At 39.1% G+C, this 71,240-nt stretch overlaps 4 protein-coding genes and 1 long non-coding RNA gene across 9 annotated transcripts; 2 read left to right on the forward strand and 3 right to left on the reverse strand.

Annotated features, from left to right (window-relative positions):
* The first annotated feature begins 8,153 nt into the window (after window positions 1–8,153).
* Window positions 8,154–16,563, forward strand: fbxw12 (F-box and WD repeat domain containing 12). 2 transcript variants are annotated; one of them, XR_015939667.1, is made up of 11 exons: window positions 8,154–8,484; window positions 9,751–9,788; window positions 10,620–10,783; window positions 11,404–11,525; window positions 12,005–12,211; window positions 12,509–12,673; window positions 12,767–12,977; window positions 13,701–13,882; window positions 13,974–14,104; window positions 14,470–15,382; window positions 15,429–16,563. XR_015939667.1 is itself a non-coding variant. In XM_088636902.1 (10 exons), the coding sequence occupies exons 1-10, from the start codon at window positions 8,386–8,388 to the stop codon at window positions 14,567–14,569; spliced, it is 1,419 nt and encodes a 472-aa protein (XP_088493028.1). In that variant the 5' UTR covers window positions 8,154–8,385; the 3' UTR covers window positions 14,570–16,563. The 2 variants fall into 2 exon arrangements, 1 of the variants encoding a protein (XP_088493028.1); XM_088636902.1 differs by having other exon boundaries at window positions 14,470–16,563.
* LOC148662122 (uncharacterized) lies at window positions 10,012–28,969 on the reverse strand. Its single transcript, XR_015939668.1, has 4 exons — window positions 28,809–28,969; window positions 19,303–19,350; window positions 11,427–11,582; window positions 10,012–10,713 (listed from the first exon to the last, which is right to left on the reverse strand). It is a non-coding gene; the product is annotated as an uncharacterized LOC148662122 (long non-coding RNA).
* Window positions 28,970–31,756: 2,787 nt separating this feature from the next.
* Window positions 31,757–35,335, reverse strand: LOC148662123 (tripartite motif-containing protein 54-like). The gene is made up of 4 exons (XM_088633786.1): window positions 35,162–35,335; window positions 33,471–33,629; window positions 32,866–33,036; window positions 31,757–32,386 (listed from the first exon to the last, which is right to left on the reverse strand). The coding sequence occupies exons 1-4, from the start codon at window positions 35,333–35,335 to the stop codon at window positions 31,757–31,759; spliced, it is 1,134 nt and encodes a 377-aa protein (XP_088489912.1).
* Window positions 35,336–36,873: 1,538 nt separating this feature from the next.
* On the reverse strand, window positions 36,874–56,208 carry ptpdc1a (protein tyrosine phosphatase domain containing 1a). Of its 4 annotated transcripts, none has more exons than XM_088636904.1 (10): window positions 55,984–56,208; window positions 45,448–45,543; window positions 43,468–43,639; window positions 43,098–43,178; window positions 42,392–42,510; window positions 41,568–41,705; window positions 40,052–41,322; window positions 38,480–38,665; window positions 38,089–38,199; window positions 36,875–37,594 (listed from the first exon to the last, which is right to left on the reverse strand). In XM_088636904.1, exons 2-10 carry the CDS (start codon window positions 45,533–45,535, stop codon window positions 37,460–37,462), a joined length of 2,301 nt encoding a protein of 766 aa, XP_088493030.1. In that variant the 5' UTR covers window positions 45,536–45,543; window positions 55,984–56,208; the 3' UTR covers window positions 36,875–37,459. The 4 variants fall into 4 exon arrangements, with proteins under 4 accessions (XP_088493032.1, XP_088493030.1, XP_088493031.1 ...); XM_088636905.1 differs by lacking the exon at window positions 55,984–56,208 and adding an exon at window positions 48,591–49,711; XM_088636903.1 differs by lacking the exon at window positions 55,984–56,208 and adding an exon at window positions 47,923–48,467.
* A 7,815-nt stretch (window positions 56,209–64,023) lies between these two features.
* On the forward strand, window positions 64,024–68,369 carry barx1 (BARX homeobox 1). The gene is made up of 4 exons (XM_088636907.1): window positions 64,024–64,652; window positions 66,475–66,766; window positions 67,317–67,401; window positions 67,755–68,369. The coding sequence occupies exons 1-4, from the start codon at window positions 64,451–64,453 to the stop codon at window positions 67,920–67,922; spliced, it is 747 nt and encodes a 248-aa protein (XP_088493033.1). The 5' UTR covers window positions 64,024–64,450; the 3' UTR covers window positions 67,923–68,369.
* Window positions 68,370–71,240: the final 2,871 nt, after the last annotated feature.

Genomic DNA, 71,240 nt, shown 5'->3' on the forward strand with positions numbered 1-71,240 from the left:
CGAAGAGCACTTGACCAAACTCTGCCTTTTTTTTTCTTCTGCATTCTTTGACAATCAGATCTTATCTGATTTATTAAGGAGGCTAGACCATTTGAAGACCACACAAAAGGCTATTGTCCTCTGAACATCTTCACTGCACAAATATTATTTCCTTTTAAAAAAGCTTAATAAGTATGAAACGAAAGGACCGCATGCTCCAACATCTCACTGTTGGAAACACACACATGCTGTACAGTATATATCAATTCAGATGATAAAGTTTTAGTTGCAAATTCACTTGCATCGACCCAGTCCCACTGATAAAATATTAAATCAATAAAATGAAACGTGAACCTTTTTGTTGCACATTTTTTCAGACTTTCGTGCATATTTTGAATTTCTGTCCTAAATTTGTCACATCTAAACAATTATATATAGTATATATTAAAAACTTTAAACACATGGGATTCAAAATGTCATCACGCTAGAGGTCAGGATCCTATAAACAAACTTCTAATTAGCATCTACTGTAACTCTAATTGGTTTCCATAGCCTGGCATAGTTTTTTTACTTTACAATTCCAAATTCCAAAGGTGGAATTACTTCTTTTAAAACCGTTATACTTTCTAGTGTTGTGAAACTGATAAAATTAATAATAAGATTATTAATAATAAGATCATTCGATGTTTTAATAAGTGTAGAGTTTTAAGTAGTCATAGATGGATCCGGTCTTACGGGCTGTAACGAGAATCATGACCTGGAACTCACCTGGAATTAAGAGAAGCGTCAAAACGTCGATTAGGCTATTTGTACATTAGAGGCGCCTTTATACCCTACATATAGGCTACATTGTCTTTGAAAAGAAAAAATAGTTTTTAAAAATAACAAAATGAGAAGGATGATACTTCACGTTGCAGTACATTCTGTTTGACGTTACCAGTTGTTAAAGCGTTTAAGTTGTTCAGAAATTAGAAAACCGAGTTTATGCCAAGTACGGGCTCCATACTGTGGTTAAATAATTAAAAACAATTACAACGTGCTTAAAAATTAAAAAAAATAATCATGTGTACTACTCCGGTGTTTACCATTTTCTGTTATTACTGGGGATTTTTTTTTTTTTTTGCTTTTCTCATAAATTAAATTGAATGGGATTTTTGCCCACTGTTGGAAAAGGGATTGACCGCTGGCAGTCATATCGTGTCAAAATTTTTGTATTTGGTCAAGTCATGAAGTGTATGTACATCCATAATTAATATTTACGGTTCTTAATGTCCAAACAATAACGTGAGGATTGTTCTTGAAACACTTTGTGTTCCAAAAAGTTTCCAGAACTGTTCTGGAAGTTTGTGAAAGTTATTTGAGGTGCTGTGGCCAGTTTTAACATTTCCAACAGAAACGGGTTTGCCTTTTATGTTCACATCTTTTATAATCCCGCCACCTGCTGGACGATATCGAACAGTTAACTTAAGAACTTGTTTCAGCTCCTGTCCTCCTTACCGCGAAGTTCTCTTCTCGTGTTAAACGCACTGGTTACACTGTCAGTTTTGAAATTCTACAACAATCCTGAAAAAAAGTGGTTAGTGCAAGAATTACACTAAGGTGTAACCTTTAGGAAACTTGGGAGCTTGCAGCAGAGTTTTTTTTTTTGGAAAATGTGATGTCATTGTATTTACAGTTATTTCGAGCTTCAGGGAACGTTTTTAAAGCAATACTGGTGACACTGTATGTTTCTAAACAAAACGCTGGGCGTTTTTTTTTTCATCTCATGTGAATTTGTCTCGGTTAATCCATTACTTTTAAAACCCAAGAGTTGTTCTTTTTCCCCCAGTGGCGATGAAATGGACACGCCGAACAGTGGTTGAGTGCTGGTAGAGGTTTGCAGGATTACCTTGAAAAGGCAGTTATCACTGGCTAATCCGACCTGCCAAGGTCCTTCCTACGGATAATTAGTGTTGCAATGACTCATCTTCCAATCCAATCCCAGCCCTTCCTCACTCCAGCAGAGCCGTTCCCTGCTATAGCTCCAGGTCAGACTCGTGCCGCACATGTCTTTTCCTCCTGGGAATCTTGACAAGAAATGGGAAGCCAAGGGTCACATTTCCCCTATTAGACCTCTGTCAAATGAAAGGTCAGCAATTATACTTCTTATAGGCTGTTCTTACATCTGTGGGGCTCCTGGACTGTGGAATAACTACTCTGAAGGTGGAGACAGTTCTCCTATCAGTGTTGTGGAAGAACAGGCTCGCAGTACTGCTGTCACAAGAAGTAGAGAGTTATCGTCAGCACATCCTGGCTTTTGTATATCACCCCATTAGTTATCTGGCAGTGTAAATACATGTACGAGGCATTTCAAAGCACATTAAGAGATATGTTTGTTTATGTTCGGCTAAAATCAACTTTACTGGCTATAATGCTTGCGTTCGTTGAGTAGAAGTGCTACTGCTCCTTCATTTTCTTTTTAATGCGTTTATGTTTTCCATTCATCATAAAAACCGTTTTAAAAGGGCCTGCGGCCTCTCACAACAGGGAGTAAATGTAATCGCATTACAACAGGTGAAAGCGGCCCTATCTGTATGACATGTAGTCGCAGAAAAGCACATCTACAAACAGAGTTGCAATAAGTAGCAAATGCCTAAAAAGATATAAGCAAGGTTATTATCTCCAATGGAAAAATAACATAATTAGTTAGTATACTAGAGCGGAATAAAGGTTTCAAACAAGAGATGGTCACTGGGCCAATGTAGCCCATTTGATAGTTAGCAGTTACTTAATCCCAGGATATCATCCGGCTATTTCATGAAAGAAGCCCGAGTTTTAGCTTTAAGAATACGGCTGGCCGTCTTGTTCTGTACTCCTACAACCCTTTGGGTAATAAAGTGCCTCCTGTACTCAGGTTTAAATGCAGTTCCACATAGTTTCCACTTGTGTCGTCTGTTGCTTCTTTCCCTGTTTATTCTGAATAAGAGTACTGGGCTGTCTTTGTCAGTGCCTTTGAAAATTTTGAACACGTGGCCCTCTGTAGAGGAAACATGTCTCTTTGTTGCAACCTATCAGTGTAGGACATTCTCTTCAGCCCCAGAAAACATCTGGTTGCTCTTCTCTGGACAGATTCTGGATCTGAAATATCTTTTTCATTAAACAGTAAACGATAATGTATACAATATTCTAAGTGAGATAGCACAAGTGCACTGTACGATTTTTACATAACACCCCTGAATTTAAACTCTCTGCCTTTAACTACAAATCTTAATTTTTTGTTAACTTTTTCTTTCTCCCCTCCCCTTGTTTAGAATATGTAATTGATGTATCTATATAAACACCTGTTTTTTTCATAATAGTCGCTTTAAGCTCAACATTTCCCATATTGTATTCATAGGTTATGCTTTTGCTACCTATATGTAGTACTTTGTACACAGTCTACATTAAAAGTAATCAGCCAGGTGTTTACACAGTTTTGAATTTTAGTTAACTCTTATTGCATTACAGCTGATGTGTGGTGAGCGTTCTGGCGCACTATGGCTGCCGTCGCATCATCCAGGTGGGGCTGCACATTGGTGGTGGTGGTGGAGGGGAGTCCCCATTACCTGTAAAGCGCTTTGAGTGGAGTGTCCAGAAAAGCGCTATATAAGTGTAAGCAATGAATTAATTAATAATTAATTTGCAGTTTCTAATGAACATCCAATCCTCCGTTTGTGGGATGGTCCGCAATCTTGACTAGTTTACTGACTATATTAAAATCTAGTTCATTCATTTAAATTAGGAAGAATGGTGGTCTTAATGCAGATCCCTGTGGTACTCCACTAATTACACCACACTCTGAGCATTTACCTCTTTTCTCATAACTTTTATTTTAATTGACCTTGCAATCCATTATACTTGTTTTCTTTAATTGAATTGCCTTTTTTTAATTGTTCTATGAAGGACTTTCTTCTCCATACATTGGTCCTGATTGACGTGTTGAACCGTGAGGGATCCTGTTGTTCGGTTCAGGATTTGCTCAGTCTTCTGATAAATCAGTTCTCTGCTCCACACAGTATCTGCTTATTCTGTCACCATCCAATCTCCTTGGATTCCATATCTATAACATTTTATTTTCTCTTAAACTGTCTTTCATTCCTTCAAATTCTGATTTCCTGAAAATTGGTTTGATTTGAACTCATTCTGTACAGTTTCAAAGAGTACTTCAAAGCAGACCATTTTATGATCATAGTTCCCTAATTGTTCTCTCACCTCTCATTTCAAACACATTTATTCTCCATTAATGAATATTGCTGGCTGACCTTAGGACAGCAGAAACAATGACAGAGTAGGTTACATGACAGTGATAACTATAACATTGGCAGTATTACTTTTAATTTAAAAAGCATGCACATTGCAAATTTATATTATGGTGACCTATTGCTTCATCATTACTGTTAAAGTATACTTTAAAAATCCCCTTACAACTTGGCACACTTCACCAGCAGAATGTGGGTTGCTTTGTAATCATTTTTCCAAAAGTGGCACGGAAAAGGGGTTTTCCTTGTTTGAACTGCTCATGATCTCTTGGCACGTTAGACATGCAGGTACTGGAAGGGAATTCATGACAGTAAACAAATCACTTAACTGGGAAAACTAAGAGGTCTTTGTTTTATTCCTCTTAATGATTTTGATCATTAAGAGCAATTAAAAGTCATCCGAAAAAAGTATTTCAAACAGGCATTTTGCTCTTTTTTTCAATGAGTCATGGTGGCTAACTGGAAAATACATTTGAAAAGCATAAATTGTAACCACAATACAGGGTGTAATGTGATTAGTCACATTCTTCAACACTAAATAGTTTTCTAATAAAAGATAACCATTTAGCGACCCTAACCTGCATCTGTCATGAAGACCAGTGTGTATTAGATGTCATTTCCTCACACTTCATTTTTGGCACACACAAAACAGAATGTCAGGACACAGAGTTAAATGACTAGTATTTAAATCGAGGGATGTTCTGTTAAAATTGTACATCAGTAAAAACCCATTAGAACACATTAGGATTTATGTATTCTATTCAGCAGAACATTAGAATTAATAATTTGCTTTGGAAACAGTTCCAAGATAAGCAACCAGACACATTCCTGGGCTTAAAGAAGGCCTACAATGACAGGTTAAAAGGACCAAATCTTTTCAATCTTTTACAGAGGAAACTTTCAGGGGACCAGAAGCAGAGTTGTGCACTTCTTCAGAGCCAAGGGTGAAACACAAACCAGTGGACACAAGTGCATACTACAGAGTTCTCTAAAGCTGAGAACAAGAGGCCTGCTTAACAGAAAGGATTGTAGGAGTCTGAGAGTTTTAGTGTCAAACTTTGCATCCACAGTGACTCTCTTACTGTCTGTCCACTGCCATACAGAGTATAGAAGTGGAAACCCTCTATTGTATATGTGAAGCACTTTGGGATACTTTAAGGTGAGTGTCACGAAGCATCTTTCAGGACCCTGTGCAGACAGCACAATCCGGAAGGGAGTGAACAGACACGGGGAGGAGACGAGGAACTGGACTGGTAGACGAACAAGGGGGGGGGCGTGACGAAGGTGCTCAGGGGGCGTGGTCCAGGCAAACATGTCCGAAGGGTGTTCGTGGGGACATCCGTGGGGAGGCAAATGTCCAGAGGCGGGTGGTCCATCCTTGACAAAGACAGACGAAGTTAAAAGCCGGAGCGGGATCTGGCGAAGGGTCGGGGGAATAAAAGGGGGGTAACGGGCCAGGTGCTCCCAGCTCAGGACCCAGACGGTCAGGACGCCGTTGCGAAGCCAGTGCTGTCAAGCCACTCCTGGACTCGCTGGTAGGCGGGCTTCCAGGCGTCCGTCTTCCAAAGCTGAGCCCAGATTGGCAGGAATGTCTGGCTTTTATAAGACGGGGGCAGGAACCGGAGACAGGTGCAGGAGATCAGGTAAACGAGGAAGGGCTGGAGCGTCCTTAAGAGGAGGGGTTTAAGATGTTATTATCTGATCAAGTGTAATTCTAAATAAACAGGTAGGTTTTGATTTCACAATGGATAGCATAATGAGTTTAGGATTCAGTCATTTGGGCCATGAGGTTGTGACACCATAATCTTAGCCTCCTGTACAATTCCATCTGTCTGCACCTGGTTTGTTTTGTACCATTATAGTACCAACTGCTCCAGGGGCCCTGTACAATGGCTGACCCTGCGCTCTGACCCCAAACTTCTCCCCCTGTCTGTGTGTCTGCGTCTCATGGAGAGCAAGCTGGGGTATGCGAAAAGACTAATTCCTTATACAAGAAATTGTATATGGCTAATAAAGCGATCTTTTAACATTTCCACTGAGGTATAGTTATCATAGCTCTCTTCAGCACATTAGAGAAGTCAGGGCTTATTCGTTTCTAATAAATCTAAGCCATTGTACTATCTAGTGTCTCAGATCATAATCGTACCATTCAAAATCCAACACAGTGCTCAAAGAAACATTAGTATTACCTTTACATGTATCCATTTGGAGTGGGTGAATTTATTTTCATAAGTCGTAGACTGGAATGTATTCCATCAAAGTAGCAGGATCAAGCAGTCTCCATATCTGTCTTCATTAAATCTTCACAGGCAAGCTAGATTTCTTTCTTTGTTTTGATTTCTTTCTTTCACCTTAATCATGTTAAATGCACTCTTGGCAATGACTTGCAAATCATCATCTAAAATTTTAACTGCAAAAGAACATAACTTAGTATTGCATATGCAGCATGTTTAAACACAGATAACAATAAGTCAGAGTACAGTGAAAAGTGTTTATCTAAACTGCCTTAAAAAAATTAAAATACAATATAAACAGTTGCTCGTGTTTCTACACATCTTAACTCAAGCTTATCATTTTATTTTTTAATAAGAGACAGTATAGAGCTTAACTGCAAATCCCTGTTTATTAACAACATCAACAAGTTTGAACATTTAATGGATAGTAGCTGTTTATCTTCATTCAACAACACCTGGTATAAAAAGATCCTTAAGACTAGGAAAAGAAAGTTAGGCGAGCAAAATATATATGTGTATGTCTGTATTAACTAATCAAATGTATTAATCCATTTGAAATTGGCATTCTGAAAAACAAACAATATGTTCAGTTAAATTTTAAGATAGAATAAGTGTTAGGTTAGGTGTGCAGTTAGAGTAGGGCAAAACTCTCCTTAGATCAGGGCTAAAGTTAAGGTTTATCTTGAGGTTTCAAAACTGGAGGTAATGTTAGGAGGTGTTTAGGTTTGTGTAAGACTTTTGTTTTCCGCTGCAGTTGGAATAGAGTAAAGCATGGGACAGGAGCATAAGAAAGGTTAAAAACTTGAAAGGAATGCTATCATTTTTTATTACATAACTGGGTATTTTGTTCGAGGTTCTGACAATCCTTGATGTACAGTAAACTAGGGGCACAAGTGGAAACTACTGTATGTGTAACTGCATTTAAAACTGAGAACAGGAGTCACTTCTTAACACAGATGTTTGAGGGATTACGGAACAAGCTACTCAGCCATATTCTTGAAGCACACAACCTCAGCTCTTTCCAGAAACAGATGAACAACGTCCTTCGGCCAATTCATGAACTAGATGGGCTGAGTGGCCTCTCATTTGTAACCTTTCTTATGGTCTAAAAACGGTTACCTGTTCTCAGATTTAAGCATTTCCATTATTTACCGAAAAACGTTATCGCCTCTTAAAAAAGAAATTATTTAAATTCACTAGAAAAAAAAGGTAAAAATGCAAACAGAAAGAAAATCTGTACGGTGAACTAGGCAAGTGCAATCACTGTGTTTGCATGTTAGAACAGAAATTAGGGTTCGTGCAAAGTTAAACTTGAGATGCGGTTTGTGATATGTTTTATCTATTCTCTTCTTAGCTATGGATCATTATTGTCCAGACTGAAAAATGATTGACAATAGTCGATAGGTATGATTTATTGTATATTGCTATACCATTTTCTGCGTTTGTCTGAATCTGATACTATGTTTTTCAAGGAATTTGAAAGTTGTATACAATCGTAATAAAACAATGAAGCTTATATTTCGGTCATTTATCACTCCACTCCTGACATATATCTTTCCAATTATGTAAAACCCTGTGAAACTCCACATTTTGCATCATTTAAACCTGCGTCTTGCGTTATGGGTGGGGACTGGGACGACAGCATATTACATCACTTAAAATACAGCTTAAAAATATGTGGTGTGATCAGTTTCATGAAAATGCAATAGTTAACGTTAACGTAATCCGGATAGAAAAGCTCGTTTAATAAGTTTGTCCTTTCTGAGACACTGTAGCAGAAAATACATTATCGGTTGAGGGAGAAAGACAAACACGCACAAACGGAAGTTGAATGCAACATATACTGTAGCTGTATTTAGTGTTTAGCAAGGGTTTACAGTAGTGCTGTTGTTGTAATGGATTCCAGTTTATCCCAGCTAACTGTGGACTGTCTGATTTGCATTTTTTCCTATCTGGATGAAGATGACCTGCTCAGAGCTTCAGTAGTCAGTAAGGTAAAGAAAACCATATAAATGAAATCCAGTGGTAATAGCCATTCTGTGTCACCACGAAATGTTTTGAGTGTTTTAAAGATTTTTACCACCTACTAAAACCAAAATTTCAGTATGCCTCTGCTTTCTTACAGAAAATGTCGCAGTCTCTCCCTGCTCTGTCAAACTTTTTAAAGCCCGGAGTTTTCACTTCATTGCAATATAAATGCACATGCTGTGTAAAACGTAAAGTAATTCATGTTTAAGGAGTCGGAGCGTTTCTTGCAAATAATGAAAAGTCGTCGTGTCGTCTGGTGTAATCCCAAAATATACGGTCTCTGCCTGTTTGAGAGCAGATATCAGTATAACCGGGTTAAAAAAGCACATTATTTAATTGTATTAAGGATTCAATTAAGCACTTAGGTAAATGAGAGTTGAAATGAAAACAGGAAGAGATCCTTCAGGACAAGAACCCGGAACCGCAGATCCAAACGTTATAGTTATGTGTCCAAATGAGCAATAGTTTCCTGTCCTTCCCCTTATATCTTCATAGTTTGTCTTCTTACATGTGCCAATATCGGTCATTAATCCTTGCTTTTCTAAAACTTTGGGTTAATATTTAATATCCATTCGAAACCTTTCTGAGGCTGGCGCAACTGGTTATTGAATTGTAGTGTTAATTTTACGTGGATTCCAACGCCTTGAGCAAACAAAATTTAAGGCAGATTTCCGATTTCTTACTACAGTTTAACCGTTTCTCACTCCTTCCCACAATACAGTCCACATTGGTTACATTACAGGTAAAGTATCACACCATAATGAGAAATCTCATGAATAATATTCAGAAACTGCAGGAGAGCGAGTACCCATTACGAATTCCATTCAACGTGTAGTATATTCAAAATAAATTTAAAAAAAAACATAAATCAATTGGCCTGTGATAAAGAACTTAACTGGAACAAAAACGAGAGGAGACGTTCCTCCAGGACCAGGAAACTGATTTATTTTTTTATTTTTATATGGTTTTAAATACTATGTTGTATTTAGCTTCTTTGAAGCTAATGAATTAAATGAGTATTTTCAGTATGAACATTTTAGTATGTATGAATTAAAAATGTACCAGGAATGTATATGTGTATAATGCTGCACTCCATTTCAGGAGTTAAAAGGTGAAAAAAAAATTAAATGTCCATGTATGTTTTTTTGCCTGTAAGACAAGAAAGTAAAAAAATTGAGATCCAAGGTTTGAAAAGAGGTTTACAATAACATTTATCTTTTTTTTTTCTTCAGTTTTGGAATGAAGCTGCAGATACACCCTGGCTATGGAGGTGAGGTTGTGTGGAACTCGTACATAATTAACTTTTTGTATATGTTTTTGTGTTCATTTTAGCTGCACCGAACTGTGTGTAGTATAGCGATGCAAAAATATGCAGAACAAGACTAGAAAAACTCCCAAGCATACTGGGGCTGCAGGTACTGAGGTCTTGAGGACGCCGGTGTGGAGATTTTATAGATATTTTACAGATAAACACTCTTGATTTCCCCAATAAATATATGTCTGCAGCATTTTTATTTTTATTAAGAATACTAAAAAACAAAACAATCACATACAAATAGAGTATACAGAATCATAATAAAAATGACATTGTAGTTATGGACTGTGAGCAGTGGGTTCCATTTATGTTCTGTTTGCTAAAAGGGATTTCCTGATGTTTGTCCCATTACCATTGCATCTATGAAGAGAGAGAGTTCTCTATTAAACCTAATACAGATCTTTCTCATCCACAGAGCTGGTGAACTGTTTTGTTTCTTTGAATGATTCCATTCTTGTCCACAGGAGGGCAGACTATGAACACGATTCATAAAATTTGACTATTAACTGCATTCCAGTGATTTCCTGCTTGATACAGGTTTCAAACTTCCCACCTTGATATTTTTTTTGTTTACAGCACGCATCTCAAGGGAGTGTTTATTTTCTGTGAATGTGTTTGTGGTTAAGGTTATCATGAATGTCAGAAAACTGTAAACATTTTAAGCATTTCAAGTATTTTTCATTGTTTCCAAGAATGCATTTCTAAGAAGCGTGCCGTTAGTTTTGTTACACCAACATTGTGAACTTTCAGCAGAGTTTCACAGCATTTCAAATCTTTCCTGTACAGGCAGATGTGCCTTCGTCGCTGGAGTTTCTGCAATCTCTCTCGGCTCCCTGCTGGAATGCAGACGTGGAAGAATTATTACCTGCGCCGCTCAAAGCTAGAGGAAAAGATGGAAATGGGACGAGCATCAGCAGATTATACCTGCAAAACCTTACGAGGACACACTGGTATGTGCTGTACTTTTCAGTCCTGCCATTAGAAGAGCACGTTAATCATAAAATCATCATAAAGGTGCTGTTTTGAGTCATAAATTTTTCTTTTAAATATTGTTAGGTATTTTTATTTAATACTGAGGGCAGCATAATGGTAGGAATCGCTGTTTCACAGCGCTGGGGCCCTGGGTTCAATTCCTGGGGTGCTGTCTGTGTGGAGTTTGTATGTTCCCCTCATGTTTGTAGAGGTTTCCAGTTCCAGAGAGTGCTCCGGTTCTCTCACATAGTCCAAAGACATGCTGGTAGGTTAATTGGCTTCTGGGCCCTGGAGTGAGTGTGTGCGTGTCTGTGTCTGTGTGTACTGTGTGATGGACTGGCGTCCCCCGCAAGGTGTATCCTGCCTTGCGCCCGTTGCTTGCTGGGATAGATTCTGTTTCTGCTGCGAGCCCAAATTGGATTAAGTAGTTAGAAAATGGATGGCTGGATTCTATTCAATACTTATTTGTCCATTTCCTTCTAACGGTTGTGTACCCTGTGTTGCTGTTTAAATATTTGAGGCCGTTGTTCTGTATCTCCCTGTGGCTCACAGTGTAGAAGTGCCTTTCTCTCAACCCCTCGCCCCCTTGTTTTCGAAGGTGCTATAGTTGATATGGCCTACCTCGTAGGAAACAGCAGTCTTTCCGAGTCGTGGAATTCCATGTCCATTGTCTGCAGTGCATCCACCGATGGAACAATCCGCGCTTGGAATGTTCAAGAGGTGTGCTCTGTTCTTGTCCAGATCTCTATCTCACACTGTATGCCAGTACGAAAGTATCTGGGGAAAAAAAGCAATCCCATTAGGTGCTAGAAAAACCACAATGTACAGGAGGGTAATATTACCATTTGTACATCAGACCCGGAGGCACATAATGGTAAATTTAACATGGGGCTGCAGTTTGTGAAACATGGCTGTGAATATCTGTAGTGTGCATCTTGATTTTATTTTTTGACAACTAGTATGGTATTTCCTGTTGGGTAAATATGTATCCCATTATTATTTTTCTACTGCATTCCAGGTCGGCTTTGCTTTTTGACTCTTTGTGCAGTTTTAGACTGAATCTACAGCGAACGCGTATTAACTCTTTGTTGAAGTAAATCTCTAACTGGAATCCAACTGCCTGCATAAGCAGCAGAATAGTAGAGAAGTTCACTTAACATGGACGCAATTCATTAAATGGCTATTTTATTCCTGCTAAGGGCAGTCAGTTGTGGTCGACACCTGTGCAGGAACCCCTGAGAAAGATCATCGTTGACCAGCCGAATGGCGTAGTGATCAGCGCCGACTGCCGTGGAACAATTAAAGCTTGGAAAGGCCTCACCGGAGAGGAACTAGCAGCATTCCCGGCCTCTTCCACTGCGTGCAGATTAATCAACTACAGCATCAAAGATCAGCCCTTCTTGACTGTAAGTATCTGTACGATACTGGAACTCTAATAGAGTAATCAAGCTTTAAACAGTCAGCATAGGTTTCCCAGAAACGGCAAACAAGCCCCACATTTGAAATTTGCCACATCACATTTGTCACCTGAAGAAGGCACCTGAAGAAGGTTTCCACGTTTCCACGGCTGAAACGTTGTGTTTTCTTTCTTCTTTTTTTCAGCGTGGAATAAACCTGGCGTTCCCATGTTGTAATAGTATGTGTATTCACATTTAGGGTAGTGCACTGAGTGGCCTGATTTGTTAATTTCTGTCCTTCACCAGGCTGGTACAGCTGGAGGTTCTCTTTACACCCTAGCAAGTCCTACACTGTCACAGGTATCACATGTAGTTGCATTTGATACTTACAAAATCGATGTGTTGCTCGCATCGCCAGACAAGCAGTGGATTGTTGCTGCAACGCAGGACAACTATGATCTGAGTCCCAAGGTAAATAAAAAAAAAAAATCCCTCTTAGACGTGAATTTCATCAGTCTAAAGAGACTCACTGTCCCTTTAACAACATGTTTCTGCTTCCTGTAGGTTTTTTCCTGTGAAAGTCTGAGTTGTGCATCTGGAGATGAGATTCCTGTATCTGAGGTGTTACCTGTCAGTGGATGCTTAGCAGCTTGCTTTTTTCCCTCAGAAGCAGCCAGAGTGCTCATACTCCACAGTGACGGACTGCGGGCCACAACAGCGGTCTCGATCTTTGATATCACGTCAAAAAAAACAAAATACAAAACAGTGGTCATAGGTAAAGGTCGCCTACTATTTTTTAATTATGCACAATTTTCAGTTTTCCCCTTTTCTTAAGTCAGTGTGGAATGGTTAATTGTTTTTAATCCTAGCTGCTGCAACTCAAGACTGAACAGCAGGAATTTAAGATTGCATCAATCAGTCCTGCAAGAAATAAGTTACCAATGTACAGTATCTATTTCCAGACATCAGGAGACGCATGTGTGCAGCTAGGCAAGGGCGTAACAGAGGTTCCCAACAGGGATTTGAACGCTCTGGTCCAGAGTTCAGAGCCCCATACTGCATGCTGCTGCCACTGAACCCAGAGAGTACTGACCTGCCCTCATAATACCTGGACAGTCTGGATTCGAACCCGTAAACTCCAGACTCCACCAATTCTTCTGCGTTCAAGTTGGATTAGTCCAGACATGCCATTCAGAAGCCCAGAGCACACACCTGCTTATGAGCAAAAGCTCTTTACCCTCAAAAAGATATGTACAGCATGAAAAGACCAGTAATACTGTAGGAACGGATGATTGTGCTGCATTCTCACATACAACCAATTATGTCGGCCCTCAAATAAGTTGGTTCCTTACTAAAAGGCTACTGGAACCTTTGGAAAAAAATGAAAGAGTATATGTAAATGTATCTATCACTTTACACAGAGTCCCACAAAAAATCCATGTTTCAAGCAGTGTTCGTAGTATTGCTGTTTGTCCCTAACTGAGTTTGTTTTTAAAAGCTGAGCTGGTGGGAACATTCCAGTTAGATGTGGGCAGATGGCACTCGGATATACTTCTCGAAGGACGTGGGAGTGGCACAATTCTGACAGCCACGCAGAACCAGCTGAAGGTTTACAACCTCCAAGGAGCCATGCTCGCGAGTTTTGAGGACCACATGAAACCCATCTCCGCGATTTGTGCAGTGAGTACCTGGCACGGGTCCCGACAAGTCTTATCGCTGCATTGCATTAGTATAACAACGACCACGAATCGTGAATTGTTTATTCTTGCAGGATTCTTTTCGTGTTGTTACCGCCTCTCATGACCTGTCCCTGCGAGTGTTAACTTGGAAAAAAGAAAAGGACAAAAACCTCTCCTTGGAAAGTCGGTACCACTTGTTAGGAGGATCACATATGTATTCCAGGTAGGCGTCATGCCTCCCAATTTTAAAGCACAGATTTTTTTTGATAAATCTAACCTCTAGTTACTCCTTAATAAGCCAAGGGCAACTTTTCCTTCTAAAACTGGTGCTCTATAGAAAATGCCTTTCAGCTGTCCAATTCATCAGACAAAGGGATAGGCTGTAAAAGCAGGTTTAGTACTGTTGGCACTTGTAGAAAATAATTTTTTATGACTTTGAATTATGTAGCAATGTGTGAATTACATTTGAAGTGGGTGAGGGTAAAGAATTTAAGACAAACTGTATCCAAAAAGCTTCATTATCCAGTTACAGCTGAACAGCAATGCATATTATCCTTTTTTATGAGGCATGCCTGTTTATTTTTGCAGGGGCTTTACAAATGTGGCTTGTGATTATGCAAGCATCGTGGCTTCAGTGGCAGCTGTGAATGGAAAAGATGTTTTGAAAGCATACTCATTCAACGCTTAAAGTAAGCCACTTGCGTCTATGAGGACTGTGGAGGTTTATTTGCTGCTTGAACTCTGGTATATATTTTAACTACAATGGGAATGCTGTTACCCAAGTAAGTACATAGTCATAATGCATCCTTAAAGCCTCAGTATTTCAGTTTAGGATCAATATAACAGTAATATCAAGTCCACAAGGTCTTGTGTGCATAATCAAATGCCTACGGTAAATGTTTACACCTAATTATTGTAACCAATGATCGTTAATGACTTATCTAGGAAACATCTCAGACTACGGCGCACTAAGGACATGTAGTGGGAGGTGAGGTGGAGGAAGATAAAATGAATAAGAAATCACAAATCAGCACATGCCAAAGATAAAATGAATTAAAAAAATCGCAAAACTGTAAGCATGCTTAAGAATGTCATACAAAATTAAAATGGATGGGTTATTATCAGAAACTGCACTTTGGATTCTCCTTTTTTTGTTTAAATACAATTGTCAAGTGTATCACTGGACTGGATACATTTTCTGAAATGGAGGAACCTTTTTGATATTTTTTTTGACTGCTAGGTTGTGATCTGGTTTCAGAAATGGCTATGGCTCTGATGCCAGTTAAGGGAAAGTGGGGGCTACATGTAGGTGTCATTTGAGGTCTTCCTTTCACATCCCTGTAGTCCAAAAAATATAGTTCACTAGGAATTACACACCCCGAGAATGAAGCATATTGAAAGGTTTATCGAGTGTTTTAGTCACAGTACATTTGGCTAAGCCCGCCTGGCTGAGGGCTGAGCTCCTGGCCAGAGGACGAGGTGGCCAGGACCCCCATTCAGAGTGAGGAGTGACCAAGGGCAGCTGCAGAGGTGGAGATGGGGTGGAGGAAGGATGTAAAAGATGAATGCGAGGGAGAGAAGGGGAACACAGTACAGTATTTATAATAATACTGTACTGTAATTTATGTCTACGTGAGGAAAGGGTGTCGGAATTGATTTCACAGCTGAGGCTGATTGAACTTTGTTGTTGTCCCGCCTCCAGAAATGGCTTTATAAACGACACATAAACATTAGATGGATGCAGCTCTCACTGCCAACAGTGGGGCAAGCCAAAAAACAGCAGGCCAGCTGCAGACACACCCAGCCTGGGCTGTACTGGACAGTTCTGGTATGGACAATGACAGGCACAGTCAGCCAAGAACAGCCTGCAGTCCCACCAGTGCTATCTCAACTGCAGAGCCCAGGCTTTGTTTGAACAGAGACCTATACCCCATGTGTTTTGAAATATTATGGCTTCACCATGTTCCTTAAACATTAAATTAGGACAGTATAAATCCTTGATTCTCCCTTCTAAAACCGGTCCTTTCTCATAGAGTACTTTATTAATATTATGCCCTACCTTGTTAAAAAGACCCAGTTAGCTACTATTCAATAAAGAATACTCAAGTCAAGTTAATTGTATGAAATACATTTATTATTCTTTATTAATATACAAAATAGGGAGCTATTTGTTACCCATTTACACTTGTCCTATTTTTAAAAATCACACTTCTTATTTTAATAATCCAGCCTCAAGGCTGAAACGTGAAACGAGGTCTTTCCATGACCTTCTGTGGTTTAATTGTTTAACAAAATGAAACATACATCTGTGAGGTTGTTAGGATTCTGGCTCCGCAGAAGAGACAGTGACTCTGACATAGCTTAATCTGTCTTTCTGTGACACAGTAACTCCTGCACAGAATATGCCTTTAGAGAAGGGAAGGTATAAAAGACAATACGACAATAGTTAATAGACATTCATCTGACCCCAGGCCTTCACTGCCATTGTGTGGGATTTAAAAATAAAAATGCATTTATGAGGAAAACATTTGGAGGTGATTTCTGATGTGCTATTTCTTTTTTGCATTGATACTGAAATGTCATTTTTTCATCCTTTGTTTTGGAATGACTGTATCCAAATAGCATAAAAAATGTATTTTGTGTTTTGTTTTCTGTGTTATTCATTAAAAAAATTAGCTTACATATGGGTATGTATTTTTAAAAATTAGATAGCTGTAACCGTGTAGCACTAAGAAAGGCAACAGGTTGTATAGTTACCTCCTGTGGGATAAGATTGCTGCCCTACAACTATGGAACCTGCTACTTCTACCTAAGAGCCCAGCTTTCCTCTCACTTTCACTGGTCAAGCTTTTGGTCTGTACACAGCACATTCAGAACTGGAATATATCTGCACTACAAGTCAAGGCCAGTGCACTGTAGTAATTGCTATCCGGCCCTTGGACAAATGTACTTCCACTGCACATCACAATGTAAGCCATTAAGCCACGTAACTGCATTTCTCAGAACAGTGATTTCTGTCCTGCTTTCAAATGGGTCCTGTTTTGCTTTTTTTTCCTCCCTTCCCACAAAATGAGCAAATGTGCTAAGCATTTGGATTTGCCTGATTGAAATGGCAGGTTTCGTTTCTTCCCCCGTATTCTCAGGATTTAAATTCGGAATGATTTTGAGTGCCACTGATGTACCCCACACATGGGAGATCAGTTCTGATGACTGCTGAGTGCCCTCAAAGCTCACAATCTAGACAGCTCCTTCCAGCAGGCACTGATCACACACCCCCACCCCTCCCGAGTACACCTGACCACCAGCTCTGCTTGGACTCACTGCTGTGCTATCTGGGAAATGGACATCAGAGTTTGTTGGCTTGAATGGGATTTATTGATTCAAGTTGCCCAGCCATGCTGAGATGATGCCCAGATCACAAACCAATACATATTTTAAACAAGGTCAAAGAAAACTATAAAATTGCTTGGCTCCAAATACACATTCTTACTCCAGACAACTTATTACAATATTAAAGCACAAAATAAGTATAACAGTATACTGTATAATGGATAATGCTGCTTTTCTGCTCTTCAGGGAAGGCAATAGATTGTATAGTTATCTTCCAAAGAGGGCAAAATCACTACCCTACAACTATACAATCTACTACCTCACACTGCCAGAGCAATTTCTGAATACATGTACTTCATTTCAAGGTAAAATCATTAGAATGGGTCCTCATCTATCCCTCTTGTATTAGTAACTGATTTCAAAATGGGTCAGAAACACTTTCAGCGCTATGGTGAGAGAACTAAGACAGATACAGCAAAATAATTGAACTACTTTATTCCACTGTGCATCAGTTTTAATAACTCTTCAAATTAAACTGTTTTGTGAATATAGTAGAATCCACATTAGTTAATTCTAATAGGCATTATTACTTGATTTAGTGCTTTATGCAGAACTTTGAGCAATATTCCTGCTACTACACTGTTAGAATCTAATAAGATTTCTTGTTAAATCGGTATTTCTATCAACTATCCAGGCAGTCCACCTATGATAATGCGGATAAGGCTGGAAAATGTTCCCCTCTTAAGAAAGGCGATGCTGACGACGACAAATCCTCATTTTTTTAAAACGTCGTAGGTAGAGATGAGTCGGAGAATGTCACAGATGATTTTCTGCCACTTTAGGAAAGACAGTAGGTTGTATAGTTATCTCCCAGTGTGGGTGTGACCCTAAAACTATACAACCTACTACCTCATCCCACAGTGCAAACATCTTCTTTGTGCCTGGCAAGGCAAAAAGCAAACAGCCTAACAGATATATCATATTTACAGAGATGGCAAAAATTCTCCTTTGAAAATGTATCGCAGAACCACTGAAACACGTGCCGAGAAAGTCATTTTAAGCCCGACACAGCCCTCACTGTGCGAATCCTACGAAAGTCTTCGTCTTCTGGTCTTCTCTTGTTGTCCCCTCCTGTCTGGATGTGACATTGAGAGTCCTGCTGCCCTGGCAGTGGTGACTTGGGCTGGCAGGTCAGAGCCCGCCAGCAGCTATAAAAGAGTTAACCTGGGAAGACCTCGCAGGGCAGAGGAGCGGTCTCGGTGGCACCGCATCGACAAAAAGTTTTCGACCGTTCGGATCGAGACGCGAAGTGAAGCTAAACGAGTACTGCAGTCTCTGGCTGGTTAAACAAAATATCGTGCGGGAAGTCGAGGAGGTATTCCCTGAGCTGGGTAGCAGGTCAGGAGGGCTGGCAATGAAATAAATCTGCCTCTGTGCGGCAGATACTGGCAAAGAGCTCGCCATGGGTCCAGCACACTTCCTCGCTGCTCCACGTAAATAAGCAGAGCGAGAGGGAAGCTAACCATGACGCGGGCTTCCTCGATGCGCCAGGAAGCCATGTTTTTATTGTGTGCCTGTTTTGGCGGCTTACTGACTTTTCTGCCAGGCGAATATGCCAGGACGTCGTACTTCAGTTCTGTGTACCAGAAAGTCACCGTTCTCTATTTGACAGTGAAAATGATGTTAAACTGTTAAAAGAGACGGAGCCGAAAAAGAACCCGTCTTTCTGAAACGCGCCACTTTCTTAGTTGTTAAGACTCAGTCGCCATCTTGTCTGCTTTTAAGCCATGTTACCTTACCATGCCAAAGTTTACAATCTGATCGAGTACAGGAATACTCTGCTTTATTTTTCTTTTAACTTAACTACGACGTAGCTCCTGTCATTCCGAGTAATAACTGTTTTCGACCCTCGTATCATTGTGGATTTTTAAACCTAGTAAAGCTAGAAAGCTATATTATTACATCATTTTTACAAGATACACAGAAATATATGAATGTGTATTTATTGGATATATAAAAGAAGGCTTATGTACCCTTTTAAAAAATAATTTGCGTCTCTCTCCCCCCCTCCCACAATAGGGTAATACTTGCCACACAGACGTGCAAGAAATCGGAATCCACTTCTTGGCATCAGCCCGTCTGCAGAAAACAAAAAGAAGCCATGAGCATTTTCACGGAAGACATAACGTAAATGGAAGTAAACAGAATTTTAGAAATCCAAAATAATAAAAAAAAAACGAGGAAAACTTGGATAGCAGTGATGCTAGTTAAAAGCAAAACCTCTTACGGTAAAATTATTTCGGTTTTCCAAAGATAACTTGCTCTAACATTGAGACAATAAGTACGTCTTTGAACAAAGCCTTGATGAAAAGACAAGCCTTACTTCTGATGCATGCTAATTCACTGACAAAACTAGCCTCGTATTCAGCTACATTAATATTCAAAAGCAAAGATGACGTTCCTTCAAACAAACTGAGCTCAAACCCTGAGTAGCAAAAGAATACTTGGGAAAAAAAAAACACTAACACACACAGACACGTACCAGCGACCTGCGTTGTTCTTTTATAGAAACATATGAATAATGATTTTTATTTAGCCACACGTTTTAAGATTCTGCCAGGGCTTGGCATAAATCCCAGATCTGCTTTCTTGAACCCACAGTACCCATCGTTAGAATTTAATCAAAAGCATTTTTTTTTATTTTAGTATTCCAGTGCACAGATGGGCGCAAGCAGTTGGTCCAAAATACCCCCAAACACAGATAAATAAAGAACACATTGGCACTGGGACAAAAATCACAAACCGTTATAAGACACTGGCACAAGGCCTTCATTAGATTAGCTCAATAAAGGATCTCACAGGGGCCTTTGGCTAAGTAAAACCATTCACAGGCAAAAGCGACAGCATTTTTTCCCCTTTATTATTTGATTTTTGGAGATTTCAGCTTGCTTCTGCACATTCTCGTACCAGAAGTACTTACCAAGGAAACCCGGCAAACCCTTGGACAGCAACGTATGCCACAGCCTGTTAATAAAACCTGCTGATGCATTCCCCATTCATTGAGTCTGACTGCGTCACAGGATGAGCCATGGAACCGCATTGTCATAAATCTGTCCCTCCTAACAATAACCCCAATGGGATTTTCTCTTAAAATCGGAATAATTCATTGCAAATAGGAAAATGAGCAACAGCGAGACATCAAAACCGGTTTTAACAGACTCCAGTGTGTCACGGTTATTGAGCAAAATCAGCTGTCATGACAGGAAAAATAAAGGTTCTTTTGGAATTATTCTGCGTGACTTTGGGACTGATGCATTTTAATTTAGGTTTTCTTTGAACTTGGTGCAGCCAGATTGCTTTATTTAACGTAATATTTCTATGATAACAGCCTATTTCATATCGGTGGAATAACATTTTTCGAAGAAGAACAAGGAGCTGCACTGAGTTCCCAGTCTTCTCAAAGTCCCCACTCACAGCCACGTTTCCCCCTGGGCTCAGTAAAACAATCGCTTGATTTCTGAACTGTACATGATATTGCATTATCCACAACTAGCTCTTATAATAAGATATAACAGTGATCTTACCGATTTATTGGATACTGTTAAGATTTGGCTGAACAAAAAAAAACCCGTCACCCAGGGTATCCTTGGGAAACTTTAAAACTTTACTAACCATAACGATCAAAAGAGCTACACTTATAGAACTAGCAGGTGGTTATACATGCTGTTATTGTTATGTACAGTTACTGTCCCGAGGGTGACTTCTTTAAAGTTTTACAGTAACAAATCTAAAAATTCTCTTCTCCAATTTAAAACATTAGGCTCAGTCCCCCCCCACTCTTCCCAAGACAATCTAAAACAAACTATGTGAATAACTCATTTGGAGTCCCCTCAGCTGATACAGCCTGGCTTTTTTTAATTCAACTTTGTCTCGATTCCAGGACAGCACACCAACACAAAAGCTGCCCGGCATAACTCAGTGTTTCAGGCACCTATTACTTATCTGCCACTTTCCCCCGGCTCAATCTGAACCGAAGCCAAAGTTTGGAAACCCGTGGAGGCTTTGCAAAACGCAAGCGAGAGAACGCAGGAGGCGGTGCAGTTCGTAACCAGCAAGCCGAAAGAAGAGAGTCACACTGGTGCCACAGGACCTGACTGCGTAAATCCACACCCGCACCAGAGAGGCTGCAGTTGGCTGCACTGCGCCAGTGTAACATCTCGCCATGTTCTCTAAGCCAATTGCATGTATGTACGCTACTGACTCGTTTTAGCTCATCGTCGTCGTATATCAGCTGCCCGTGGGGTGGGAGTAGTTCAACCTGCAGCACACTTTTGACTTCACTGACTATGCCTGCTTCTTAAGCAGCTCTTAAGCTTCCAGCTTTCTTTTGTGATATGAGCGCTGGAATCTACACCTGCTCTGCACAGCTTTCCTTTTTCGTGCATAAACACCGCCACATTCAGCCACAAAACTCTGCGGCAGTGAAGCAGGGATGCTGTTCACTCCCAGCTTTTAAGTTTTCATTCGTTTTCCTCTTTTAACGGCTCTGGGTTCAACAGTCAAGGCAGTATTTAAACCATCATGATCGTTCACAAACTCTGCATAAGAGACCTACTTTTACGCAACATTTTATCCGCATTGATGAAAGCGTTCAAGTGTTATTTATCATTTTATACACTTCAAAAGTTAAAGTTGTCCAAGGAAGGGAAATGCATTTGGAGAATGAACTTCACTCAACAGATTAACTGAGTCTTGCTTATTAAAATAAATAGCAATAAATAAACTGAAGTTTCAAAACTTTATTTCTGGTATTGAAAGGCCTATAATGAACCCCTTAAATAGCACAATTACGTATCATGGGAACGTGATATGTATCATCCCAAGATTGCCTGAGTTTCACCATCTGTAGATACCATGCAACAAAATAGTTCAAATATTATTAAAAGAGCACACACTGCTTATGAAGCCAAATCGAAACGTTCTGCACTGTATTTCCGAGACTTCAGCATTATCTTCAAATTTTTTTCAAACTTTTTTGGAAAAATTCTTAAATCCTTTTTTATTAAATTATTTGCTTTCCTCCAACACTTTGATCAGGGAGTTCTTATTTGATATATTTATATACCCCCCTCTAGTAAATATCAAGACTACTGAGCTAAAGCTTACCGTGTCCCTGTAAATTCAGTTAAACAGGTGAGTTACAGAATTTCTGTTCCTTAAATCAATCAGTCTAATGGATCAGGCTTGATTTAAAAACAAGGCCTTATCTTATTTCTAAAGACGTTAGCAAGGAAGACTGGAGATTACTTTAATAACTATTCAAGAACAAAACTGTTCAGAAAATGCTTATAAAAAACATTTTTCCAGTTATATTAACATTTTGGAAGAGTACATCATTTTAATTAAATATCTGTTGTTGGGTGTATTATGTATAACGTCACACAATCGTTTTGCAACCGAGACCCCTGCTGGTCAGAAAACCTATCGCATGTGCATCCTTGCGCAAACACGCCTTTCTCGGTAAAAAAAAAAAGTCTCTTTGAATCCATTGGAACATACTGAAAGCCGCATGCTAAGGGTGATTCCGTGGTTAGTACATCTCTGTGCTAAATTAGTATTTAGCTAAAACAGCAACTACACACAACTAGATGTAGTCCCTGGGGTGGGTACCAAGAACAGCTGCTGCCCCCTAGTGGACGATGTAATAGTTTACAGCATTTTACATCTACACAGCGCTTCTGGAACAGACCCCACTCACTGCACAAGTGAAGAAGTGAGAAACTGAGGCTATAGTTTAATGTCTCTTCCTAAGGTCTGGCTCCTCTCACAGCACGGGGTCTCTGGGCACAGCGCTGGGAGCACTGGTTTTAGCCATTCTGGTCCAGGAGGAGCAAAACCAGTTCCTGCTCCTCCGGCACCAGCTGCAGCAACAATGTGGTCATCTTTCAGAGGTCTCGGTCAGCTTCTGGTTTCTGAGAACACCAGGCTACAGAGTAGTGAAGCCGCTGTCAGTACAAAATAACTTATTCTTAACCCAGACAGGGGTTTTAGTGTCCCATGAAGTGAAACACATGTGCAAACTTCCAACGCATATATACTGAATATTCTGATCTAACAGCTATTCATAACCACTAATCTACATAGTATATGTACATTTCACACTTGAGATATTTCATATAGTCAGATGTACAGTTGACACGTTATACCTCTGCCCTGAAACATGTGGCGGTCTGAACTTTAAAGTCGCACCCAAGCCAGGACAATTATTCATTATTATTATTATTATTATTATTATTATTATTATTATTATTATTATTATTATTATTATTATTAAATATGAAACTGCCGACGAGGTTTTCGTTTTTCAAACTGATTTAATCGACTGCGGACGCAGAATGGGAAGAGAAACCTGGGCTGGAACAGCGAGGACAGCGAAATGCAGAAACGCCGGCGAGACAGTTTGTCAACTTCAGGGGGTTCGGGACACTTCTTTTGAAACCAGTTCTGCGTGTTGACGAAAGGAATGAAAGATAATTGGTCTCGCTCGCTTATTTATCACCGCCCGTCTCTTACTGGTATAATTTTAATTTCAAAACACCACATCCGTCTCTGTCCGGACTGGGTTTTGAAAAAAAAAAAGAGCATTTCAGCAGAGGTAAATGAAGTGTAGGCTGATACCGATTCACACGTCGCTTCTCTTAAAAAAAAAAACATTTTGCCGATACTGTAATAATAATAATAATAATAATAATAATAATAATAATAATAATATCTAAACTAGGGTTAAAAATAATTAAGCACTGGACAACGCCGTTTTTGTTATAAGAAGCGGCACCGGTTATACTGTATATGTATGTAATTCTAGGAAAAGAGAAAATACCACTCTCCTCTAATCATTTTGGGCTTGGAGACTCTTCCGCCCCTCAGACCGGCAATGACTTATACCAACTTGTCAAAGAAACAGGGGATAAATATGGAAATCCACTGAGCTGGATATTGGAGGCAGTTTAAATTCAGGCCGTTACAGGTACCAGTGAGAAACGGTCATATAGTCGGCGCAAACAGCGACGGAAACAGCCAGTCGGTTTTAGTTATTTTAGTTACTTATTTGGTAGCTGGGGAGAAGGGTTTTTGACGGAGAACGGGGTGAGATATTGAAGAGATCCAGCGACAAGAACAGTCAACGCGCAAATGCCGGGTGATTCCTGGTTTTCTCAAGCAAAAAAACAAATAGATCTGTCAGGGACAGAGCACGATTTAAAAAGAAAACTAACAGAAAAACTCAAATGTTTTTATTGTGGGAAAGGAATCATGTAGGGCTAGTATACTAAAGACATGAAAGTGCATTCAAAAAATGGCGTTACAGAAAATTACAGCTGCTTCAAGGTTAACAAGACGTTAGCTTCAATGGCTGTGAAAATGGACACTATTGACTTAAATCCCCATTACCTTGTAACGGTTTTTATCATTACTGACAACCAGTAGTGGGCCTCTAATTGATATAAGCAAAATACAGAATAATGGTTGCTCCTAAATTTTTTAGTTTTATTTTCCAAAAATGGAATCACCTCTCATATGATTGTTTGATGTTGTCCGTTTCACACATTGAATCTTTATTGGCCAGAATTTAAGGCAGCATCTTAATCTTTCTGTCCTTTTTATGTTACTGTTTACTGGTGCAGGTTTTAGATCCAGGGAGCTGTGGTAGACGTTTGTAATCCCCAAAAAACATTGCGTTATTTGGACTGTCCGTACACCTTTTACAAATAAAACCACTTACAGAAAAAAAATATAAACTGGCAGAAAAATAAACATTTGCATTGGCTTTTGCGTGTTTCAAACATCTGTGCACTATTTTATATGGTTGAAAACTTTCAACATTTAAAAAAAATGTCAAATGATACCCTGTATCAACAAATAACCCATTAGACAGTAGAGGTTACCCTTCTAAAAACAATTAGGAAATTAATATGAAATATGAAAACTGTGTATCTTAAGTTCTTTATATGTGCACCTTAACAAGCAAAAATCAGAGTCCCATGTGACTTGTTAGGAAGGATGTGGCTGTTAATGTGATATCATTACACACACAGCAATCCATATAAGAGCTACTTCAGTTACAATATGCAGTTAGTGTGTGTTATGACATTTTGTGTTTGGAAGTTAAATCCTACAGCATTCTTTTATATCTGGCTTTAGAATTTTCCTTAATTTGAGCAATGTGCTTTTTTAAGTATTGAAAAAATGCATTGAAATGACTTTTTAAAACAGCTGTACTTTTTTAGATAAAACAAATGTACCACTTAATATGGGTTCTATCGATTCAATGTCTTATTGAAGAACTAGTGATTTCAGTCATTTTAGCACCTGTGCTTAGACAGTCGTTGCCTTTGCTTTGCGTATCAAAAAGCTTTGGGCTTTATAAGACGAGAAAATGGTTTAACTTATGAAAACAAGATTCATGCCATATGACATTCCAGTCCAGTCACACTTTCTTAAGAGAAAATGATGTCCCGGTGTGACTTATACAGATCTTTCATGCTGTGACACAAAACGAAAGAAAGTAGAAGAAAAGTTTTGGCTACAGAGTTTAAAAAACTTACTTTGCAGTCTGGAATTGATCTCTACTTGTACCTCTGCAGAAAGCGCACGCAGACGCAGCTTCCCAATCCAGTCTCTTTACATGAATTTAGCCTCTGTTACATCTTGTTATTCTGTGTTTTGAGCTGCAGCACAGCTGAAAAGCACAAGTCTCTGGCAGTACAGGAATTCCAAAACGTACGATTGGGTGCAAGCATTGCCCCGCAGACATTAAAGCCCAGCTAATGTAATGTTTTATTTAAATAAATAAGTAGGAATACATTAAGATCCCATGCAGCAACAGCAAAGATTCACCTCTCATCTCATTCAAATGAAGTTTGAATTGTTCTGCAGAACTACCTGCCCTACAGTGCCAATTGGCCTTTATCCAGTGTGAAGGAGGGACATAAATCATAATTTATAAATTGCACAATTTGAACAGCATATTGCATAGTAAAGGACAAGCAGTGCAGTTAAGGATTGTTTTCCTCACGTGTGTACCATGTTGAAGCTGACAGTGTTCAGATGCAGGTGGCTGTGACCTCATCTCATCAGCTCATGGCAGCTCACGTAAATCGATTTCTTAAAAGTTTAAATCCATGCATTTTAATTGTGTATTTTCTTAGCAGGTGTGCTTATCCAGGGCCACTTCTAAGGTATAAGAAGCCTTCCATTAAGTGTAAATACAAAGCAAAAAAAACAAACTGAGAATCTGTAAGTACCAGAAAATAAACTTACAATATTTTTTCAAATGTATACATTTGAAAATTATTTTCTGAAGTCTAGGAAATAGTTATATATGTGTTTTTTTCTTAATCCATCCAGGTGGATGCTGCACATTGGTGGTGGTGGAGGGGAGTCCCCATTTCCTGTAAAGTGCTTTGAGTGGAGTGTCCAGAAAAGCGCTATATAAGTGTAAGCAATTATTATTATTATTATTAATGCTCTGTTTGCATATGTGAATTAAAATTAATTGATTAAAATATGTCATCAGATACGGATATAGGGCACTTTGAAATTTAACCCTCTTTTTCAAGGCTAGAAGTCAAAACCTACTAAAATTTAAATCTATTAATTTCTTCCAAAATTAGGCATTAAAATCTTAGATTTCCTTATGTCACGGCATTTGGATATGTTCATTGTTTTTTTATCACATTTACTACTTTTATATAAATACACTTATATGGTAATCGGGCCTTTAACGTGCTCTCTGTTCGTGCAATTGAAGTACTGTGTGATTTGAATTCGCCGTAATCAAATGATTTTTTTTTTTTGCTATTCCGGACAGGATTTCCTTTCTATACACATGTGTGTGTGTGAGTGCGTGTAAGGCTGATCCATGCAATTAATAATTTTTACTACAGTGGTCTCAGTCTCCACCGTCTCCGTTATACATTGCTAAGAATTATGGAGGAGGCACGACTCCTCCCCTCCCCCCTCTATCCAAGCTCCGCAAGGCCAAGGTCTCCCACTCACACTAACTTGGTAGTGGAAGTGACGGAGGTGGGACAAACTGACAAGCCGTATTCACCAATGACAGAGCGCACGTCGGTCCGGGAAGCCCAATCAGAAAGGAGAAGGGGCGGGGACTTCCAGCCTTCAAATAGGTTGAATAGGTAAAGATAAGTAAATGTGACTGATTAAAAAAAAAAGGAAAAGTAGTGGAATCGCGATGAACACACGGTTGCAATATACTGTAAATTTGATACGTGGACAATCATAACGCACACACACACCCCACCCACCCATGTATAGATACTAGAAGCTTAAACCATGGTCTTAACACCTATTAAAAGAATTTAATTCCCACTAAATCAATAAAGTTGCCGTAATTTGTGCCAGGAGCTTGATTGCGAGGGAAGGGAAAAAAAATACTGCACCAGCAATAAAACAAACGATTGACGGAATCTTGACTTTTCGTTTTAAATAAGACACGAATCCGTAAGATGCCCCTGTGGTCTCCAGCAGCTAATTAACTTTAAAAAAGGTAGGGGATATTCAGGTGTTACACGGGGGATCCTTAGCTAGCATTTCTCTCCATAGGATGAACACACAAAACAGTGGCGAGGTAAGTTTCCGAAAAAAGGGGAAACCCACTGATCAGATTTTAAAAAAAAAACGGAACAAGAAATATGTCCAAATGTGCTCTTGCCCGGTGGAGGCAGAAGAAGGAAAAAGGGGGTAAGACGTGCACCACACGGCCAGGCTCGCCGTGAGATTTCGCGCAGTTGTCTCTTGACAAATTAGCTCATTAGTTTGCAGTTCCTTTACAGAAAGAGGTCGGCGACCCGCCCGGACGTGAGGAGGGGGGAGGACAAATTACCCAAGAATTTTTCACCAAACGGGGACACCGTTGAAACAGACACACACACACACACCACCGTGTAACCTTTCACGCTTTGGACGGACCTACCCTCTCCCACCCCCTTTTGAGTCTTTCATACAATAACACCCCCCCTGTTCCTCCCTCCCTCCCTCCAAACATGAACGCTAGCGAGCTGCCTGCGAATATCTTAACTGATAGTCCCCCCCACAAAAAAACTTTCCAGCTTTACTTTGTCTTTCTATCCTCCTCCTCCTCCCCAACCAACCTACCAACCTAGAACGGGGAAAAATGGCGGTTTTTTCCACACAGACGTGGGGGCTGAGATTTACTATTATCCCCCCATTTCTATTTAAACTGTACCAGAAGAGGGAGGCGGGGGGGTTGAAAAAAACCGGAGGGGACCCCCACCCCCTCTTCCTCCTCCTCCTCCCCCTCCTCTCTCTTCTGCGAGCACCACCATCGCCACCTCCACCCGCGACGCGGACCAACACTTCTTCTACCGTGCGGGACCGTCTCCGCCTGCGTTTCTCTGCCTCCCAGCCAAGTACGATCATCCCACCCCCCCCCTTCCCCTTCCCCATCACCGGTTTGGCTCTCTGGTTGTACATTAACAGCGGTGGCGGGGCGGTGGGATAAAAAGAAAGTTCCCTTTCCCCGCATTTTTCTGCTCTCTCCCGTGGCGCTCGCTTACCTGCTAGTGTCGCCGCCGCGTCTCTGTACTGTAGTACAGTAACCCGGAGAGGGAAGTACCCGGATGGGAGCTGCTCGCCGCGCTGCCTTCTCGTTGGCTGCGCATCAACCTCCCCCCCCAAAAAAAAATATAATAAGACTGTACATGTGCCTGGGATGTTGCAACTTGCAGAGCACCGAGTCACACCTCCGTCTCCACGTTGAACGCGTACCCTGAAAAAAAGGCGTGCGGTGGGGGGGGGCGGCTCAACCCCCGGACTGAACGGGGGGGTTGGGCGCCGGCGAAAAACACTTCAGCCGGGGGCCACGTCGGATCGGCCGGTTTATGATGGGGGGGGGGGTTGCGGTTCATACAGCTGCAAAACGTTTATTGTTGGTATTTCTGTGGTTTTGACGAATGCATGAGGTGTTTTCTGGGCAGCGGTGGTGAAATAGCTTTCGTTTTCAGTTCCCCCAGCATGACGCTGCAGTAAGGAGTACAGTAGGAGCTGAAGCAAGTTGCACTTGCGATCAAACTGTATTTGGCTTGAGCTGGTTATTATCGGGGCAGCACGGCGGGGCCGGGGTTAACACGTGTTAACGCGTTCCTTGTGTCATCGTGTGCCCTTTGGTGGACTAGCTTCGCATCCGAGGTGAATAGCACCATGTGTCCATTGTCTGCCTGCTCCCTGCCACCCTGTAGTATACGGGACTAAACGGTTATTGAAGCTGAATTGATGGATGGTCAAGTTGCATTGTAGGCAGCTTTAATACAGTATGTTTTATCATAATACCTCAGAGGTGTAGGTGACTTTTCAGAAGCCACATATGCTCAGTTTTCTCCCCTGGATCTCTTGAGAATGGGCATGTGTCACAGCAGGCAGTGCGAGTGGACGTTTGCTGTCCACCTGGAGGTGCTACAAATTTCCCTAGGACAGGAATTAGCAGCAGGAAAGCATGCTTATTTTCTCCCACGATAACTTATTTAAGTTCTAAATGCACTACTTTCTCCATCGACAACTCCTTAATACACGGAAGTACTGTCCTGTAGAGCTGCAGGTGGAAAATTAGGCGGATACAAGTGGGAATTGTTCAGAAATGACAGTTTTCAGGTGGAAGGCTTTACTATCAGGTTAAATTAACTTGTCATGGCAGTGGTGTAATGTGTGGATTAATGCTAGTCGTTTTTATTAGAAAAAACACAGAAGAAATATAGATTATTATGCAAGGTACAGATATGTGTAAGGAGAACTATAATGCAATCTACTCACCATGCTGTTCTGCATTCCAGTTGTTTTCCGATTGCTTCTAGCATGTACAGTATAATAGGACAAGTTGGTAATAGGATGTTTGCTCCAAGCAGAGGAAAGGAGGAAATGCTATGACTGAAGCATGTATCAATGACTGAGTTGCACTGCCGGATATCGTTGGCTTGAAGCACTTTTTTTGTCCAATTGTAAAACCACACTTCCTTTTGAACTTGGTGGGTGTGGAGAGATTTCAATGAGTAATATTTTATGTTAAGATATACTGCGCCCAGTCAGAATAAAATGAGCACTTGTGACACGCATATTACTCACAACACTTATCTGCACTGTTAGTACAGGTGTGATATACCATTCTCATCAAATATTACATGTGGGTCCGATAGAGGTGCCCTGTGTTATATATATTATGTGAGGTATTAATACCACAATAAATGAGTGTGTTAAATTAACAGCGTGATACATTTTCAATGCATTTTAGTATTAATGATAATTCGCTTTAAAATGTAATTGATCTAGCTCCTTTTATTCCAAGGGGTGCCTAAGCACCTACATGTACACGGGTAGATCCACTTTATCCTCCACTGGATTGTGATTAAACTATCACTGTACTATGATTAAAGCGCTTCACTGTGCATGAACAAATAACTCACACAATGATTAATTGGGGTAAGATAAAATGTGCAGCTCAAAATGCTAATGCTTTTTATGAGGTTGTGTTCTGGTGTTGTCTGATGTTTGATTGAACTTTTTTGTGACCTCTTTCCGAGACTTTGAATATAGAGTTTAGGGAAGATTTATTTTCAAAAGTAGGTACAAGTTACTTGTATAAAGGATTACATTTTTTTTTTTAAATTGAGAAGTTAAGGGAAATTTTTAAATTGATCATTTTTAAAATCTGCATTGTGTGTATAGATCGTATGTAAAATAACACATCTAATTAAAAAAAATGATCACTAACATAACTGTAGTACATTACTTTTTAAAAGTAATAGTTTCCAGCACTGTCCTGTATAGAAGACTTTGATTAGGGTGTACTCCCAGCTTGAAAAGATTTAATGAATCAAACAGTTTCTGAATGAGATCTAAACATGGGGTTGCGCATGTATACACCAGATGGTGCTGTAATTCCTATTAAACAGGCTTTTCTTAGTAAAGCAATTCATTCATTCTTTCAAGGCATGTTGCCCGTGATTTTTGTTTTAATGAAAATAACTGCTAGAGCATGTAGATGTGTGTACATTTTATAAGCGTACACACAGACTTATAAAAGGGTGTTTCTGATTACTGGAGCAATGGACTTTGGCATCAGCCAATAATGTTGGCAAGGAAAAACATCCTTAAAGAGCTACAGCATACTCATGTCTGAATGATTAGACATGACATGGGTAAGTAAGAGGTAGATAAAGGTTACAAACCATATGTTCAGTAAAGGGACATTGTGTAAAAGAGTATGTTTTTTAATGTACTCGTTCCTATGTTAATGTATATAATCCAAGACTGAAATCCACAGTTTTGCTGAGAAAAATTATCTTTAATTTTAAGTTTATAAAATGGTTACAATAGCCATTGGTAATGCGAGCTAGGCTGTAAGTGAATTGACATTGACACCTGAGAAAAACAATAAGGCCGCATGCCAACTAAATGTTAATTTTGCTTCTCAATGGTCTTCAGGTATAATTTATTGCCTGTAAGCCTGCATTACCTAGTCCTTATCGGCCTCGTTGGCCTCTTCGGCGACATCACTCTCCTCAGAGGAACTGCTTATTTCCCAGTCCAGACTGCTGCTGGTCTCGTCCGGGCCCATTAATGAAAGTGACACGGTGTTGTTGATCAGCTGATCTAAGCCATCATAGGAGGTAGGGTCGACGTTGGAACAGCCTGATCTCCATGCGTTGTATTCCTCAGCAATCTTCCTTAGAATGCTATCCCTATTTGATACAGCAATCGCCTTTATCTCTAGGCCTTTCATCAGCTCCTCTACATACTTCCCAACAGAAATGCCCTCCTTCTTTTGGCTCTGTGGAAGCCTATCATCTCTCAAAAGCCGCTCTGCCTCATCTTTGAGAATTTTTTGCTCTTTCAGAAATTCAATAGGGTTGTCTTGGCTGTCTAGAAGATTCTTCATTTTTGTGTACAACCGATGAGGCTGCTGTATCTCGTGGAGAGTTTTTTGTAGCCTGTTACACTTCACTGAACACTCAGAGTCTACCATCATATTTAAGGTACATATTTTGTATTGGATCTCCCACACTAAGCTCTCCCCTAGTGTGCTTATTAATGTCTTAATGTCCTTGGAGCTTAAAATGAGATCATCCTGTATGTTTTGTAGTTCCTGAGAAGAAAAAAAAACGATATTATTGAATACGAAGAAAACTTTTGCATAACACGTACGTCACCAGAAATTCCAAGGTTTTAGAAACCTGTTTTAGTAGTAATGAAAATGTGCCTCAAGTCCTGAACAGTTGTGGTTGAAGTCTCTTTTTCTGTAAACTATAACAAACCCAGAGATACGCATACTGTTGGTAACAATTCATGGACATACCGATTTGCTTTGTGAGTTCTTGGCTTTGTGTAATGTTCTGAATTATTGAAAAAAGTCCTAAATGCTTTAAAAAATCCAGATACATCAGAATTGTCACGGTAGGTCTTATTTCTACAGATAGTTTAATCTTCTCCAGAGAGACTCAGAATGTGTTATATGCATGACTGATGGGGACAGCATGTGTGTGTGTTATCAGCATTCTTAAAGACTCCTTTACTGCAAGAAGTGCATCATTTTACTTATTTTAGAATTCTAAATTCTTTTTGTACCTGAATGGCTTCTGTTGTTGTTTCTTGTTTGAAAAGCAATCTGTCCATCTGTTTGGAAAAACTATTTTTTTTCTCCTGATAAAACTCAGCCAATCGGGTAACATCATGTGTGTGGTGGTCCCCAAACAGTTTGCAGATGCTGCATATTGGTTTTTCATCTGTCAGGCACATCTGCGAAACAGGGCAAAACGTTTATGCTCTCTTTCATACAAACAACCAAGTTTTAAATAGTATCCATTTGTATAAATGCTTGCTTATTTATCTTTTGAAGTACCAGGTATTTCTTGGTCTGAAATAATTTCTCTGTGGGTTGACAGTTTTAACAAATTCTGGTATCAGATGGAAGGCAGATGTCCCATAGTGTATGAAATTCAATTACAATTGTATTCATCTTGTCATCACTCTAAAGGGGAATATTCACAATTGCTTTTTATTTGCTCCAACCATGATGATGCTATTTCTGTACTTCAGCAAGAAACTCTGGCAGAAAATATACATTCTGCATAATTGGGAAGTAAGGTCACTTTCCTCAACCGCAAAAAGAAATTAATGACAAACAAGGATATATAGCTGATAATGAAAATCGGTGTAAACTTAAAACACACCAGGTTGATACTCTCTTCATGGATGCTGCAGATTTGTGACTTTAGCCTGGTCTCCCTTTTCTCCTGGCGTATCCCATGTTCCTTGATTTTCTCCAGGACATTTTCCGCAAAGACATTCCTTTTCAGCCCATCGATTCCTCTCCCCCTTAAGCAGGTGACCTAAAAAATGCAGGTTGTACAGTATGTTATAATCTAGGTTCACAATTGAACTGAATACTAATTCAGTTTATTACCTTTACTTCCTGAGAGCAAGCTGCAATGGTCCATTGTCATAACAATCACCAGTGAGCAGTCATCATTTGTGTGCAGCGCTCCAGTTTCAGCATTTAAGTATAGATTACTTTTTTGCATATTAAGGGAATTTTGTGATGACAGAACTAATTTATTCTTTGTTACTTAAAGCAGACAGCAGATGGGGGATTGGTTTTACTGAAATACTTTAAGGGGGCTGAAACAAACTAAGGCTTTGTATGCCAACAAAAGCATGTATCCATTTGAGCAAAACGTAGCAGGTCCACACAATTATGATGACATGGTAAAGAAACGTTTCAGCCTCAGACCTCCTTGAATTTGAGACTCGCCATCCATACTGTACCATATGTGTTGAGGCCCTGAGAAAGAAATAGGCTTGCTCAAGTGAAGAAAACACATGTCAGAATTTGTGGTGTACGTGAAAGTTTCTAGTTTCAAAAATGTAAACATTTCTGATTTTAAGGGTACAATGATTCTGAAGACGTTTCTTTTTTTTCTGCATGACTGCCAGACACAGGATGAAAGTAAATACATCTCCATCTGTACGTAGCACTATCATCCAGGTACCAGTTGGAGAAAACAAAAGTGTGTATCCCCGCGGAACAGATGGTTTTGGGATTAAAATAGGTGAGATTATTATGCATTTGCTACTAGAAGAGTTTTGGATTGAGAACTACACATCCATTTCTGAGTATATAATAGTTAATACTTAATTACTTTATAAACCCCAGAATGCATCTGTGTGTGTGTCTGCACCCAGCCATAGACTGGAGAGCCAGTGGTGACAGACTGGTGTAGTACTGCCTTGTACCCTGTGCCTCTCCAGAGAGAGTGGTTACCGAAAACCAATGAGTGATGGTAATGGAGACAGACAACATCTGCTGGCTCTCTGTAGGAGTGTGATAAATATATTTTGACATTTCAAACATCAACAGTGTTTTAGTTCCCGAGGTGCACAATAAAGGTTCCAGTTTAACCGTCTGTAGCATCACTACCAAAATTCTGATTCAGATAAAAAATTTTGATATTTACCTGTGTAGACCTACATGCTCTTTGAAACTCCTTTGGTTACTCCTCTTTGAACTTTTTCCAAAGCATCAGCATTTGTTTTGTATTATTGTGCCCAATACTGGATCCATTATTGAAAATAATTTATGTCAACTTAGTAATTAACTGGTGTACTTAGTTACACCAATAACTAATAGGTAGTGGTAATAACATATTAGTAAGCAACACATTGTTAGTAATAACACTAATTACTAACAAGTTTTCAAGTACTGTTGGTGTGAGTAAATGAGTAAGTTCTCAAGTAGGTGTGAACCACAGTTTACTGGGCTCTGTGCTTCTTCACACCACAATGTGCCCAATTACAGTTGAAACAACAGGTGATCATAGTGACACTCATCTACATTCAAAAGACATTTAAAGAGACCTCTCACCTTACGACACATCGGGCAGAAGAACTGACCGTTGACGTGTGTGCAGTTCTGAGAGATGAGAGTCTTTGTGATGCACTGTTTGCAGTAGTTGTGAGAACAAGGCAACTCCAGCACTGGAGGGGTGAACAGCTCCAGGCACACAGGGCAGGAAAGCTCCTTGTAGAGACCTTCCATGGCTACTGTAGTTGCTCTCAACAGCTGATGTCCTGAAACACCAGAAGGAGATGTTGAAGGAGCTGCTCAGTAGTTCTAGAACATCCCAAAGTGTTCCAGAACTTCTTTGTTGTGTTGGAATACACATGGTGGCTGTATGATGATTTTTTTTTGGTGGTTCCCTAGCAACTACTGTTTGTTGACACCCTTTTTAGAAAAACAACTCTTGCAGCTAATTACTGTCCCTGGTGGTATAGTTAACGTCTTAAGGGAGGGGAATACGTGAGTGGTGAAACCATGTGCCAGGATAAAAAAAAAGTTGTCAAGTTGTTATGATGCCAAGGTTTAACAGACCACATGGTCTGTTAAAGACCCAGGAACAAGGCAGTTCAATGCACAAAACAGTTTGAAGACATCCATGCACTGAAGCAGGGCTGTTGATGAAACGCAAGAGAACTACCTAGTTGAACCTTTCATTTTTCATCTTATTTCATGATCAAGCGTCTGGGAGGAAAGGCGCTGAAATGCAGGGTCCCAGCCGCAGGTCCCTTGCCGTAGAGTTTGCGAACAGTTTCTGGAAGAAGCGGAGGCACTCAGCCTCAGATGCCCTCTTCAGAGTTGTTCAGAGGCGACGCAGCTCGGCTGTCGAAATGCTCTCTTCTTCCCCGCGTCGGGTAATGTTGGCTGTGAGCATGACCGAGGCACAGGCAGACCCGAATGGAAGGAAACGTAAATGCCATGGGATGAAAGAGTGGGAGTTAATGGGAGGAAAGACCTGCGGCAGTACAGTATGTGGGCTACAAAGGAACATGCAAAGGGTTAATTCCGATCTGAAAAAAATGCTGAGCTGTTGTGTCTTGTTCTACACCTGAAGATGAAGGTGGTTAAACAAGTAGCAACTTCTACTTTTCAGTGTGCGTTTAACCCTGGCTTGTTATTTAAGTTTCCATTTAAACGGCAGGACTCAGAGACTTTTGATCATTTTGCAGTAGAATCTAAAGCTCATTTTACATAAATAAACTGTAAAGATTCACTACAGCTAAGGGCTGAAGACAGAAGGATTAACCTTCTACCTTTTATCTAGTGTCGCCATGAGATAGCAGATCACCCATCAACCCGTTAATTAAGTGAAGAATCAGAGTGATAAGATGTATATACAAAATAGGCGTGTGGAAATCAGTTAATTGTGTCCATAACTACCAGTTCAATACTGAGAGCATTTGACTTTCAATTATTTTTAGCAGTGTTCATTTTTCTTCTGCAAGTCATATGTGTCACAACAGGTCTTCAGACTCTCACATTGGAAACTGATCTTTAGAAATGGCCACACCCAGCTATTTTCTGTTTAACTTCTGAAAGTGTCAGAGTTCCAATGGTCTATTGCTGTCTGTTCTAGCAGTGCAATGGCCCTGTTTTCAATTAAAAAAATCCTGAATTTCTCACAATCTGCAGGGCAGATCCTTATACTGCATCACTTTTAAGTTTAAAATAAAAATCTGTTACTATCTGTTACTGTGTCTCGCCAACATACCCCAAGGTACGACTGGAAAAAAAAATTTTTTTACAACTTTCTACTTTTTAAATTAGTTTATTAAAACAACCATTATCTACTTTGTCTGTGATGCTGTAGCAAATGGTTTATTCATTTTTAACAAAAGTAATTCTAAATGTAACAAGCACTGTAATACAGAATTTTACTAAAGTTTGACACCCCAGAATTTCTAACAATCAGAAATTGCAGAAACCGAACAGTCGACATTGATGGTACACTTGGATACTGTAAATATAAGTTCACAGAATTGATAAAAGACACATTTACACACTATTCACATACAGTGCATTCAAAATAACCTCTCAACATAGCATTGTGGCACTTAAATATTATGGCAGTATGGGGAGTTGAATACGAAACAAAATAAATAGTTGCAAACACAATCACATCTTGATGCTGAAAAACATTGCGTCTTTTTGAACCACATTTAAAAACTACAACAACAAAAAGATAAATAGCAGCAGACAACGTTTCTGCAGTGGACTCATTTTCAGCATCTGGGATTATTCACTTTTTAAGGTCGTGCCCCTTTCGGCACTGTTCTGCACTCCCTCCAGGGGGAGCCCAGCATGCTGATCGCCACCAGTGCAAGTTTAAGGAACATGAACACAGTAACAGGCATTCTCTGCCTCTTCCATTGCTTGTATTCTCATCTCGTGCAAAACCGGTGTTAAGATTCTTCTCATGGTATTATAAATCACAGGCCCGTCATCAGAATCCAATCCAATCTGCAGAGAACAAAAGAACCTGTCATGCTCTATAGTAAATTTATAGTATAGCGATTACCTGCTGAGCACCTGTAGAACACCCCTGTTTGACATAAAGACCGCAAGGGAGATGAACGCAAACAATTAAATGGTTCTGAAAGCCTTGGGCACATAAATAGTGTGCTGTACTGAAACTTCATTAGGATTGGGCAATGTGTGTCCCTTACACCCAACTGTAGTTCATCCCGTTTCATTGCATAAAAAACTACTTTTCTTTTATGTCACATCGGGTATATATTATCAGTGAATGGTTAATTAAATAAAATGCAAGTGCTACTTTAAATATTTTAACATTTGACTTTAATATAATATGCCTGTCTTGGTATATCTACTATAACTCTTTACTAAGTTCACATAAATTTAAAATATTTGTAAAATTTGGAGCTTTTTAAATTATATTTCAGTGAATAAAAAGGGGGAATTACCAAGCACATCACCACCTTGCCTTAACCTACCCTGGTAAAAGCTCTTATGGTACGCTGAAGAAAAGCCTGTTCCACTTCCTCTGGTATTGTCTGTACATGTGCTAAACAGTCTAGAATACAAATCAAGGTCTGATGAGGCCCCTAAGCAAGAAAAAAAAAAGAAGAGTACATTCGTCAGGAAAGGAAGTTAAATAAATGGCGCAAAAATCCAGCTCTGTCAAAATACAGAACAATTTGGTATTTTGCTTATTTAAACTGCGGTTCTATAGCTTTAGGTCTTTGTCGTGCTTTCCAGTTCAAGGATTTACACTTCCACCCAGTCAGTTCCTAATCACAATTAAATACATACAAAACGATTTGGCAATGTATGAACTATGTACATGAGCTTGCAATCTGTGACAAAAACGTGGATGTCTCTGACCTTGTCCAGTGAGTACAGAGCACTATGGGGATCTATACTTTTATTTTTCAGTGCTTGCACATCTTCTTTGGTTATAACAGGCTCCTTCAGCTGCTCGAGCCAAGACCACATCAGACCAGAGAGTACAAAGGGGTCTCTCTCAGTGCATATCCTCTCCCAAGCACCCTCCTTGGAATTGAGCTCCTTCTGCAAAGCAAAGACAATCCTACATCACACCACTGTCTTGCAGAATACAATCCCTTATTCAGTACTTTAGTTGTGCAAAATAGAGCAACTACTGTATACTCTTCTGAGCCAGACTTTAAAAAAGTATTATTATTGACAACAATGTATTGCTTCAGTCATTGTGGATTACGGATTATTCTTCTGGGATTCACATTCATTCACATTCACAAGTCCTGTAGAGCTGTAAGGCAGGTTTTAGAAATGCAGGTTTACAGCAACTGGAATATTAAATGTATGCAAAATGGATTGCTGTTTCCATCAAACTGCCCTAAATAGGACAACATGCTCTTGCAATTCCTAATCATCAATATTACCCAGCCCCTAGAGCAGATCCTCATCCCAAAGTAATGGATCGAACACTCTAACCCCTGTTGCTCTGAACAAAGTCTGCCAGAGGCTGCATGAGGAGACTTATTGAGGATAAAAAGAGTCAGGACAGCAAAGGCTTGTGAGATGGAGCTGGAATCTTAATGCTTTACAAACAATTCGACCCATTCCAGTGCGCCTTCACCCTTCCCAAAAGGAAAAGAACCCTTCCATTGGCTTTTCTGGTTCGGTTGCATTATCAAACTAAGTGATCACGGCATCCATCTCCAACTTTCCAGATTCTGGGATCTGAACCCAATTCTCTTGGAGTCATATAGGTAATACAAAATGTTGTAGTCATACAAAATAGCACAATACCTTAATGTCCTATGCCAAACTGAGGCCAGAGTTCAAATTTACTGGCTCACACATAATCCTTGAACACAGAAAATGAGCAAGTTAACGCATCATATCTGTCCTGCATATACAAGTCGCAAAGCTGTAGGGACTTTGACTCCAGACGTTCCTAAAGGATACTGCTGCCAACAGCACGTTTCAGATCACTAAGGGAGCCTGGCGGGAACAGTTTCAGCTCCAGTTCTAAACCCCACAGGCTCTGCTACACCTGGGGGGCAGCGTCTCCTGAGCAGCAGCGGGATCAAGAGGCAATTGGTTGGGGAAACTGGAGCGTACTCCCGGGCTACGTACTTCTAGAACAAGTTATTGACACTCTCGCTCTGCAGCTACTCCCGATGGGGCTTTAATTGGGGATTTATCATTATTTATCACATTTTCCAGCAGGTTTTGAGAAATACTCGAATGTCCTTGACCTCTGTTTTGGTCTGATAGAGTAGTACGGGCTGCCTGAACTAGTATTGTGAAACCACACAATAGCACCAGGGAGTGTTAAAACTACTCAAAACAATTTGACAATATTGTATGTCAAAGTGGCAAATTTCAAATCTTGGGGGCAAACGTTATATTACATATGAGGAAAGGACGGCATCATTTACATTATTCAAGAAGCACAAACTGGTGTACCTGCCAGTTCAGAACTTTATCTTTATAGTCTTCCTCCCCATCCATGTCCATCTCAGTTGCAAGCGCTCGAGCTACCAGCACTCTCCTGGATTCAAGAGTCAGCTCAGACTGCAGTGTAATGCACGGTATCTCTTCTGACCTGTCTGTGTCTTCATCCCAACACTGAAACACTGCGTCCAAGACTGCTGTTGATGCCTTGGACCTGTCTTTTATCTGGAAGAGACAGGCATTTTTACCATCTGCGCTGCCGTCTTTCTGCTGGGTTTCTGCATCGAACTCCACACTGTGGACAGAAGCCAATGGGTTTCTATCAGCCAGTGACCGACCGGATTCCTGTTGCCTGCTCTTTTCACTGGACCCCAACGAGAAGGTTCTGCTGCGCTGTATTTCTTTGGGTTGCCTTCGCCTTTGGTAGAGGGGAGAACCTTTCTTTCGTTCAACGGAGCTGATGAGCTTCTTCTGGTCCCAAACGCTCGACGAGCAGAATAAAGGATCCAGCTTGCTGCTGCCGTTCTCTGAACTTGGCAAGGGCGCAAAGGGGGTCTCGGTAGAATCACAAGCTTGCGCTAGGTTGTTCTGAGACAGGTAGTGTTTACTCAGGGAGCTGAAGAAGGTCATGCTGGCAGGCAGGTGCAGAGGGCTCCCTCCTTGGTTAATGAAGGGTCCCAACCTCCTCAGGTCAGAGTCACTGTAGCAAAGGCGCTTCCGAAGGTAAGAGAGTGGCTGGAGGCGTTCATCGTTCTGGTGCTTCCAAAGGGGGTCGAATTCGTGCTCGCTACAAAGCACAGAATCATTGGGCATCTCTGGAGGCCCCTTCGGCAGCCGCTTTGACGCCACAGTGATGCCTTTCCCAAGTAATTCTTTGTCGAGCTGTTGGATTGCCTGCTGAGAGACCGTTTTCTCGATCTCTGCAGAGAGGTCGGGAATCTCTAAAATCTCTTCTTCGATGACCTGGCGGTTTTCAGCCACGTCTAGCAGTAGCTTGCAGATCAGCTGAATAATTTTTGGCACGTTTTTGAGCTGGCGCGCCTCGTAGCCGTGTAACAGGTGACGCTGGCGTGTCAAGTACTGGGACAGGGTGACGGGATTTGCTCTTGGCTCTGCACAGGCAAAAATGTTTCTTAAGGGGATCAGGAACTGGGCAAACTCCCTGACACACAATAACTGTCCTCGGGTCTGAATTGAATTCGGTCTTTTAGCCCGCACAAACAGAATTGCTTGGTCCGCGCTCATTCTTGTCGTAAAAACTAAATAACAGGCTAACAGAACACCTGCAGGAAAAGAAATGCAGATCTGATTAGGAGATCTGATTTGCTTTTGCATGACAGTATGACAACAGGCAGTGCTCTTTTTAAAGTTTACCGTATATGGCTGTTTCTTAATTACCTTATGGTGGTGATGCAAGTGGACCTCACTTAAGACAGCTAAGCTTGATTACTTGGAATAAAGTGTCTTGGTTTTCTAAAAGAAAGGCTCTTTGATCTATACATCTGACATAGTTATTTAAAAATCTTACCTGTTCTCCCAAGCCCCGCATGACAGTGAATAGCCATTTTCCCTTCTTGGATTGCGAAAGACATGACTTTGACCATGTCCAAAATAGTGGTAAAAGAAGCCACACCATAATCTTTCCATCCAAAATTATAGAAATAAACTAAAAGAAAGAAAATGCATGTGTTGATTTAAATATACATACTATTTGCTTTAACAGTTTCTCAATACTAAAGAGAATTTTAATTACAGTACTTTTGCATTTTGCAGGTATGCATTATATATTATATTAACTTGTTTCACTGAAAGGCCCCATACCATTCGTGAAATGAACACGGATAGCTGAAGTTGTAATCTCATTGATGTATTAATTCTCTTCTGTATGAGAGTTAATGAACATCCATTCTGCTCCATTCCACAATTTTGATACAGCCAGCTCCTCAACTGCTTTATTGATTCTGCTATCAGCTGAATTTCAGGGAATTGGTTGTAATTAAATTCTGGAATTGATCTGATTGGTAGAACTATACATTTTAGTAGCGCTGTTATATACTTAACCACATACTTAAGTAGATCTAAAGGACAAAAACTATTCCAAATCTCCATTTGAGCCTTATTTTATTTGAGCATTGGTATTGTTTTAGGACAATACCCTTTTATCTTTTTATATCATACATATATGATATGATCATATTCATCTTTTTTAATTTAATTGAATATGCTTAGTGTGCGCTTTTAATTAATACCTTGCAAGCAGTAGATCATTAGGCTCGATCCTCAGTGAATAGGCAGAAATCCATTAGTGAGTGTGCTAGTGAACATTAGAAACAAGAGGACAAAGTGACTCACTTCCAGCTTCCATGAATGTCTCTGGCCGGTAAGTGAAACCACTATCTTGCTCTACTGGATTCCCACAGCTTGCGTGTTCTCCAGGGCGTTGCAGATTAATTATGGTCTTTACACCATATCTGAATCAGCAAAGGACCACAACAAGACAGTAATTACAATACTGACTTACACCACTGCTGGAAGGCCAGTACATGCTTTTCCCATGTTACAGGTAACAACTACAGTACATCACATATCTCTGAAAGACTGTTAAAGAGTATATCACAGTCTGACAGAGAACTTTCTTACTTTTATTAGTTTATTAAAGGCTTCGCTTATCTGTGCCAGTCCACACTGTAAAGTGTATCTATTTTTAATAGAAATGACATATTCTATGACGGTCTGACGATGTTGGCAGAATTTATTTGGAGCTGCTTTTCCGTTTATGTAACATTTCTCCTTCATCTTGATGAGTTGACAAGTGTGTGCAATTACTCTTTAATTTGTTTACAATTTATCCAAATTAATGTTTTTAACAGTGGATAGGAAAACTTGTTTCCTCCATCTATCACTGCTGGACAATTTCATAAGCACATACCTCTAATTATTTGTCTTTATATTTTAATAGCAAGCTATAGACAAAAGCAGAAAATATGACCACACAAAGTAATAAAATGGAAATAAAATGAACACTTCAAAATATTGCTAAAATTATCAAAAGCTGTACCTTTGAAACTGTTCAATAATGTTGTATTTTTCAATGATTTCTGTCGAAGGCCTAGCCATTGCCAGCAAGTTGTCCGTTATCCTGAAACCATGAGGGAAATACAATATTTACTTTTCACACTCACAGAGTGGACCAACAGCTGTGCTCGGAAGTGATTGTGATACCTCGTCCTAACAAAAATGACATTACTCCATCCTGGTGGGAAACATTAAAACCTCTAGCACTAGAAATGTTTCTCAGCAGCAAATGCCTTGTGCCCAAGTTAATCTCCACTTTAATAACCCATTGACGTTTGGGTATGTCATGATGTCTTCTCCTTTCTAAAGCTGTAGTGTATCGACAACGCGTGAGAATTAGAAATGTTGGTTACCATGAGGAATACAGGCCTTTGACTGCTTGTTCCTGGTCACTCCAGCGTGATGGGTTTTCATACTTGCAGGCACGGCCCCCACAGGTCATCGAACACTGCATGTGACCTGGGATGACATGTCGCAGCGTCTCTCCAACTTTGGTATATTTTGCAGTTGGGATTCTCGTGCTGGCTAAATAAAAAGGAAAAAGGTAAATCCGTTATTCTTTTCTGCGCACGTTTGTTTTGTACTGATTTCACATGGTTAAATACGTGAAGCATTAGTCTTTTACAGTTACTGTATTGTGTTTTTCTGCATGCTGTAGGCCTAGATATGTTCAGATCTCCTTTGCTCACATTACAGTCTGAGGAGTTGCAGTGCCCTCCGAGACTCATAGAGGAATGTTTTTGGAAACAGATGAATGAAAAGAGGTAAATTCCATGCTGAAAAATATTTAGCTCCCTTCAGGTGTGGAAGAAGACTCTGCACCTGAAACTTTTTTTCTTTCCACTTTTCAGTGTGGAACTAACCTTTACCTTTCCTCTGCAGCCCACACACTGACGCAGCTCTCCACTTGAGCTTACAAGCACAGCATTTAAGAGCACAAGGCTCAATGTGGTACACATTAACTCTACCGAAACGCTTGCTTTAAAAGAACAAAATCAATATGTCGATGATGACTCATCACTTCCATTATGCACCTTGCATGTACACTCAGTGATTCCACAGCGAACAAAACATTCAGGATTCATTTCCCATGAATTACAGTTTTACAGTGTGTATTTACGATACACAGTAGAAAAGCTAGTCATTGAAAAAACAACACGAAAAAACACAAAGCACAGTTGTCTGCCTTTTTCCAAATAAGACAAGCAAACCCATCCCATGGCATTTACGTTTCCTTCCATTCGGGTCTGCCTGTGCCTCGGTCATGCTCACAGCCAACATAACCCGACGCGAGGAAGAAGAGAGCATTTCAACAGCCGAGCTCCGTCGCCTCTGAACAGCTCTGAGGAGGACATCTGAGGCTGAGTGCCTCCGCTTCTTCCAGAAACTGTTCACAAACTCTACGGCGAGGGACTTGCGGCTGGGACCCTGCATTTCAGCGCCTTTCCTCCTCCACAGTCTGTATTCAAACTGACACCGAGAGTCAGAATGACTCTCCGCACACAGTGAATCATCTAAGTACAATAGCCCGTTGGTACAAAAGTGTTATGAAGGCCCAATACAATCTATCAGCTCATCACCAGTGCTTGAAACGTTTCCATGACGACCAACTCCTAAGCCACCAGTTAGAGGCAGTTTTGAGTCAAATTCTGCACACTTACACAGCTGGATAAAAAGTCTCTACTAGGTGAATCTGACAGTTTACTTGGAGTTTCTGCTATAATGCTCTCTGCTTAGTCTCTTAAAAATCAGCATTTTTTAGGCACGGTTAGAAAATAATTGATCTTCACTCCTGTAACAATAATTGTTAACTTCACCCTTGAATTTTTATCTTCTTTTGCTTTCATTCATGTCTGAACTTATTCAATTTACCTTGCATTTTTCAAGATAAACTAAGAGTAATAGTTAAACATTGTGTGTAAGAAGCTTGTAATATAACTGAAGCTTATATGATCAGCACACATGAGAAAGACCAAAACAACGGAGGCTAATTTCTATTTCTAAATGTTCACCTCAGTGCATATTGTTTACTAATTTTTCTAATAACGATTCAATTACAAAAAAAACAGTGCAGTCTTGCACTCTATGATAATAGCTGGCAAGGAAATAACGGTTGATAGATAAATTAAAATCCAAACGTTTCTGATATGTTTTAGGTTAAGAAACATTAAGTAACCAGCAGAATCAAAAACCCTGCAGAATTAAACATGGTGCAGTTAGGCCAACAATGGAAGTTCTATGCTGGACATGTAATTTTTATGTGACTTTCTTTTTCAGTGTTTTGACCTGTTAGATTCCAGTCCTCTACTACACCTTGTAAGCATTAAGCCCACCTGGTTCCATCTCTTGAAAATGATTTGCGCTTTTAACTTCAGCCATTGAGTTGGGCAGGTCATTCATCAGGGTGACACCTGCAGCCATTGCAGTTCCTGTGAAGGTGAGGAAACATCAGAAGAGTGATGAATGACAAGACAGGTAAAAAGCCATAGCCTTTGTAAATCAATTGTAATCAATGGCAGTCGATCAACATTAAGAAGGATTATATGACAGGAAAACGGTGAGCTTCTCCACATAAGCTTAAGACTAGCACTGTACGTTAAAAAATTTACCAATACTGCTGCAATTAGATCACAGTATTCATAATGTACAGTAGTGTGCCTCCTGTAAACAGTACTAGCATTAATCATTTATCAGGTATCCCTATCCCTCTGTGTTAAACAGCATATTAAAACTCTTATTCTTTAAACAACAGTCCTTAACCAACACCTTTGGTTTATACATGTCACGGCAGAACCCGAGGATGGTGCATCTCAATGAACTGTACGGAGACCTGCTTAATAATAACCCTGTGTGTGGCTGTCCTTAATATCGCATTGCTGACGCTTTGAGTGTTAGTTACACTGCAGTAGGAGCACTGGCAGGATAGAAATGACCAAATACACACACCGTGTACACAGCGTGCACAGATTTTACTTTCCCTTATTATATGCAAGAGCAAAAAATACAAAATATCACCATTGCTGTTCAAACTCAAATACTGTGTGTTCCCCTTGGTCAGGTTTATTTTATTGATCAATTATCTCAGGTATTTTGCAATACCTCATGCTTGAAACAGATATCTGTAAAATCCATTTTAAAATAAAAACACCTTAGCTATTTTTTAACACATTTTAGTGTTATTTGTAATATGCAAAGCAGTATATAGTGCCTTCAGACTCCTAACAGGCTATAGGGATATTCAGAGTAATATCTGAGTTCCTGGAAAACAGTTTGATTGTGCTCTTCTTGATAAGATGCTGTTTAGCAGATCGCATTTGAGTTTATACTGTAAGTCCAAAATGTTATGCCTCAAACTCTCATATATATCTCATATTCTTATATGACAATGTTCAGGCAATTTTCCATTGTAAGGTGCAATTAATATAAACTAAAATTATCTACTAGTAACCGAACTCGCAAAACACTACCTGACCAAATTAGATGAGTCTCCACTCCTTGTGCAAAGTTTGTTTCTTATGACATGTTTATATGGTAATTCCATGTGGGATTCAAACTACATACATGTCTGTCTGTAGTTGCCTTAAATATGCTAAAAATGATGTTAACGCCTGAGAGATATTTTTGTAATGTCTTGGTAGAAAATTACAGTAGATTGAAATATTGATGATGTCCTGCTGTTAGGCTCATTTTCAAAACAATTCTGCTCTGAAAACCTGAGCTTTAAACTAAAGAAATTGCAGGAAAAAGCCAAATTTGAGAATTATCTTTGTTGCCCATCTCTGCATATTTAAGGGATCAGCTCATTCATAAAGCTGTACAACTTCCAAACACTATCGGTGTGATATTAGGGTACAATTTCCCTCACGGGATCAATAAAGTATCTATCTATATGTTCAGCAATAATGAAGGAGTGTATTACATAAAAACACATTCAGTAAGGACATCAGAAGTGTATTCATTATTAATTAAAGTTCAGTACTGAAACAGGTTTTTAAGGAAAATCTCCAGTGTGGCAGACCAGTCACTAGCGGGCTATGAGAAACAAAATGGGTCAAACAGAATTCAAAGTAGGTCGAAGATTTAGTAAATACCAGTGTGTGTGTGTGTGTGGAAGGATTAAATCAAGCATGTGTTATGCTGGCTGCCCACAACAGTTAACATTTCCAAACGGTATATATTTTTTAAACTAAAAGCTAGCTATTGCATCTGCTAATTCAGATTCTTCAGGCATCATGTGAAATTCTTTGCAAACAAAAAATAAAACTGCATCCACAAAAAAAACAGCTTCTAGTTTTGTTCTTGAAATTTGAATGTTTAGATGAGGTGAATCAGATGAAGCCATCTGAAGCCCATCGGTGACACAAAATAAACTTTATATATAATAGGAAGCATACTTGCAATGGCTTTTTATTTTTTCTCATAAAATTTGAAATTTACAGTTGATTTAAAGGTAAAATGTTGATCCTCAGTATATTATTATAGGATTAGTATTGCAAGTAGATTGTTGGTTCATATGCTGAAAATGAATGTAACGTTTCTAGTAAGTAAACAGCCTAGTACTGTACATCAAGGACCACCACAAAGAATCATTATGTGATTGCGATATTACTTAATATACTCATAAAATATTATAATAAAACTTAAATCTGGTCATTATTAAGCATCATACTTAATACAATTTAAAATCTTGATCTGTCAGAGAATTGCAACCACCACGCAGAAGATACTTGTCCAGCACCCAACTACCAGAGTAAACATTTTGTTTTTAAATTGTCTTTGAAGTCTTAAAATCACAAAATGTTCTTTACCTGTGACCCAAACAAAGGAGTGACTTATAGTCATTGGCATCATCAGTGAGTACAATGTTAACCGCAGATGACAATCCAAGCACAGAGAGGAAAATGTTCTTCAGAAGCCTGTTTTTTTCCCCCACAGCCTATATTCCCAGTCCACAGTCCAACCACTAGTTTTCCTGCTAGTCCACTTTTATTCCAAATTATCCCCGACGAAGTCTTGTAAAAATGCATTGGAGATTCTAACAAACATCATCAATGGGTTTTATTACTTCTTTAAGCAACTCACATCTAATTTAGCTGATCATCTTCTGGTCACAGTGAGACATGAGAATTCTTACTTGCACATTAAAACAAAATACAAAAGGTTATCCTGTCTAAGAAACTAGGAAGTGGTCTGGATACGTGACTGTACTGCTTAGCAAGTATACCACTTAAAGCATTACACGTGTGGCCTGGGAAAAAAGTAGATTACTATTTCTGACTCCTCCTAGATTAGTGACTAATCCAATTAGTACCCAAATAACTACAAAATCTAATTGGTTCAATAAGAAGTTAGCAAAAAGCAGTTTTAAAATCAAGCTTATTTAAAAATCTTAACTTCTATAAATCCTGTGAAAGCAGTGAATAGGTAAATATTAAATCTACACTATCATACTGATATTAAGGGAAAATATACTTACCTCCATTTATTATTTTATTCCAAGCAAAATCAAAATTTAAATTTAAATTTTAAAAGGCTCAATTATGTGTTGTAAAATCTACATGGCAGTGCATAAGACCACACCATTAGACTAATATGAGCTGAAATAGTCCCTGTAATTTTTAAGAGGTAACATCTGCAGCCTACCTCTATTGTAACTATACTAGTTAAATGGAATTACATCTATACAATCATTTTAAAAGGGCGTGAATGTTAAAAACTATGAGTCTTAAATAAATGTTATGTTTCCATATTATCAGTAATGCCATGGAAACAGCAATCACTCTAAAAAAAAGAAAATGTTTAACTTCCCATTGTAATACAAAACCAAATATGGGTCTTAGGCTGCTACTGAGGAACAAATGATAGTGTAATCTTTACATAAAGCCAGCTGCTTATAAAGCAGTATTGATCTATTACTTCATGAAAGATTATTGGAAATGGGTGTTTGGGCTTGACTTTCATCTGTACAGAATGTTCTTTATTACTGACTCACATGTGATCAATAAAAGTTGAAAAATATTAGCAGCTATTTCATCAGTAATTTAAAGTGCAATGAAAATTATAAAAAGTTGGGTTTTGAGTACTACTGTATATCAAAGTACAGACAAGCAAACTGAATACCAATGGCTTTAATCTTGACAGTTTAAAAAAAACTGCATTTCTTTTTTTTTTCGTGCTTCAAATCAAACATCCAGCAGGAAGGCAGGGTAAATGTGAATAGACTGTATACTGTACACAAGACAGACACAGAATTACATCAGGGCATTTACCCAGAATAATGTGTTTTCACTGCTCAAGACGTGGGGCTGGATGCAGAGTTAGTGAGGCAGGACTGAGCTTGAGGAATACAGCTGCTTAACTTGGTGTTAATTTTTCTTTCTCCTTATAATAGCTCAAGTTAGCTTAAAGCCCACAGCAGATCTCCTTCAAGAAGGAAATAAGGTTGAATGCACATGACGCACTGCTCCACTCGGGGAAAGGCTGTGCAGTTTTTGGAAGCTGACACAGTAAGACGTCACTCCTCCAGCCTTAGCTGTTTTGAATAGGTGTCAAAGTGCAGCCTACAACTTAAAAATGACCTTTTTTACAAAAATTGTTTTGGAATTACGAGTTTCAATCAAATTAAGTTTGAAACACAAAATAGTCCTTTCAGAACTGTTTTCTAAGCAGTGTCTGATATCCTTGGAAATTTGAATCCCTCTTTGATTTTGGACCATAATATCTGATATTACATTGAACGTTTCTGCAATGTTATATTTGGTAGATTACAGAACTATAAATAATGGTAAAATAAGTTACTGTACTGTATTTCGGTTTTGTGAAGAATATATGCGGGCACCTGGAAGAGCAGGTCATCTCTGTTTATTATAAATCTGTTCGGATTTTAAAAATACTGGACACAGTTTGGACCTTTTTAATAGTTTCCTGCTCCTAAAATGCTGAACCTTTCGTGATACATATACTGTATTTATTTAGGGATACATTTAAAAGGTTTGGACCTTTTTAATAGTTTCCTGCTCCTAAAATGCTGAACCTTTCATGATACATACAGTATACTGTAAATACCTAAGAGATACATTTAAAAATGCCTATGGGTGAAAGCCCAAATATCTAATGACATTATTACTTAAATTTGGAATCTTGTGAAGTAATCAAGAGCTGGAATAAACCCAGCAGACACTGGGGTCAGGAGGACTTGGAATGGGAAGTCCTGATTTGGACACTTAAATCCCTATGGCTTCCTGAGGGGACTTAAGTATCTTAGAGTTTTGAACACGGGACCCTTGTGTAAAACCTTAATTGAGACTCAAAGAATGTGTCAAATATCAAGAATAATATAACTGGTGTGTACAGTACTGAAGGTGTACACTGCTAATGACATCACAGCTGATTCTCTCTCCTGTACAGAGAGGTCTGCTTCAGTGTCGTGATAAGAACTTAATTCTAGGCAGATAGGATCATCTGCTAACAAAGATGTTTATTTACACGTGCCAGTTTAATTGATGCAAACCATTCATTTCTTTAACATACAGTATGTATTCTAGTCTAAATACATACAAATGCAAACTGACATAACAGAGGGCATTTCTTTACCGACAGGGTTGCAAGACTATGGAACAAGATACCCAGTTATGCTGTTTGAAGACAATGCCCTGGTTTCTTTCAAGAAACAGCTGGAAAGGATCAATTAGCTCTTTTAAGTACCAAATGGGATGAATGGGCTGAATGGCTCCACTCAATTGGAACTGGTTTTATGTTCTTATAAAATTATTGGACTGACTTAAACCGATCTTGAACTGTAGCAGACCTTGCTATAACTGCTGTCTGATTTTTATTAAATCAAGGCCAAATCCTTACTGACTTCAGCAGCAGTATTCACATGACAAGCAAAATATATAAATTAATTTGGTACAGTAGTGCGACCATCATTAGTCATGGAAGTGAAATCAGATCCCTTTCTAAACTTGCGTACACTTTGATGATAAATTACTGCATAAGATATCTCAGGAAAACTCACAGTAATCTTTGAGGAACAGAAAATGCAGATCGCATTTCTCTGTATTTTTGTTCTACAGGCTTGTATATAGGTTTTAAGTTGTATGTTACAGTGTACAAGAATACAGTATGTGCTTCAAGCAGGGTCTTAAGATGTTAAAAACTGTTACTTAAAATCACAGATGTGAGAACAATTTACTTCTTGTACAGAATATTTGCAGTCAGTCTGTCATCCAGTTTGTTTAATTGAAAGTATTCCACTATTATAAATCAGCTCAGTGGCTCAGTGCTGAGATTGTACATTCTCGTCTACATGGCTAGATAACCCTTGAAAACAAGGCAAATTAATTATGCTCAGGATTGGCTATTATCACTTAGGCTTGTCCAGACTTGAGAAATGATGTCAACACACTGTCTGCCAATTAGCAGAATTGTAATAAGCACTAAATATCTCATCTGTGATGTTCCATTACGGATAACACGATGTTGCCAAGAAACAGTAGAGCTACAACCTTTGAAGGCCTTACAAAAATAAAGCCAGTGTCAATAAACCAAATGATCTACATAAATTATACCACTACACTTTATGTTTAAGGCATAGGCCACTCTTCCAAATTAATTAGAGAAGGAGATACAATTTTAATATGTGATTGTCACTGTCATTGCCCACCACCATGAATGAAATATGTAGACTATAAAATGGAATTACATGTTTGCTGTCCTATTTACCTTCCATTCAGATCATAGCTGGGGGGGAGATTATATTGCAATCGGCCACATAAATAAGTTTATGTTAAACTGCTTGTGCAGATGTCGTGCTTTTTGTCTGCAGCAACCTTTTAATTTGGAACTGAAAACAATGGGCTGCAGTTGAGTAAAAAAAAAATGCCGTACTTGTGTCAGAAAGCTACAATATGAAATGATATGGAAAACAAATTCCAATATGAGACAAGCTCTTGACGGCTGTGTCTGCCTCACTCTTCTAAACCCACTGCTCAAGGTAATATGTGTTTATAAAACCCCACGGCTTTTACTCATTTTCTGTTCACGCTGCTAAAGGTTTTAATTCCTAAGTACAGTATGTGGATGTGTTCTTCACAAATTACATATTAGTCTCCTTACATCCCATTACAACAAGGAAAGTTTAACCATCAAAGAAGAGATCTGAAACCTTGAGGCCTAGACATCCAGAATGTTCTACTTACATATTTCACGTAGAAGTCAGCATGAGATTGCGTTTGGTTACAGCTGCACTGCCAATCCAATACCTGCCTACCTCAAACCTTTTTTCGTGTGTATTCTCAAAAACATTCAATTAGTCTTTGTTGCTCCTAGGACAAACCAACCCCCCAAAAAACACATTATTTTTTGCACATGTTCATAACAGCAATGTGCCCTGACAGTAAGAGCCCTTGATTTAAAAAAAACAAATACCCAGGCAGAGTACAGTACTGGATGCTGATCTACTCAAGTGTTCTACTGATATTCACAGAATGGTCTACAGAGAGAATATTAGCCTATTCCTTGGTGCCTTAAAAACTGCAGTACCACATGCTGTATTCTCTGAGGATACAGGCCTACTCTTCAAGTTAATTGGCAACTGGCAAGCCAGGAGATTTGTGAGTTTTGAAACGTAAGCCCATAAAGCCTGAATTTCTCTGTGAAATATCAATAGGAACTGCAACGGGGAAGGTCCAGAAGAGGTAACAGAGCAGAGAAGCCAAGCTGTTCAAAGCCTTGGACTGACACATTTACATTAAGGAGGACTCATTTTTACTGAAATAACAAATATAGTAAAGGTATATGTGGAGTAAGCTCTGTCTTGCTTAAGTAAAAGGAAATACGTCGGGACAAATCACAGATCCTCTTCTTTACTGAAATATGAATAATTTTATTGGTGAAAATGTTTCCTCACTCTGTCAAATAAAAATAAGCTGTCACTGCACCAAGCTGTTGTCTAAGCTGCTCTACTATTCACAGTAACATGCTAACCCACCAAGTCATGAATGTTACACGATGGACCAGTCTTCATTGCACTGGCACTGACATACTTAATGAATTGGAAACAGTCTCTTAATAAATTATTGAATAAAAAATCAGCTCCAAGCTGAGAGGCTAATGAGATAAGACAATGAGATGATCAAAAGAATGTTTCATTATTTATAACTTGAAAATATAAACAAGTAACAAGGCAGATTCTATTGTTTGATTGTCTCGATGAGAGCTCAGGTTTAAGAGCCTTCTCAGATTAGATGTGATCAGGTTGAGTGTGATCTCGTGTTGGTACAGATATTTTACAGGCTGCTAATGTTACTTTACGCGAGCACTGCAAATTAAACTGATGGAAAAGCACAGGGGGTACTGTAACTGTCTTTTACTACAGATATGTGTTATACCAGTTACACCTAGCACAATACTGCCAATGAAGGGATGATTGTTAATGAATTCAAGTGATACAATATTTTACAAGGAATTCTGCTTCATTAGACTCAGATGCACAGATCCCTCTCAAAGAGCACGTGTGTACTACATCAAGGTTAGATCTATTTAAATCTGGACTGCTGAAACAAAAAGTCAAGTTCTGAAATGACTGCTTATAGCCAAAAAGTAATTGCTTTTCAGAGGCAATAAGCACAGTACAATTTTATTTTTAGGGAAAATATTTGCATGGTTTTGAAGTACAGTGCTGCTTACCAGCTGCATTTGTTGTGTGTGTTTTACACAGCTGCGGATTGGTATTTATGAGGTTACCTGGTTTCTAATGTCTAAACAATTCAGAAAGGGAGGTGTTACATCCATCAAACACAAGACTGTCACCAGAAAATCTCTAGGAACCTGGGATCCTATTGTTATCCCATTAGTGAGTGTCGGCACTGAATAAAACAATCCTGTGCAGTGCTGCTGGAGTTCTAATGAGTCTCAGACTACAAAAGCATGCTTTGGAGAATAGGTTGTTGGCCGTAATACAGGAAGAAACTAAACAGATGCCAAGGATCGGAAAGAGCACCTGCTTATTCTGTAAAGAGGAGATTCAAGTTCAGTGCCACCCTTCTCCTGACGGGAGGCAGCAGTGTACTTGGGTTGACAAGGGTAACGTTTCTGCTTAATGGGATTGCAGCCTGTTCCCAGCTCTGTGTGAGGGTGTCCAGGGAATGTGGTTTACCGTGCCTTTCTCGAGGACGCAAGCTTAACAGAGCTGGTGTTGTCTGACTGGCCGGGCTATGGATGTTACAGGACTCTGGTTTTGTGTGGGGTGTCCCATTAGAGCCTCTGAGGGGTCACAGCTAGTACTCCACAACAAGGAACTGCAGATTGGACTGTCTCACACAATAAGATTCTCCCCAGAGACATTAGTGCCTGTATCTGCTGTTGCTCACAGTGTCAGTGCAATACAAAGACATTAAGAGTCAGGGTATCACAAGCCTGCATACAACAAGCACAATCACTTGAGTTGAACCATATTGAACAATGTCAGCTATTCTGGTTTCAGCAGCGTGAAAGTGGTAGTAGTAATAATCATAATAATACACTACTTTAAATAATAGCTTTAAGAAAGTGTCCCTCTAAACCCATTTTTCCACAGTTATAAATATTGACAGCAAGGAATAGTAATTCTGCTTTATGTAGACGTAATCAATAATGTAATGAGCACTGTAGATACAAAGCTTTCAGGAGAGCAAATATCAGCCACTAAGCCAAACTGCTGTAGGTCATATTTAGCACTGTAAGGTATCTGATGCCATAGGTCCAAAGTCTTTCAATGGGCTAGTACAGCTGTATAAACAGTCTCATGTAAACAATTAGGTGACAGGTTGACAAATGTATTGTGTTTGTATTCATACAATTAAAAAAAAACTGTTAAGCAGATTTAATTCAGTCTTAGGCAAAAACAAAATGTGTTGCGTTCTGTTTGCATCATTCACATTTCTATTGCATTGTTCAATGAGCCACATTCAAAGGGAAATAACCATCTTATAGATCTCAGTTTCAAACATGGTTTTAGCTTCATAAAGATGCGCAGTGTCTTGTCTTGTATTAATAAAGAGTGAAGGATGTGTTGTTGATATAAATGAAGAGGGAAATCCTAGATTAAAAACATCAAAGAATTCCTTTCAACCCATCTAGCAGGCACTGCAACTGAACTATCTTCTACAGTGCACAGCTTTTATATATTTATATAGTCCTCTGAATTCTCATTAGATCTTTCAAACAGCAAATCGGATAAGCTTTTGATGTGTGAAGAAACGTTCTGAAATGAGTTCCCTCAAAAACAGTGGAGGTCACAGAGCTGTTTAAATACACCTGTTAGCACACAGCTTAACTTTGTGAGTTATAATGTGATTATTTACATAACAATCTGAATATTTACCTGATATCTAACGTGACCAGAATAAAACGCAACCAACCTTACAACACGAATGCATAAAATGTTGGAATTCCACAATAAGGATTAGTTCTCCTATTTACTTTTGAAACGTAACAGAACTTGAATTCAGAGGACTCTCTTTTTTCAAAAAAATGAATATGCAATAATTATTTCTGAAGATAGTTCCTCAGTCCTGTAATAATCCACACTAGTCCGCCGGGTGTTAAAATTACATTTATAAACACCGTATCCTGAACCATTTCTATTTCTTTACTGTAAATGCAATTAAAACAACACAGTGCTGTGCAACGTATACGCTTACAAAATCTGAGTCCACAAGATTATCGACCGTTACCTTTTCGTAACCTGTTTACGCTTTCTAAAAGAGCATTTCTAAACTGTTTGGGGGTATACAAATGATGCTGTAAAGCCACTGTACATAAGGTATTGTTGCAACCATCTCTTGTCTTGTCTCTCGCAGGACGACAGTTAAGTAATTTTACAGTACCTCGTCTTTCCTCGAATCTCTAAAAGCCTGGATCGGATTCTTTCGTTCCATAGCGACCCGAAATCTAAAAAAAAATAATAAAAAAATTAAAACAAGAACACGGCTCTAACGTGAACCCCTCTCTGAGGGCACCCAACTGATTCAATTTCAACTGAGTGTTGTGCGTTGCGGCTGGATTGTCATGTTACCGCACGCGGTGACATGTTGCCAGCTCGGGAGCTGCGCCTCCCCATTCGCTGCTCCCCTAGCACGTGACCAGGGCACTTCCCGGCGGCGCGCCCCCGGCGCAATGCGCGGCCCCGCCGAGCCCCCCTCGGTCTTTGCGCCTGGCGCCCGTGTCGGCAGGTGCCTGCGCTGCCCGTGAGTGTCTGGGACGGCCCGGAGCTGGCTTTGTGTGCATGCCTTCGGGAGCTGTGCTCCGGCTCCAGTCAGAGCTTCATCATCAGCCCCATCGTAACCGCAGCCCATGACCTTATAGATGTTTTTTCCCCCCCTCCCCGTTTTGCACATTTTTCCATTCCATTTTTTTGGGGGAAAACGTGAGATTACACGTAGGAAGCCGTCGGGCACGAGTTTTACAGACCTTTATTATTGCTAAATATGCCATCGCTAAGCACAGCGAGGACTTCACGTTTTTAACTTCAGCGCTGAAATTAATCGTCATTATAAACCAAAACATGACAGTGCCTGATGGCAAAAAATGTGATTGCCTTAAAAGACTGTTAAAAGATTAAACTTTATGGAGGAATTGATTATCGTTTTCTGCTTTGGGGGGTATTTATTATTATTTTAATTTATTATTCTTTCTAGAGCATTATTTTTTTTGTGATTTTGTATCGCATGAATCAGTTGTACTACGGCTCTCACTTTTACCAAAAGGAAAGATGCCATCTAGCGTTTAACCCTTAGAATAGCCAAATGAGTACATGTGTAGGATTCACTTATTACGAATGTTACGTTTCCCATTTGCTGAATACTCTCCATTATTTCAGTATTTTTCTACATTAATTATCCTTTCGATTCATGGAACCACGTAAATAATTCTATAAGCGTCCAAACCTTTGAAAAACATAGGACTGTATTTTATTTACTTTAGAAAATAACAAAAAGTAGTGCGAATGAGAAGCAGAGAATCTGCTAACACAGTAATTTACTGTAACACTTAATTTTCTGCACAATTGTTATCACTAAGTGAACATATTAAACTAAATGCAAAGCATGGCTTCTTTCTTGTCAGGTAAACTTTTGGACAGATTCATGCTGCATTACCAGAATTTAACTGCTCTCCGCTTTATTTTTTGTTTAAAACTATAATTGTCTTCCATTTTAATGAGAAACGAGGCTGATTTTTTTTAATGATGTTTGCTCTTCGCAGTGGTGCTTCAGACTTCATTCAAACTCAACAAACCCAGCAAACATGGGTGGAGCGCCAGTAGCTACCTCACAACTCTTGGGCCGGGGTTTGAAGTCCAGCAACAGGTGCCTTCTGTCTGGAGTCTGCTTGCTCTCTCTGACCATGTGGGTTTTGGCTGGCGGCTCTGGTGTCTTTCCACATTCCAAAGACAAGGGCAGGCGGTGTCTGTTTATTAAAATTGTTCCCCCATGCATGCGTGTGGACTGCCATCCTGTCCAGAGTGTATCTGCCTTGTGCCCATTGGGTGTAAAAACACCAAACTCCATCTCGCTCCAGCCCTCTGCTGGACTACGCTGGTTATTGAAGGTGGATAATGGACTTTATTTTTACGGCTGTTCAAGGAGGTGGCTGCGTCAGCATGCGTAGGCTGCAAGGGAACAAGTCAAGGTTTATTCCATGCGGAAAAGAGAAGAAAAGAAACACGATGTTTTGGCTGTGGAGCCTTCTTCGGGTGTGGAATTCGGCTGTACGTGCTGAAAGAGTGGCATGCTTTGTCTGCGCTTTGTAAACTGCCTTTTTGAGTTTCATTTGAGTTGATATGTTGAAATGTGTGTGTTAATAGCAGGTACATAATATTTATATATAGATGTTAATACACATGCACGCTGTTTAAAACGTTTACTTGGTGAATTGGTGCTTTGAGTGCTTCAAATCCTTTTTGGTTGTTTTCTGGTGACAGCACAAAACAAAGACGGTTTGTGTTGGCTTTTGTAAGCATTATGTTGCTGTCTGTAATTAAATGTGAGATTATACAGTAGTTTGATCTACAGGTACAGATTTGATATGCTGTACAAGGCTGCAAATTAGGGTAGTGTAACTGTACCAGTAGATTTCACACACCAGGAGACATTTCTAAATAAGCTTTTTTCTTTCCTTTGAGGTCACTGGGGCATTATGATGTTTTTTGCCATTGCTTGTGAAATGCTACACACCCCTCCTGCTTATTAGCAGCAACGTTTGTATATTAAAAGTAGAAACCTGTTTTTAAAGCAGCCTTGTTCAAAAGGGTATAAATTCAACTCTGTTACCTATTGAATCTATGCTCACTAGTTCTAAAGCCTTTGGTAACATGTTTCCATGTATTTAAAATATTATAATTTAAAGCTACTTTAATGTTTTCTTTTCTGCAAAATATACAGTCTAAACGTTTTATGTCCTATACATATGTACATGTGCACACCTTTGTATTAGTGTGTTTATACACTTAAATAATTACAGCATATATGTGCATACAGTACATTAACATTCCCAAGTGTAGCCATGAGATTCGAGTTAATAAAACTACATACATGCACAATACAAATGCAGTTCAATATCTCACCAGGTGTACATATAATGTTATTTAGAAAAAATAATGATGAGCAAATTGGCTTGTGATTGAGTAGTATTCTTCCTTGAGATAACAAAATACTGGGCTCGAGTCATTTAATTTAATAAAAAAACACCAGGCAGTTAATTAGGTATTAGGGTTAATATAAAATTGTCAAAATGATTTATGAATCTGTATAAATTGTCATGCAGAGCGACATGAATTTAAAGAATGCAAGAACAGCAAAAGATACGACCATGACCGGCTTTGATAATGAAGATCACCGGGTTGCTGTTTTTGTGGTCGAAAGTGGCCTGTTTCTGACAGAAACTGTCCAGACAATGAAATGTTCTTCTTCAACAGCTAGCAGACTAGTCCAGAGAAACAGGGAAATTGAGTCTCAGAGACACAGGCCACGTTCTGAAAGACCAAGAGTGACAACACCCAGGACCACCACATCCATCTGATCCATGTTTGGAATAACTGTCCGGGGAGGCTGAGAGATGATATAGCAGTCTTCTGTGATGTGATCGCAGCAGAGAGAGTGTTAGAGTGTTTAATTCACTGATGAATGCCTGATTGCCTTTGACAGACCTGACAGAAGCAAAGAGTTCCGATGGTGTACTCAGCACTCTGCTGACTGTTGTGATTATTCAAGGCGTAGTAGTGGAGTAGTGGAATTGTGATACTGTAGGGAACACAAATCATTGATACAGACAGAGAGCAGCTTCAGTACTCAGCAATAAATTGACAAAGTCCTTGAGCCAACAGTTTTTCCATTCTTGGGAGCCAATCCAGAAGTGTCAATTTCCCATCAGGACAATGCAGAACCGCACAGTACTAGGATTACACTGGCACGATTTCAAGAAAGCGAAACTCGAGGTCTTGTTGAGGCTTGATTTTTCCTGACTTGATTACAATTGAAATTGAACATCCTTCAGTAAACTATCCAGAAGCTGATCAGATCTATATGTTAAAGTTACCAGAATTGTGTTTCTGCCAAGGGATGTAATACATGATCTGATTTTTGAATGTTTTTATTTTGACAGCATGTCATGTTTTATAGCGAACGATTCTCGTAATTCTTTGATCTTTCTTTTTATTGGCGTTTTCTCTGATTTTATTTGATATCAATGTTGAAAATATTTGTCTAAATCTCATAGACCCCAGTGAGCATTTCTTTTATGCATTTCTGTTTTGTCTTTTGAAATAGGTATGCAGACAGAATACACGTATACAGTGTCTTGCTTTTCCATACAATGTACATGTCAGGTTACGAGTGTTTTTTCAGAGACGGTGAAATGATTTAAAAATGGAGAAGTATTAGTCTGAAAGGTCAACTTACATAAAGAGAATCCCTGAACTGAAACTAATTGAAAGAAAGGGGAGTTGAAAATGGTTGGATAATGTAGTCTTGTGACTTACAAAGTGCTAAACTTTCTAAGCAGTTTAACACCAAATTTTAAACAATTTGCACCACTGACTGTAGACGTTATTAACAGAAACCTTGGGGTTATGTGGAGCCGGTGACCTGCTGGAACATACCAAGAAATTGCACTGCCTGACAGCAATACTTAACGTGCTCTGTTAAATTAAAAGTGTGATGTCACGTTTTTCCTTAAATTACGGCAGTGGTTGAGTTTCCTGAATATCAAATACCATTAGAAAGTAAATTAGGGGTTATAGTGACTAATTTCCCAGTTCATATGCCCTTAAGGGTCTGGTGTTTTCTTGAGTGGCAAGAAGGTCTGAACCAATTACAACCATATGCACATGGGATAGTGAACTGCAAAGAAAAGACCTGCATGCCACCCACATACCTGCACAATGCAGCATTTAGGAACTCTAACTGCTTTCCAGGCTGCAAACAGGCTATAAATAATGACAGGTTACTATTTTTACTTGCATATGTGTTTCATTAGGCTCTACTTAATAGTTCCTGACAGATCTCTGCATACACATTAAATGATACATGGAAAAATGTATTATAGTGCGTGTAAAAATGAAGGTCTAGTTTCCTGGTAATATGTTAGAATCCAAATTAATGACAAAGAGCATCTTGGATAGTCATAAGAGAGATAATAGCACAGTGCCACACACAATCAAAGAGCTGGAGAAGGAAATTACTTTGATGTCCATGAACTTCAATAGCTTTATGGTTGCAAACACTTTAAAAAACCACAGGGTTTAACATGCAAATGTTATACATACATTTGCTTAAAACTGGTATACTAGCTGTCATTCCTACATGAAAGACTGTCAAATTGTTACTGCCAGACGTACATATTTTCCCTTATATCAGTGTTTAAATTTTTGCTCTGTTTAAAATAATGAGACAATTCAAGCAGATACTGAAGCACAGCAGCAAATCCACAATATCTGTATGTATGGCACAGTTCTCATGTTTAACCTTAACTTTTCAAATTTGTGTGGTGTGGTAATTGCACAGCAGAATGAACCTATTGTTCACTTATAAATTATGCTCTTAAGGGCAGATTTTGAAGAAAATTGACATAATGTATTTTTGGGAAAGCGTTCTATCAATGGTATTGTCGCCAAAATGCTTCCTTGCCCTGATTGCAACACACGGAGCTATTCTCAAAATCCATTTACTTATTTAAATATCATTGATTTACTTAACTTTTTCGTTAGTTTTATAACGTGTTACATTATATTCCCCTAAAATGGAATATTAAAATACAAAAAATATAAACAGCACAGTTTATATAATGCAAATATATTATATAATTGTGAATACAGATTATATATTTTTGTTACATAAGCGTTACCGCACGAAGCTCATTAGCACTCGGGAATGACTCCTTTAAAGCGGTGTTTTATAGTTTTTTGCTTCAGTTGTATATTTTAATATTATATTGCAAAATATTCCTACTATCTGAACCGCCTACCTACAATTCTGTATAAATAATTTCTTAATCTAAGGCATATGCACGTCACATTAGTTGAAATATGTGGTGCTCTTACGCTTAAGCTCCCCCTAGTGGAGGTTAACGCTATTACATGATGCTAGCAGGGTCACCACAAACACCAATAACTGTATTAATAACAATCTTTTATTTAACCAAATAAATATCTCATTTGCATTGATGGCCTGGCCAAGAATTTCCCACTATTGCTGCACGGAAGACAACGCAGTGAATGAAAGAAAATAATAATTTAAAATGAATTAACCTAACAGGACTAAATAATTAAATTCCAGCATCTTGAGTTACGGATTTCAGGTAGAACATAATACATATTCGTTTTTAATAAATCATATAAAATTACTCTTTGCTGTTTTCCCATGTTTTTGATAAAATGATTTTCAGCGAACAAAAATACATACATTAATAAGTGCCCTTTGAAAAGTAGGTAGGCCACGGGTGTCTTTTATTATAAGCATTAGCTGTAAACTCTTATCAAGTTTTCGTTTATCTGCTGGGTCTATATATGTTGTATTATATTTACTTATATGATTGGACATCAGCAAAGTGTCGATTAAAACATAAATTGAAGCTACACAGCAAACCTTTTGGAAAACTGTAGTAGTCAGCCGGAGTACGAACGTCTTTTTCTCTCACCACCAAAAAGTATTTGAACTTGAACCGGCATCTTTGTTTTAATATTTGAAGAAGTCATTCCTTAATTGCATATAAAGGGACGACAATGTAGAATTATGGGGAGAGAAAACTGCGTCTTCAAATGCGCTTTTCCGAACGAGTACAGTATTTACTGTATATCAGTAGCCCCAGTACTAACCTTGACCTAATTAACTTACTGTACAAAATGAAATGTACTAGCTGCAAAATTAAATTGGAAAGGGTACCATACAATATTTCCATATATCCAATTAACTGATGAAACAGTTAAATAAATCGTATCGGAAATATACTAGAAAGTAAAATAATAGCTTTTCTAATACCCTTTGTTGTATTTGTAATATGTTATTATTTAACCACTAGTAGTAGTATTGTAATTACTATTCAAATAAAATCCACTCTTTGAATTTGCATTTAAAATCGCGTGAAAACATTTGTTTTACAAAAGCGCTTTGATTTTGTGTAATGGAAATATTAAATTCGAAATTAATATGCGGTTGATCATTTCAACATTTTCCAAATGTACATTATTATCATCAGCTCGGTATTGATCTAAGATAAATATATTTTTGTCAATATTAAACTGTTTGCTATGATTAGGCTATAAAACAGGTTTCAATTTTCGTTATGTTCCGTAAGTGTTTTGTGAACTTGCGCTAGTGTTTTGTGAACTTATCGGTATAGAATATTATCCGTAATTCCTTACCTCGCAGTCTGCAAGCAAAACATTTTTGCACGACCTCAGGACATTTCGTACCATAGTTCGATACCTGCTTTAACCTTTTTTATCAAGCTTCCAAAAACATCAGTTGCTCTCCCAAAATGAAAAAAAAAAAGTGTGGCTCTAAATAACTATTTCAAAAGGTTTATTTGTTGTCGCTCCTTTAAAAGTCTTCAATGTTTTTCTTTAATTTTTTGGAGGCATTTGTACTTCTGTTAGTACATCATCGTAATAATCTGTGTTTTTGAAAATTTAAAAATCAATGCAGTACACTCCTACTTTCAGTATCGTTAAACTTGGGTTGCTGAGCGTGCTGTTAATGTTGTAGTACGCGGTAATACTGAAACGTTCGAGCTGCGCGTTAAACGCTATTTTCATCATGATTCTAAGACTTTCGTATTTGTTTTATTTTAACTTCATTTTTCAAAAACAAAAAAGTCGGTTATCCTACGTATTCCAAGGGGGAATTAATGTTTTGCAGCGTGTACTACGTGTTACTACACAGAACAAAAAGATATCCGATTCAGACTCGAACCCCACACCTGCTCAATAAAACCCAGCAATCGATTTGCCCTTTGTGATTTCTAATATGTGCAGGTTTGCATATAACGATTTAGTTATACAAGGCCTTTTGGCAGGCGCAAGACTCCGTTCCGAATATGCAATAAGTAGATTTTAAAAATCAAGCGTCAATGCACATTTACGGTCCGGAATTTTTTTTTTTATTCGTATAATCATTATATTACTGTCGGTGCGTTATGTATATACGGATTGGTCCGATTATTTTAAATCACCTTATGCTGCACAGTTCTTGCCACTGTTTTGGGGGGTAACCAAACTTATTTTTTTCAAGTCTGTTGCGTTTGGAGTCTTAAAAGACTGCCGTTAGAAAAATAGGGGTGGCACCGTTCATTAAAATCAGTAAGCCTAAAGCACAAGTTCCTGTTAACGTCTTCTCTTTATTCATAGGTAAGACCGTTTCTGCTAAGAAACAGCAATAGGCTGCTTTGCTTTGGACTGGGCGGGGATAGAAACTTTCTCATATGACAAGTCTTTTGGAAGGAGTTGTAATACTTGTTAGTCCCACTTCTGCTCAGAGCAGGCTTTGCATATGCTCAATTTAGGAGAAAACAGCGAGGAAAGAGACCCAGGAACGGATATAACCCCGGTAGTCGGGCTTCCTTACAGTTTTATTTTGCTTTCCTGTCTGTCTGAAGATGCCTTCGCCTGACCGCCTATAAATCCCATGTGGGAAGAGAATGACGCGTTTGCTTTGCGAACTGTAAATGGCATCTCCGAAGAAATCCGCCTGCCTATTTGAGAAGACTGGGTTTTCCCTACCAAGCCTGCGTGTTTTCGCGAACTGAAATCTTGGTCTTCGTGTGTCTATTTGGAATACTGTCTGGAGCCCATTTCACTGAAGAATGCAGCATCACTTGGAACTAGGTGCACATTACTATCCTCCTGACCTGCACCCTGACCACAGATCCCATCGATACAGGAGTTTTATGATCGAAGAGATCCTGACTGACCATCCAGACCACAAAGTTTCCGCCCCAACAGGAGAGCTGCTCAAGTTCGGAGTGCAAGCTCTGTTATCAGCAAGACCTTACCACAATCATTTAGGTAAGTCTGACTAGCGTGTAAATCCGGAATGCAAATGTACAGCTGCCTATCAGGCATGTAAATGATAACACACTATAGTCATTGTGGATCTTTAAATAGACTGCCGCGAACTGAGTACAGCGTATCCCCAGATGTGTTGCGTACAAGCAAGAATTTTAAAAAAAAGATTAAGTGAAACCTATAATTGTCTTTTTGAAATCAATTATTGCCACATAAATCTTAACATAAAAAATAATTACACACAAGGCCGTTTTAAAATGCATTCATTTAAAGCCATTTCTTTGTCTAAATATAGAGTGATTTGCTCATTAGGTTTATGAAAATACAAGCTGAGAAATTTATAAATTGAGTTATAAATTATTTCATTAACTGTACCTAGATTATTTTATATTTTGACACAGGAAGTTTCCAGTTGTTAGGACAAGTTTAAAGTGTTCACTAATCCAGGCAAATGCATCATTTGTTATTATTTACTGAATGATGTAAGTTCGGTTTAAGGGTGTATAATGGAAGTGTAGTGTTTTTAGGTATGTTGTTTTCATAAACTAAAAGGATAAATTGTAAAAAAATATATATTTAATTGAAAACAAGATTTTGGTGATTACATAATTCCATCACCATGAAAACGGAATTAATTACAAGCAGAAATACATCTAGTTTTCTTAAGGAAAACAAATGACAAATTACTGAAATGCAGTCCACAGCCCATGCATGCGTATTCAAAGCACGAACATTTAATAAAGATGTTAAAATAGGTTAAAACAATCCATTCCTGGCATTTGTTTCTATAATGTTAAGTGTTCAGTACTTCTAATGCCTGCGGCCTGTACTTATGTGTACTTTTGAGAACTTGATCTTATGTATTTTGGAAATTTGAAGAACTTCACTTTTAAGCCTAATATCTCAGAAATCAATTTAATCAATTTCCCTACGGGGTCAATAAAGTCTTATCTATCTCAAATATAATCACTTTTGTCAAGTAAGCGAGCGTTTCTTTGTTAGAAAAATTGACTGCGCTGCAGCTTTTGGTTTAGTGTCATCAGCTCCATAAATATAAGGAAAACATTTTGTATTAATAAAAACGTTTTAATTAATCTTGTGTGGTCGGGTAGATCATGTACTGTCCACGCATAAAAATAACATGAGAGGATTTTGTATTAAAGTGTCGTGAGTAGGAAAATTTAATTTAGAATTCGTTCATTTTCTATTTCCCAGCAAGGTAGATTTAACTTAGCACACAGACCAATTTTTCAGTCTGTGCAGTAAAAATCAAAATAGAGCAAATACATACAGTAGTTATTTTTAAATGTCAACATTTCACCCGGGTAAACAACACGCAGTGGTTTCCGTTTAACCCTCGATGTGGGTTTCTCTTAAAATATATCAGCTCGTATTATGGACCGTATACCCCCCCCCCCATTAAAACTGAAATATGAGTGAAATTTAAAAGTTAGTTGTAAAATATAAATATTTAAAAAGTAATTTAGGCGCCCATATTAACAAGGTGCAACCGAGATGTAGCTAAATCTACCAGATATTATTATTATTTAATGGCTTTCATTTTATCGATTAAAATTAATGTCTCCATCTCAGCATGTTATAATGTTTTTTTGAAATTATGTTTTATATATATATATACTAGTTAGCTGTCGCGCCCCTAACTGAAACAAACATCGTTTTCAAATAGGCTTGCGCATCGTATTAGAAACAATTTGCGTCATAAATAATTTCAGACGTGTTTTCCGGAGTTGTTATTTTTGTATTGGGTCACATGTCCCGTGGATGATTTTTCTGTTATTGTCATATTTTTTTTGATCACTAGTTTTGAAGGCGGACCAGACGAGTGTTTTTAAATTCCCCATGCCTCCGCTATCCTGCTCCCTCGGCGCCCCGCTGGGGTCAGCGCTGCTGTCCGGAGGATCCGGCCTGTCAGCCGGGCAAGGTTCGCACCACCTGCCGCTGGATCTCCACCTCCGGAGTAAACTCGACCCGGTGTCGGATGCAGGAAGCAAGACGAAAAAGGGCAGACGGAGTCGGACCGTCTTTACTGAACTGCAGCTCATGGGGTTGGAAAAAAGGTTCGAGAAGCAAAAATATCTCTCCACACCAGACAGGTACGTCCTGGGATTCCTGAACTGCACATATGCCTTTTATATATACATAGTATAACTGTCTACAAATGTCCGGCTGATCCGATGTGATGCGCGGTGGGGCGGCTGGCATCATCCAGGTGGGGGGCTGTGTTTCAGGAGGGCTGAAGCGCATCACCTTACACGTGAAACGTTTCGGGGTCTTTGAGAGTGGAAAGCCCTGCACAAATGCAAGCAGTTCAATAAATGATTATTAGAAAGCAGACTGGACTAGTGCTGCTACAGTTAGGCCTGTTGTTTCCAGTCGTGCTATACAGATATACAGATATATATATATACGTGCTATATATATAAAAATAATGATCAACATCATAGCTCACAGACAGTTCTGTACAGCCTGTGTAGACGTTTTGACTGTAAGTCAGTGGGGGTTAAACAAATCCCACAGTCACGCTTTAAATGTGTCAGAATGAATGATTGAATTACCAGTATGAAAATACAAGTTTGTTTCTGGAGCGACACACACCTCACCGTGCGAACCGCAGGCCGAATAATCTTCTATTTAATTCCACAGAATAGACCTGGCAGAGTCACTGGGTCTTAGTCAGCTGCAAGTAAAAACGTGGTATCAAAACAGAAGAATGAAGTGGAAGAAAATTGTGAGTATCATTTATGCTCATTTTCTAATTTTTGTGCAAGACGTGTCTATTCCTGAACGTGTCTATTCCCGTGACACTACTCGACCAAGCGCGCAATTCTTTCTCATGCGGGGAGACGAGGCAGATTTTTTCTGAATCATGTCCAACCTCCACCTTGACCCTTGGCACCCCCCTCGGCCTAGAAATATGAATGGACTGTAACATAAGTCTGGGGCAACAACAACAACAACAACAACAAAAAAAAAAAGAACTGCTATAGGTGTCAGTTAAAATGACCTACTCACTCCACACACTTCACATAGGGTGTTACCGTGTGCCGCAGCGTAACTCATAAGGACTGGCTTCGTTTTCAGGTTTTGCAAGGCGGAGGCCTAGAATCACCCACCAAGCCCAAAGGGCGCCCGAAGAAGAACTCGATTCCCAGCAGTGAGCAGCTTTCGGAGCAGGAAAGGTCCCGGGACGCAGACCGCCAATCCGACGGCTCTTCCTCGGCACAGTGTGACGTCAGCCAGGAGGAGTAGAACGGGCTGGGTGTTGATGCGCATGGACTTATGGCACCGAGCACTGAGCAGCCGGGCGCTCGTTTTTTTGGGATGTACCCTCGACCGTCGCTAGCTTGGCACTAATGACTGATGTACCATATGTGGTAGTCTTTTCCATATTTTATTTTTCGTTTTAAAATAAAAAAAAAAGTTTAGGTTTTCAGCAAGTAAGGACTCTTCTAATTTTATTCTGTATCTTTAGCGGGGATGAACTGATGTGCCTCAGTCATCTTCTAAAAGAGGATTCGGAAGCGATATTTCAGTGGTCAGTAGGTCAGCACTGACTTTGGTATTTAAGGACAATATTGACTTGCACGTAAAATACAGGCCCTGTTCTGTTACGTTCCCTGTTCTTCTTCCAAGAATGCATTTATTTTTTTAAAGAAACACAACGGATTTATCCATTAAAACCTGTTTCATACTTTGCTCTGTGAGTTCTTAGTTCCTGTGGCGATTTTCAATCACGAGAACGATTTGTTTTTTTTGGAAGGTTCCTCACTTGTCGGCGTGTGCGTGTGTTGGGAAGGAGTGGAGGTCACCGGGCTGTGACCCCAATGAAGTTATTTTCAAAAAGGAGCTTCATTTTCTGAAGTTACGCAAGGACTGAATCCTAAACGTTATATTATATACGCTGTCCCTCTTCCCCGGGGCTATCATTCCTACTGGGAACCACCTATATTTTAACACCTATATATATATATGAATAAAACACCTATTAAAATAAAACTTTGCAGAATTTTAAAAAGATGATCTGACACGTTGTTTGCTTCTCTTCTGCTGGTTTGCTATATTTAAGTGCGGAACATATGTCATAATGTTCTTGTCTTCCTATAGGAATTAATTCTGGGTATAGTAAATTCAATTTCAATCATTGAAAAATAGCCACCTTTCCATTTCCGCACTTTTCACTGGTTTATTATTATTATTATTATTATTATTATTATTATTATTATTATTATTATTATTATTATTCATAATGATAATGTCTGGGCCTGCCCTTTAAAACACTCAGGCCTACAGAATTGTTTATTTTATGTTTTATTAAGTTGTGTTGCACAAGTGTTAACCTTTCCCAAAATGTACAGTGTTACAATATTACGTCGACGGACAGGAGTTTGAAACATGATTTCACTTAGATTTTCTGGCCTGGAACTCGAGCGAAACAAGAGCCGAAAAAAACAATGTTCAGAAAAGGATAGAGCAATTTTCATGGTGTTTTCTTACTGTCAGGATATGTTGTTTTTACACGCGTTTGTGTCCATAAAAGCTTCCATGTCAATTTAAGTCATTCTTGCGATCACGCTGTACCGCTGCCACGTTAGTCCGTTTGACAGAGGCTCCAACTAGCATAATTATAGTCGAATTTCTTACAATAGTGACATTAAGTTTATGCTGTTTTAATTCTCAGCAGTTGGCGCTTTATTTTGTTCGGAATCTTTTTCAGAGCATTGCTTTGAAAACGCGTTTTTGACACACAGTATAATACATTTAGTTTTTTTTAAGTGCCACACAGAAATCAGGAGGGCAGACAGACTTTGCCTCTTGCTTTTCGTTAGTAAATGGGACATTTGAAATCCTTAAAACATCCCCGAAAAGCAGATTAAAGCAGTTTTTTTCGTGTAAAAACTGTCGAAGCTGCTTTGCAACAGATGGATATTGTGTTACATACTACAGCGGAAAAGAACATAATTACGTCAGTACAGCTGGATCGTTGCAATAACTTGTATTAGTGGCCGGGAGCATTAATTAGACATTAATAACAGCAGATCTGGACGAAACTGCCACGGGCTCTTCTGTTTTTAGATTCGGCAAGGTTACCTTCAAAAGGGGTGAACTCAGCACCTCATCGCGGGCGTTTGGCGCAGCTCAAAATAATTACTGTTTAAGACCTTGTTTTCGTCACACGCTTTCAGCAACACCTTAAAACTGTTTCCACTCACAAAAAAGAGATTATTGCCTTTTAACAGTCAAAGGGTAAAGGTGTGAAGGTGCGAAAAATGAAATTCAATAGGTGAGTAAACACGACACGAACACACCAGCCTCAATACTACTACTACTAACAATAATAATACAACTAATAAACCGTACCCAAGTGGTGTGATATACTGTATATGCAAGATGTCACCATTTTCCTCTTCACAAAGTGGTTAAAAATGTAAAAAATGTATTGAGCCTGTTCAAAATGCTGTTTACCCGTTTCATATTACATGAATTCGGTGCGGTGTGATATTATACGCCTGCTGTACATTCGTGTTCCGTTGGTCGTGCTGAGGGCAATAAAAGCTGTTGCAGAAGCAGGGTTTCCCTTTTAGGCCCAATTGTTTCATTCACAGCGGTGTTGTCAGAAACAGCAACGTCTCCTCGTTAAGAAATTGCATTGTAATGTTGGATTGGAAAGGGGTCCCATATTGCTCCTGTAGAATGTCCTAAGGCACTAAATGCCTTTTCTGCAGAACTTCTTTATAGTGTCAGCGAACCATAGTACGGTTTATACAGCATCCGACGTGCAGGTAACATAGAATAGGTTTACATTTCACGCCACAGTTTATGATAATTTCGATTATAAAAATACTTTCATCGCAGTGAGGAAAGAACACCCACAGAGTGTTAGAATTAGGGAAAAAACAAAGCCTGAATATGATAGGTAGGTATACAGTACGTTGTAGGCTGCGCTTTTCATCAGATACGCCTTTTCTGAAGCTGCCACGACGGTGCCATTTAAATCGCTACATAACCTATTGGAAATGAAGTGAGATCTTTAAGGTGTAAATTAAAGAAAAAAAAAGGTAATTTATTTTTTTCTCAATCAGGGGAACTCTTGTCTGTTATTCCACAGTGTTATTTTATAACACTGCATACAAGACCTGTTGACCAGAGACTGAGGAGTGAATGAATCAACTTTTGCGGTCCAATTTTCAGTTGCTTCTGCCTCTGATGTATTCTTTACAGAATGCTGTTAAACGGTGCGGGGTTGTTGTGTTTTTGTAATGTTTTTGACATCTTGAATTCCGGGCCTGGATGAATATCTTCAAAGAGGTTCGTAAGAAAAAAAAACAGTAGTAGTTGTGCATTTTTAGAAACTTTTAAGAGTTTCGTTTTAATAAATATGAAGAAATTCAATAGAATCAGACCTATATCATTGTTAAAATGTCAGTTATTTCACATGCAGTGGATGTTGAGCAGTAGAATTTACTTTGAAACTATTTGAGCTTGCCAAATATGCTCGACTCTGATTTCTGAAGTCTGAGGTCTGGTGGCGCAGGCAATAAATCTAGTTAGAGCTATTTTACCCCTCTG

Source organism: Lepisosteus platostomus, chromosome 6 (genome assembly GCF_059453375.1).
Source record: "Lepisosteus platostomus isolate fLepPlt1 chromosome 6, fLepPlt1.hap1, whole genome shotgun sequence".
Classification (NCBI taxonomy): Eukaryota; Metazoa; Chordata; class Actinopteri; order Semionotiformes; family Lepisosteidae; genus Lepisosteus; species Lepisosteus platostomus.

What these genes read in the sequence shown, in the direction of transcription:
- fbxw12 (XM_088636902.1), top strand. Translation starts at nt 8,386, where the DNA reads ATGGATTCCAGTTTATCCCAGCTAACTGTGGACTGTCTGATTTGCATT. An exon ending in GAGCTTCAGTAGTCAGTAAG is followed by an intron (nt 8,485 to 9,750) that starts GTAAAGAAAACC and finishes TTTTTTCTTCAG; the next exon opens with TTTTGGAATGAAGCTGCAGA. An exon ending in CCATCTCCGCGATTTGTGCA is followed by an intron (nt 13,883 to 13,973) that starts GTGAGTACCTGG and finishes TTATTCTTGCAG; the next exon opens with GATTCTTTTCGTGTTGTTAC.
- LOC148662123 (XM_088633786.1), bottom strand. Translation starts at nt 35,335, where the DNA reads ATGGAAGGTCTCTACAAGGAGCTTTCCTGCCCTGTGTGCCTGGAGCTG. An exon ending in TCTGCCCGATGTGTCGTAAG is followed by an intron (nt 33,630 to 35,161) that starts GTGAGAGGTCTC and finishes TGCATTTTTTAG; the next exon opens with GTCACCTGCTTAAGGGGGAG. An exon ending in ATGAAGAGAGTATCAACCTG is followed by an intron (nt 33,037 to 33,470) that starts GTGTGTTTTAAG and finishes CCTGTTTCGCAG; the next exon opens with ATGTGCCTGACAGATGAAAA.
- ptpdc1a (XM_088636906.1), bottom strand. Translation starts at nt 44,548, where the DNA reads ATGCAGGGTCCCAGCCGCAAGTCCCTCGCCGTAGAGTTTGTGAACAGT. An exon ending in GACATTCATGGAAGCTGGAA is followed by an intron (nt 41,706 to 42,391) that starts GTGAGTCACTTT and finishes TCTTTCTTTTAG; the next exon opens with TTTATTTCTATAATTTTGGA. An exon ending in TGCGGGGCTTGGGAGAACAG is followed by an intron (nt 41,323 to 41,567) that starts GTAAGATTTTTA and finishes CTTTTCCTGCAG; the next exon opens with GTGTTCTGTTAGCCTGTTAT.
- barx1 (XM_088636907.1), top strand. Translation starts at nt 64,451, where the DNA reads ATGCAGCATCACTTGGAACTAGGTGCACATTACTATCCTCCTGACCTG. An exon ending in TATCTCTCCACACCAGACAG is followed by an intron (nt 66,767 to 67,316) that starts GTACGTCCTGGG and finishes TTAATTCCACAG; the next exon opens with AATAGACCTGGCAGAGTCAC. An exon ending in GAATGAAGTGGAAGAAAATT is followed by an intron (nt 67,402 to 67,754) that starts GTGAGTATCATT and finishes CTTCGTTTTCAG; the next exon opens with GTTTTGCAAGGCGGAGGCCT.